We start from the raw sequence: 71,468 nt of genomic DNA on the forward strand, positions 1-71,468 counted from the left end.
TAGCAATGGCTTAAAGACTTGTTTGGGTTTTTTCCCCAAGAAGTCCTAGGCTATGTCTTTACCTGGAATAAAAAAGTGTATTTTAATGTACCTATAAAGTCCAAATTGAAATAGGTTTTCCTACTGTTCTGCCATAAACTGACTGCAAGAACAGGGGTTAGGTTCAATTTTTAGAGGGTCTATCCAAAAAATAAGAACACTTAGGCATTTTTTGAGCTTTCATGGAGAAATCTGGGGAAACTGCATTATATTACCTGTGCCTCATTGTGTGAAACACCTCCAACTGTGAGCAATAAAGTAAAAAATGTGTTTGAACAGACATAACATTTTTGGAGGGGGATGAAAGAAAAACTCAATAAATCACATCAATTTGGTAAATCTGAACAACACTCTCCAACACCTTTCACTTGGCACGTTGGCAGTAGTCACAGATATTTTCTCCTCTAGCTGGAACTGCTCTGCAGTGAGCAGCTCCTGCTCTCTCCCTTCCCTGCTCCCCACAGTACTTTTTCTCCAGCTCAGAGAAATGCAGTCACGGAACATGCTGATGTCTTGCTCCTGTTTTCTGCAGCAGAGATATAATTCTTCAGTCAAACACATCAATTCTATAGAGGTAAAGCTTCAAAAACAGACATACGCACAGTGCTCCAGAGAAGATGTACCATCTGCCTTCCCCTCTCCTCCTCCTCCTCAAAGGAAGGAAGAAAGAAATGTAGCAGAGGCTTAGCTCTTCATTACCTGCTTGCACTGACATTCATGAGATTCCCTGCAGGATTTTTCTTGCTAACCAGGCAGCATGAACACCCACAAAAATTGGCAAGGAGATGACTTTTAACTCATTTTCACAAACTGGCTCTATTTCAAGTAGACAGTGTCTCTCTGGTATCAAACCAGGAAAAAATTTGGTTTTGCTTTCCTCTGAAAAATAGAAAAGGCAAGTAACCATCTTACTGTTTGCCTTGAATACTAACAGTGAAACATGATGTTTCAAGGATTAAAAGGAATTCAATTTCACCTCTCAAAGCCTGAGGATGAAGTTCCATGTTGGCCTGTTAATATATTTTAGCTGAGCACTGTAAAACCTGAAATAGAGTTTGCTTTCTGCACTGGCTGCCCCCTTGCCACTACTCTGGAGGTGCAGGCACTATTGCTGGCAGCAGGGAACACTTGGATGGATGTGGAATTCAGAGCTTGGATGTTGCATCAGGAGAGAGCTGTCACTGCTACACCAGTCATAAGAATGTAACATCCATGATATTTATGTCCTGGGAAAATCAGACTCTTGGTACAGAAGCAAAAACTTTGTTGCAATAGGTTTTTTGGATTGAGAAAAGTTAAACCATCTCCTTCAGGAAAAAAAAAAAGAAACTCAGAAAAGAAAACAAAATAAAACCAACCAAACTTCTTTTATCCAATGTACCCTGAGTAAGGAAATTTACTCTCTTGGCAGAACTATACAAGACTTGACAAGGCTTGAGATAGACTTGACAGATGACTCAGATCAGTAACACAAAGAAGCAGTGGGTAAGAAAGAACTGTTGTAGAAGTGTGGCTGCAGAGTTACTCAGTACAGGAAAGCATGTGCATTCTCAGATAATATTAATCTTAATTAGCTTTAATTTAAGTCAATTTGTTGTCTGGGTGCTACCAAGAAGTGTTATGCCAAACAGGTTATCCAAGACACTTCCTTATCTCAGAATAGTTACTTCTGGACTTTGAGTTACAGCTTGGCTGATTTGAGTCTCTTGGGGCAGCAAGGTTTTGTGGCTGCACGTAGGAAGTGGCATGTTTGAGAGACAGCAACCAAGCTCTGCTTGGAAATGACCAAATTTGCTGTACACTATCTCTTTTGTATGGCCCCTATTGCAAGATCAGCTAGCAAGGCTCTGGAAGGAAGCAGCACCCAACAGAATTACATGATTGAGGCTTTTATGAGTTACTGGAAGTCTTCCACAGCCTGAAGAAACAGTTGCAGTTTATTGCATCAATAAGAGTACAATTTACATTAGAAAGTAATACTAGGTTGGTTGTTCCAGGAAATTATTGCCATGGCTTGACACCACTTACTACCTTGAAGGTGAAGAGCAATATCACTGCCTTGTAGTCATTAGCAATAATTCTGAACAGCTCATCAACCTTAATACCTCCTGTGGCAGACAGGGAAACTTTGACTGCAATTGCTACCATTTACAAGTACAGGTAGCAAGTAAACTCCTGAATATTGGCAACAGTGGGATGGATGACACTTTTGTGTTGCTACAAATACATGCAGCACTGGAATCAGTTAATTACCTTCCACCACTTTGTCTTGATCAAGCATGAGATTTTAACTTACCATAGGAATTTATATGGTTGCCTTTTACCTATACTTGTCAAAAATATTATAAGAAATCTTGATGCTTCCTGTTTAAATAGCCTCTATTTCCTGGCTTCTTTTATGTTTCTCCAGTGCCACGTTAGGTAGGGAGTCTTGCTCCAGGTAAACACCAGTTGAATCAGCTTGTCTTGAGTGTGCTTAGTTAGCTCCAGATGGTCCTGCCACTGCATCTGGCTGCTCTTTGCTTCAGATTCAAGATGAATTCAAGATAAGTACATTGTTCAGATTTACCACCACTTCAGGCCTGGACATGGTCTAGAAACAAGAAGAGATTCCTTCTATTTTGTTCATCTGTGATGAAAGTTTGAACCTGAGCTCCAAATCCACACACTCCAGTCACTGCAGATATTTGCATTTTGATCCTACACTACAAAGGTTTTGCTAATAACCATACACACAGCTTCTCTGTAGGATGGAGAAACATTTTACATTAGCAATGGAGACCTGTTGCTGCTGACAGAGTTAAACCATCTCCCCAGAAAATTCAAGCTATCGAGGTTTTTTCACCTTTATGTGTTGTGTCTGATTTGACCTTGAGTTCCAGGAGAGGTGCCAACAAATCTTTGTTAGTGACAATATTGGTTTTTTCTACTCCAGAGCCAGTGGGACTGTGCTGGGAAAACCTGGTGTCCAGGAGCTGCCTAGCATGACTCCAGCCCACTTTCACCTCTCTCTGGGCAAGCTTTACAACAAATGATGTGCAATATCTCACTGCAGGCAACTCACCACGTCTCCCTCCCCAGATCACTGCAGCTGCTAGGAAAACCAGTATCCCTCAAATTAGACACCTACTTTAAAGAACAGTGTGCTTCACAGCAACAGACATGATAAATGCTGTGAGTAATGACAGATCCATGTGTTAACAGCACTATCAGCCACCTACTGGCTCCTTTCTTCTTTTGATAAAGGCTTTTCTCCCCTGGTTTTGCATGAAGCACACACTTCTCGTGTCAAGGTGGATCTCTCTGCAGAAGCAGTGGGAGCAGAAGGCAGAAGTTCTGAAGTCCTGACTGCAGCAGTGAAACAGGCTCAGTGCTGATCAAACAACTGGGGCTCTTTGCCTCAGTTTCCCCACTTGTAATAGGAATAATATTTGCATTGCAATCCTACTGCAAGGTGCAGTTAATATTTGCACAGTGGAGCTTGGGAGATACCAAACATCAGATATTCCCAGGATACACCAGTAAATCAATTGTATCTGCACAGTGAACAAAAGCAGGCACAGATGATAGCATAATGTTATGTATTTCAGTACAAAGTGAAATAAAAACCTTGCCTTCTGTCCTCAGATTTCTTTTTAAACAGCCATTGCTGAGGCAGTTAGTAATACAAACCATACCTCTATCCTACTTTATTTTACACTAAAAAGTGAAGAACCATGATTGAATCTTAATACAAAAAAAAAAGGACCTTAAGTTACATTCTCCTGGGATCATCTGTAGCAAAGCATAATAAGTTTCTCAATATCTGACCTAATTATATCTGTCCTTCTAAGTTTTGTTTCCCATAAGAGCTAAAAGTCTGGTTAAAAATAACATTTGAAATCCCTCCAAGTTCCAACAGAACTTTTGCAGCCTCTCTCAAATTTAATACCTATTTTTGCTTTAATTTTCACCCAACTTTAAAAGTTATGGTTTGAAGGCCAGCATTCTGCTCTGTTATCCAGTTCCTAAATATGTTTGCATCAGATAAACTTGAGAAATAGGGGGGGAAATCATATTATGTGTGTCTATTTCATGTTAGAAAAATATGGCAGCTATCAAAACAAGTGACAGATACACATAGGGAAGGAAGGATGTCTTTGTGGTTGGAAAGGAATTGGCTGTGTTAGAAATGTACCTTCTGATCCTCATCAAGGTCTCTTGACAGAAAACACCAGGCAGTTCTGCAATGTTGTTTGTGTCATCTGTCCTACCTAAGCACCGAGTGTGAGTCACTGCCCCAGAGCAGAGGTGATGGAAGGTGATACAGGCCCCAGACCCTGTGACCCATCAGTCCTGTTTAAAGCTCCCCATACTCAGGCAAGAGCTGGCAAATTGTATTACTGTTGGGATGGCAGAATTCTTCATACTCACCTCTTCCTGCTGGCCCTGTTACGAGAGGGCTGGCACAGACCCAAAGCTGGAATGCTTTGCATCTAAATCCACTTCATACAGCAGCCAGGGGTGCCAGTGGCCATTTAAGACCTTTGTGCCTCAGTTTCCCACCTGTAACCCATGGGCATCAGCACTGACCTTCCTGAAGAGACATCACAAGGCTGAAGTGCTAACATTTGCCAAGAGCTAGGCAATCAGGTCTAAAGAAATACAGGATTATTATAAACAGTCCCACTCCATTCCCAGGGAGGTTGATACTAAATAATCTTTATACAGCACCCTCCACTGTGAATAGGCCAAGAAACAAGAGAGTCTGCAAACAGAGATACAAACAGGATTTTTGGATGGGAAATTCACATTAGCTCTTTTCTATTAAGAAGCTTTTTAGGCCTTGTGGAAGGAAGAATCTGGAGATCAGACTGACTATTTGAACATCAAGCTTTGTGCACCTGCAGGAGTTCTGCATCCATGGCTGTGGATGAGCCATAGAGCCCATCCTGGAGGTTTGTAAATGGTGCTGCCTCTCACAAGAGCAGAGCTGCTGTGAGCTCTGCTTTCATGGTTCAGCTCACGGGAGGGGGGCGCAAGCTGAACAACAAATGCAGGTTATAATTGCCCAGTCGTTCTGCTTCAAGGGTCTGGGACACTTAAATGTCACAGTATATAAATGGGAAATAGAGCAAAGTGATTTCAAAGGCATCTGAGTCCAGGCTTTTGCTAGTTCATAGTACAGGTTCAAGGCTGGAGCAGATTGCCTAAATTCCCTCAGAAAGAGGTAGTGAAGGGCTAGAGGATGAGGCAGCAGCTCCTCAGTGGGTCCTGTGCTGGAAAGGTCTGGTTTTGCTGATGGGCAGCAGCACAGTTTGGATCCCTGCAGGCTGAGACGGGCTGGGCTCTCCAGTGTCACTGGCCTTGCCTTAGCTGTGAAGTTATTCTGCTGGTGCAAAACCTGACTGCAGGCTCTGAGTCCTAATATAACTTAAGCCTTTGGCTTTTCCTTAAGAATTCCTGTGAGGGACACATTCATACCTTTCCTGTGGGCTGCCTTAGGACCAGGGGCTGCTGTGAGTGCCCAGCTTTAACTGCAGCACTCTGCTGTGGGGAATTCAAGACAGAATCAACCAAAGGCTCCTCAGAAGAGCTGCTGGCACTGAGAAATGCTGTCCTCAGAACAAGGGGCCAGGGCTGAGTCGCTCCTGCCACAGGAAAGGGGAAGGAAGGGCAGCACTGTGATGGAAAACCGGGCTTGCTACTGCCACTCCTGTGGCAGAGATAGGAAGGGTGAAGACAGAAATGCTATTGCAGGATGGGGCCCTTCCTTCACCCCCAACAGCAAGCACTGCCCTGGCTCCCTGCACTCCTGTGCCAGCCATTGCAGCCATGAGCACCAGGCACCAAGCTGGCAGAGCTCAGGAAGTGTTTGAACAATGCTCTCACACTCATGGTGTGATCCTTGGGGACGGTGCTGAGCAGGGCCAGGAGATGGACTCGAGGATCCTTGTGGGTCCCTTCCAACTCAGCTTATTCTGTGATTCTCTGAGCCTTGTTTGCCAGGGCTGATGCCTTGTGTTGCTGTGACAGCCTGAAGTCCTGTGCCTGTGCTGTGCCAGCACTCACCCCACATGTGTGGGGAGCATGTGGCAGTGTCCATTTCTCTGGGGAGTGGGGCACTGCATCTGCAGCATGTCTGCACTTAGTGACAAAACACTGTCTAGCCCTGCAGAAGGCTTTGTTGATATCTCATATCTGCTTGGACTTGATGATCTCTGTAGGTCCCTTCCAACAGAACTCTTCTAGTCTAGTCTAGTCTAGTTTAATCTAGTCTAGTCTAGTCTATCCTGTCTCAGAGCCACCTGACTCTTCCCAGTGATAGGGTCCCATACAGCAGGCACTTTGCCAAATGTCTGGAATCAAGGCCTCCCCTCCTGAGACAGAAACCATCATGGGGTGGCTGGGGCTGGCAGGGAGCAGAGCATCCCATGTTCATCCCCAGAACAACAAAACCACCAGCCAAGGGAGAGAAGAAGAAAATACAGCAGAGCTGAGCTTTACTTACACGGCATTCCAGCTAGCTGAGGAATGGAATACAACAGTGGTACCCTGGCTCACTCTTAATGCAAAGGGGATGTTACCTGTTTTTAATTTACCTGTTTTTAATTTAATTTACCTGATGTTACCTGTTTTTAATTTAATTTACCTGAATTAAATACAATGTGCTTCTGTTCTTCATTTTCTAGCTAGTCTCCCCTGTATAAGGTGTTGATGTGACCTTATTTCTTTCATCCATCTTCTTTTTCTTTTAAGAGTAAAGTATAGTAGAAATTAAGGATCCTAGACACTTCTGAAGGTTTAAGTAGCCCAAATTTTGGAAACTGAAGGGGGGAGGGGGTTTCACTAAGATGCTTTCGAATTAAAAATGGTTTGCAAGCACCAAGCCCATGATGTTCTTTGATGATCTGTCACAGCTCTACCACTACCACTGTGGGAAGCAGTACATGGGGAAACAGCTCTTATAGAAAAGCCAGTGAGATAAATCTTGAAATAATTTTACCAACATTAGGCATTCTATTTTAGGAAGAAACTGAAGAGAGGATTTTTTTTTTTTCACATAAAATACTGATATTTCCAAAAGCAAGATATTCATAGGTGATGAGACTGATTTACAGCAATAGTGCACACAAACATTCACTTGCTCCTAGATTGTGAGCAGGAACATCAGACTCATTTCTAAATTAGGCAATTGCACCTGTATGTGTAACATTCCAAACATAGTAGGTGCTTCTTACTGTTTCCCTATGTCTGATTTTGAAAAATCTGTTCCTTGCTAGATTTAACTCCTTGCTTCTCAAGTATCTTCTCTAAATACAAGTTCACATGTGACATTCATCCAGGAGTTCTCTGCAGATTCAGTTCTGATGCTGTACTTTCAGATGTTATTTGTTTTCATTCTTCCATAACATTTTTCAGTCCTCTCTGTCATTTCTATCTAGCTCTCAATAAACCTTTATAGTCCTGCTATGCTGTTTTCATGGTTTCTCCAATAACCTCTTTGAAGTGGCTGGACAAGCTAGACCATCTCTGAAATGATACAAAACATTTTCCTAATGTGGATATTATGTGTGCCAAGAAATTCCTGAATCCCTTTGAGTACTCCCATACTGCATTCATGAATGTCAGCAGCAGCCACAGGAGCTGTCTGTCCTTGCTGGAGCCTCCTTCTTCCCAGGAAGGATATTTTGCACCTCTAGGTTCCACATCTGCCACTGCCAGCTCTAAGAAAGAGTTTCCCATCCCTCAACAGGAAATATTCCATCACCCACCCAAAGCCCATCAGGACTAATTCTATTCAGTATCTAAGCAACAATTTAGATAGCAAATGTTGGGGGGGAGGGGTGGGGGGAGGAATTTATGGCCAAATACTGTCCCAATGTCTCTTTTTAAACAATGACCCTTTTTTCCTGCTTCTTGTCTAGACCAAGTTCTGATCACTCAGGAAAGGCCAAAGCAAAGGCACTTTAAGCAGAGACATAAAACCAAGATTGTGTCCCATGGTAATTCTGGATTTCCAGCAGAGCTGCTCTTCGGCTGTTGCAAGAGCCTTTACACAATCAGGGTTGCTCTGCTCCTCTCCCTGCCCTGTAGGGAGGTTTCCTGCCCTGCCTCCCTCAGCACCCAGGCTGTCACAGCCCAGCTGGGGTTTGTGGCCGAGGTGCAGAGCAGGGCTGTGCCTGGGAGCTGTGCTGTGCCCTGGCTGGGAGCACAGCCCTGCCCAGAGCAGCCTGCAGGACCCTGGGCAGGGCAGGGCTCCTGCTGCTCCAACTGCTGCAGGCCTGCTAAAGGCAACCAGGCCTTGTTCTGCTGTCTCTATTTGGGAGAACGTTCAAATACCAAAGTTAAATCCAGGCTTATCCTCTCTTTTCTTTACATAAAAGCTTCCACTCAAAGCAGATGTTCTCAAATCTATTATCCTCTATATTGTTCATATTGGTTCTAATTTTTCCCACGTTGCTCAAAGCTCTATCCTCAGGTGACTGTTCTCTGAGCTTTCCCAGCTCAGCTTTAACTTTCAAATAAGATTTATCCATTAAAAAACAATTCTACTGCTTTTTGCAGCTATCATTTTGTCACATATGGATTTATTCAATAAATGCTTTTAATAGCAACATTTCTAGGCTTTGTTTGTCAAGAGCTGCCAGGCTTTTACAAGCTGGGGTTGGCACAGACGCTGAATTGCCTCTCTGTACCCAGGGGAGAGCTTCCTGCTGGGCATGACAGAGGTCCTGCACACATAAGTAAATGAAAGGAAATTAAAAATATGGGTAGCTACATAATTCACAGCCAGTAAATGGTGAAGAGTATCAGGCTTCCAGCAACTTCTGAACCTCAGCAAACATTCTAATAAAAGCAGGGATATGTGATTTTAATTTGCTGTTCCAAGATCTACTGAAAAATCTAAAAAGCCCATTTTCAACACAAGCACCAGGACAGGGAACTATATAAAGGCCATCAGCAAGAGCAAATTCAGCCAGCCCAAGGGCACTGGGAAGTCACAGCTGACAGGACAGAAAAGAGGTCAAGATCAGTATGCCAAGAATCTTTCATTCATGGGTCAGCCTGAAATTAAAGAGCATTGCTGCTGCCTGCCTGCTCCTGCTGCAGAGCAGTGGGTGCCCAGTATTTGTGTCTTGGTGCACCCTGCATCCACCCATGCAGGCCTTCACAGGTGTCTCCTGAGCAACTGTGGAAGGTGGTGGTTAAAAAAAGAGGAAGTCTTTCCCTCTGTTCTGTTTCCCCTGAAGTCTTCAGATGTCTATTGCTAAAGTGTCCTCCTTGAAAGTGGAACAATACTAAGTTTGTCTAAAGCAAAATCAAAAATAAAAAAGACATTGTCTAATATTATTTTTTAGGTTTTTCAAGAACTCTTAACTTGTTTTGGTGCATCTTTTGCTTTCTTTCAATGAAATATTTAGTACACTCAGACATTAATAGGAGTTCTTTTTGCTCATCTTCCTCCATTCTTTCCATACTTACCCATTCAGTCCCACAAGGACTTATTAATTAAATTCTCTCAGAACAGTGTTATCTCTCTTTTACTATCTCTATTTTCTGTACTGCAGCTTGTGTACATTGTAGAGAGGAACGAGAGAGAGCAAAGAACCAAATAAAAAGATCCCTCCAGGAATACAGTATTCGATTATACAAAGAAAACCAGCAGTTCCGATTGCTCATCCTTATTTCCCAGAGGAGGCCTCAAATGTCTTTGTTCTTTGGCTCTTTAACAAGAATCTCCTTTTCTGGTAAAATCATTTTACCTGTGAAGTGCAGGCCAGGCTTTTGGTCACATTCACCTGCTTTTCCATTAGCAGCTGTCACAATTTGTTCTTCTCCGTGCCTGGCCTCCAACAAACAGCTTTGGGGTATTTTGCAGCTCCCCATGGCTTTGTGCCTGGGCTCCAGGACCTTCCACCAGACCAGGGTTTCCAGGGGGAACCTGTGAACCACACAGAGGGCTCTTCTCACAAACATCAGAGTGTCATAAATGTGTTATTGCTGACAACAGTCATGATGAGATCCTGGAAAAACCAAAAAAAAGAATAAGCATGGGCCCCCAAGCCCCCTCTCATCTCCTGAAGGGCTGCACCCGTTTTATGGACAAGGAACAACTTCTGCTCCCAGAGTTGCCAAAGTCAGGTCCCCCAGTGCTAAAGTGACCACAAATAACAGAATAACTCCTACAAACATAAATGGGAAGTACAGCAGTATATATAATTAACTGAGCATTTCAAGCTGTGAACTCCATCTCCTTGAAGTCCACAAGTTTTGTGACTCACAGCCATCACACATAAGGTATATGTGCACACATATACATGTCTTGATACGTTCAGTATTTTGTTCTTGTCTAAAAATAAGGTTGCAAAATTGAATGGGAAAATCCATGTGCTCCCTTACACTGAGAACCTGATATTACCTCCAGTTTACCATTTCCCAGCTAGCTAGATATTGTATCACTCACTTGGATCTCCCCCAAGATTAATGGCATCATTTGTACAGTGTTAACAGCCTAATCTTGCTAAATCTCTTTGTTTTGAATGTGATTGTGCCTGATCTTCATTATTTTAATTGTTTAATATATTATAATTAAATAGATCTAACAGATTCCAGTTCAGCCTGACATAGTCACTTCTGTCTGTGAGCTGTGGGCAGCACAGGAAAAACCAGGCTGATTCCAGGCTTTTCAGTCCGGAGACCAGGTACTATTTTTGCCACTGTCTTGTTTATCTGCAGGCAAGTGATCTTTCTGTTTCTCCCAGGGATTCCAGCTTGCTGTGTTTATAGCCTGACTGGATCTCAGCACAGGTTGACATCTTTACCTGGATTGTTAGGGAAGCAGGAATAACATCCCCCAGCCCATCCCATGCACAGCTCCCTTCTAAGCAGGACTGGCTCTGGTTAAACAGAGCACAGCCCTACAGACCATGAACACACGCTCGTGAATATGTATGTTGTTTCAGCATAAAACATGGAAACCTCCCTTTCCTCCACACCCACCTCATGTCAAGTTCTGGCAAGATTTTGGGACTTCCCACAGGACAGACTTTCTGCCTACACCTTTTACTTGCTGTGCGTGACAGAGCCCCATCAGAGTCATGTCAGTTTTTTCCTGGGAATGCTGCTGCTGCTGCTGCTGCATGCACAGGCATCCAGACCCTTTGCACCACCTCTCCAATGGTGCATCTTCATTCTGCCCACAGCCAGCTTGAAGCAAAGAAAAGTTTTTTGTCGGGGATTAAGAGCTATTTCTTCCAAAGGTAGAGCTGTGAGAAGAGCAAGTTTTTCTTCCCAACAGTGAATGAAGCTGCCTTCACCCTAACATAGCACTTCAGTGGGAAGAGCACTCACCCAGGACATGGAGGACTCCAATTCACTTCTCCACCTCAGAGAAGGCAAATCCATTTCTTTAGGGCACACTCTTCCTATTAGTCTCCACAAGGGGATCTTTAGCTCCTGCTAAATGTTTGTCTGAAAATTAATAACAGAGCATTGATCCTAAGAGCAACAGCGGCCTGCTGGTCTGCTGTCCAGAGCTCACAAACAAGGGTGAAAAGATTTGCTCCTGCTCTGTGCCCTATGGACTGCTTTTGCATCTTGTCTGGTGATCACTGTGTAAAATAAATTCAGGATATCTTTCCCAGGAGTATCAGGGCTCCCTAGCACCCTCCTTGCAGCAGTAAGCAGCACAGTGAAAGACCAAACCCCCCCTTATATAACAAATCAGACCTAGACTGAATTCATCATGAAAAAGAAGATGGGAAGAAACAAACAAACACAGAAACCTGCTGCTGTCATCTCCATGAGAAAACCACACGTTAATGCCCCCCAGCCTGATAAAAGACATTCCCTTTGGCATTGTGGGCAGCCAGCTGCCCGGGGTCTCTTGACAGTAATGAACAGATGCTCCAAGGAAGACACAACAGGTGTGATGTGAGAAGAGCAGCATGCACTTGGTGCAGCAAAGATCCCCCCCAAGGTTACAGAACAAGTGCCCACCAGTACCACACCTCAGGAACACTGCCTCTGCAGTACCCATGGTTTTGTGGCAGCCAGCCTTCTCTAGAAATGTCTCATCAAGATTAATTAAGACCCTCCCCCAGAAATCCCAGGAAAAACATTATCTTACTTGGGGACCTTGGCACAAAAGAGCATAGAAAAGGATCTCTAGCAAACATGGAGATTGATTTCAAAACACTAGGGAAAAAAATGTACCTCCTGTATTTTTGAATCCCTTTAATAATTGTCAGATCTGTAAAAATATGCAGTTAGAACAACTGTAATCAAAATAATATACTGTGTGTTTTTGTCATCTTGTTTAGGGATTCTTTTCTACTCCCAAAACAACACAGGCTTGTTTTTAGGTAGAGACACTTTTCTTCTTGCAATTTGTTTTTTCTCTGAAGAAAATCCACTTTCAAATTATATGCAGGATGGATTAATAAATTTGAAGCAGTTTCCAGGCTGTTAGAGGTGCAAAGGGAAAGTTTGTGGCATTGGGGCCAGGTATGCTCACATCCACCCCAGTAGCCATGACCACAGACTGGGAGGAACCTGGCAGGAGCTATTGTAGCCCAGGGAGAATTTGTCAGAGCAAGAAGCTTGCTGAGGAAGGGAGGAGCAAGACAAAATCACCAGCAAGGCTGGTCTGTGGGAGGAAGATCACAGCAGGAGGGAGAGCGGGAATTTTTGGTTGGTGGCAAAGCACCAAGGCACAGGAAAAGACCACATCAGTTCTGCATATATCCAAATGAATGTATTGAGCAGTCCTCGACCACCCTCTGAGCTGCTATGCCATATTTACTTGAGGAACTGATCTGCTGGGGATATAAATTGTTGTAGGAATGTCAGAGTGATGCCAGGGAATGTGTGAGCCAGGGGCAGGACATGCTAACAAACTCCCAAATCTTCCTGGGAATGGCACACTGTACAAGTGCCAGGAGAGGATTCATTTACAGCTGAGGTGAAGGTACATCAGCCTAGCTTGTTACCCAAAAACCCAGAGGAAAAATCTTCCCTGATTGCGTCCAGATGCTGAGGAGTAGCTTTGGTGTCACAGACCAAGTGCTTACGCACTGAGAACTCAAAAGCTTCATCAGAATGAGAACTCCTGACTGTGCTTTCCTCATCACCAGGTACCAGTAGGAGATGGAGAAAACAACAAGTTCAGAGTCAGAGAGTTTCTTCATCAGTGTTGAGCAGCTGTAGCACAGACTGCATTGACAGACGGATATAAGCCTGGAATTCAGGACATTTTGAGAACTTCCTGCCTGGACATCAACCACAGCTCTAGCTGGACACCTCCAAATCTCCACTTTGTCCTGTAAACTGCTTCTTAAAGAAACCTCTACCCCATGTGCTTTCTGATAGTTGCAGGATACAGTACAGATCTTTCTACATCCCATGAGATTATCTATGAATCTCATCTGTAGTAGTGATTTTTACTACTTCTTTTTCTTCAGCCCAATTTTGAAACTAGATAGGCTTCATTCTTTTATTACCCTCCTTCTTTTCTGTTTTCACAGTAAGTGGAACATTTTCTTCAGCAGTTTTTTTTTTCCAAATCTTGTCCCTCCACCTATTCTCCTTAGAAAGGCACCTAATCTCTGCTTTTGAGTTTCTGAGCTTTCCTTGTGCATACCATCTTCTCTGAATAATTGGCTTAATCCATAGCCTAGCAAGTCTCCCTGTGCACTGTTGTCTCCATACAACTTTTTGCATTTGCAGGCGTGAGCTGTAACCAGCTCTGGTGACAGTTTTTCTGTAAAAGAAGAAAAATGACATTGTAAAATCTGGAGCTGATCAGCAAATCTGTTGGTGAAGCTCAGAGCAACTTGCAGCATTCTGAAGTTAGTCTACTGCTATTATTGCTTATCGTATCATAGAGATCATCTGGTTACAGCCTAGTTGTACTCCTAATTAGCCAACCCAGAAGTCTGCCAAGTTTGAAAAAAACAAAATAGTTTAACTGAGAAGTGAGACATTAACTATTTGAGAGATAATATCATCTATAAACTTGGTAGTCTTGTTCAGGAGTTTAACCTTTTTCTTATTGAAATATCCTTTTCAAGTTAAGTGAAACAAAAAAGAGAACCCAAAAGTTGGGAGAAAAATAAAAGAGTGCCTGCCCTGTGAGACCTTAGGCCTGGATTTTTTTCTTCAAAAACCTTTCTTTGGGGTTTAGGTTTCAAAGTCTGCCCCAGATAAATGACAAGAAAGATTGGCTTGGTAACTCTGGCAAGCCACTAGCTTGCTGATATGATCTCAGTCCCTTTTTCAGCCTCAGGTTTTTCCATATGGCCACAGGGAAATCATATGGACATTAGCCTGAGAGCTCTCTCCCTACAGAGCCTTTCCCTGCAGGACTGAGTGTAGATGTCAATTTGCTGCTGACCTCTAAACGACTGTAAAAATGTAACTTGGCCACATTGCAAGTACTCCCACTAATTTTATACTTCCTGGGGCTTATCTATTATGCAAAACCAGTCAGGTTTCACAAGCTGGAAGTTGTGTGGAAGAGCAGCTTTTATCACAGCTCAGTACTATACATGTGTGTAGTCTTTGTTTTGACATCAGCTCAATTGTGTCCTGTTTAGATAATTGACCAGAGAAGAACTACAAACATTTCCAGGCTAGATAAGTTATCCATCTTGTGGAAGAATCTGACAGAAAAGACAAAGGAGGCGGGGCATTTTTCTTGGTTTCTCCAGCTTAGCTCATTTGTAAAATATACAACTCTCACATGTTTTGTAGAGCAGCACACACCTGTGGGGCAGTTGCAAAACTCCGTATAAGAATATTATAAAACCATTGCAATGTACTATTTAAAATGTGTGTATAGGTTTGAAAAGTAATAATTTGCTTCATTCTAGTTAGCCTCTCTTAAACTAGATTCATTAGCTCCCACACACAACAGCTGGGTCTTCAAAATGTCAGGTAGCTGACAAGGGGGCATGATAAGAATCCACAAGTGTTTCAGGAGTATAAATATCAAAGCAGGAGATTCTCCAGTCAGGATGGAAAAGGGTAAGTAGCAATTAGTTTTGTTACAACTATTGACAGGAGCACATCCTAACAGCCTGGCTGAACTTCTTGGATGAAGAAACAGCCAGCCATTAAGTGGCTCACACCAGGGTGTATATTTGAGACCTCATTTCTAAATCAGACAGGATTCTTAGAGTGGTTAAGTTACAGAAATTGATGCTGAGCCAGGAGAGCAAAGGGAATACAAAGATAGTAACAGACTCCAGGGATCCTGGGAGGAAAAAAGGTGTTCAGGGCCAAAAGGAGGAAGAAGAGGCAGGGCAAGAGAACCAAGCTGTTCTGTAAGAACTTCAAAAAACAAGGTGGGGTTTGATTGATTGTTTTCATAGACTTATGTTCTTTGTCTCCTAAAATCTCTTCTGCCATTACAACCTTGGCTTTTCTTCCAAGGCCCACTGTCTATAGGGCATGTGCTGTGCTCAATCAAAAATCTCTGAGCCCACTCCATGGGGCTGGGGGCTCTCAGCGCTGTGCAAGGGCTGCACCCACCTGCCTCTGCCTCAGCACAGGCATTTCATTACATGCTTTGTCCCCTCTACAGCTGCAGTTTGTCACAGACCTTATTTATCTTGAGATTTCGGCTAATCTTTCAAATTTTCTTGAAACCCAGTCCCAAAGTTTTTCAGGGGAATTGCTGAATGTACAGAGAGATAAACAATACAATCTCACAAAGGTAACTGCAAAGGCAACCAGGCTAAAAAATGCCAGGTTTTAATTTCTGACCCTGTTCATGCTAAATGCTGTCTAACACTCTGGCAGCAATATGTGGCCCTGAGATCTTCCTTCAGTATCCTACCAAGAATATAAAATAAATTCTGATAAATGTAGTCAGTATAAAATAAAGTGAGTTGAAATTGGTTGCTGGGATGCAAAACTGAAGCTGACAGGCAGTTGTGAGGAAACTTGCAAGCAAATGCTTATTTTATGTATTTCTTTGGGGCTTAGCAGCTTGGAGCTGTCAAGATGGTTTTGCACGTGCTCGGCAGCAAAAACAAGGGAACTGAGTGATTTTACCAGTAGAAAATGTAAATTCCTACTGCATTAAGCAAAGCTTCAAGATTAGAAGTGCTATTAATGCTATAACTTGAATAAAGTCACTTTAGTATGTATTTAGGGGCCTAAGTTTTCCTTGTAAAACTACATTTGAATTTCTTTAGTAGCCTGTTGTGATAATTTTGCCAAGGGCTTGCGGAAATCTAAGTAAAATATATTAGTAAATTTACCTCCATACACAGCTCTATCAAACTGTTCAGATACCAGTAAGTGATTAATGAGATTTTTTTACTCTAGAAATTAAAAAGGACCACCTTATAAAATGACCTTTGAAGTGTTGTCTCATTTTATTTTTAACTTCAAATTATTATCTGATAAACAATTCGCTGTATTAATAATTCCTTGGATTACCTTAGAGACATATAGGATCAATATGTTACCCATTGATCCTTTTAATGGCAAAGGCTTAGAGTGAGAGTTTAGAAGTTGGTGTGTATCCTAGAGGAGTTATGCTGTTTCATTTTTAGGTCCTCCAGAAATCCTCAGAACATACCCTATGAGACTTGCACCTTAGCATTTTTTTTTCTCATCCCTTCAACTCCAACAACTATGTTCTATTTCTAAAGAATGCTAAGAAAATAAATAATTTCTCTTTAAAAAAAATAACAGATAAACTCAGGATAAATTCTGCATGCAAGATGAGAAGCTCTGAAATTAAGTGGCACAACTGATTTGAACCAAGACATTATGGAGCCTTTCTCCTGACAATCAACATTAAAATAACATTAGCTAGTAAGAACAAATAAATAAAAAATAAGTCCAAAAATAAACCAAAGTAGGTATAATAGGATGATGTTAGTCTCAAGTTTGCTTGAAGACATCCTGTCTCTTCTGGCTACACTTTTTAAGTGTTACCCTGCTCACTCAAGAGCACTTACACAGAGTGGGAATGAACACAAGCTAAAGAGTTCTGAGTTCCCAAATCCCAATGGCCATTTTTGCAAAAAGTAAAGAACTGTATTAATCTATAAATGAACAGGGTTACTCTGGATTCAGTAATCCAGCCCTGTGGGAAGGACTGGGATAAGACTGATGCACAGTTAATTCATCAATGCCATGCTAAGTTCACTCAAACTCATCCTTGCAGCCCCAGAGGACTCAGGTTCAGTCAGTGCTCCCAAAGGAGCAGGTGCCCAACCACCTTCCTACATCCCAGAGCACAGAATGCCCATCCTGGCACCATCCCTCTTGCTTCCTGGAGGGAGAAATGGTGAAGAAAAGAGATGTCATGGGCTCTGTATCTTTGGAAGACACGCAAATACCCCAGCATTAGGCAATCAGATAGGAAGGAGGATGTAATAAAATCATAATATATAAACCATGTATATTCTACTTGCAGGCCTCTATCTAGCCAAGTATTTTCAAACATTCATGTTAAATCTCCTTCTTGTTGCTGATGGTGGGGATATTTCATTTGGATTCTTCAAAATTCTGATGACTGCAGCAGCATCCCTAAAACACTTGCTCCCTAGCTGCATCTCAAAATAGTCTGATTAATCAACCTTACTCATGAGTGATGAACTTTGTTATTACATGCAACTTTTGAGTTCATATCTAATTTTAATAATTATAAGATCAGTGCAAGTACTGAAACAAACTGGATTTTCCCTGAGAAAACAGATACACCTGATGCAATGACATGAAGCCTTTTTCAAAATGAGCTCTCAACAGCTCAAGAATTTGCACAGTTTCACAATGCCCCTACCTTACTTGAAGATTTCAGTGAAAGGAAATAAATGAGATTCAGGACCTCTGCATAGACACAAACATGCATATATGTATGTGACAGCCTCACCACCCAGACCTCTCAAACCTCCTTTCAGCTACTGGATTATTGGAAGTTATTGCAGCCCTGTAAGTGCAGCCAATTCCTGATGTTTTCCTCCATCTCATATACTGAGGGTCAGAAATAAAGTTCTTTAGAGTAAATTCAGCTCTTAGTTACCTCTGTGCAAACTCACAGTCTTTCATAAGTTTCGGGAGCTTTTTCTAAACAAGGAAGACCAGCATCCAGCTTCCTTTCTCAGAAAGGTCAGTAGGAAGCAAAGAGCAGTCCTGATTTATCTTCATCACTTGGTGACAGGTTCTGTGAAGGCAGTTGCCATTTTACATTAATTTTTTTCAGAATCAGGGAATGTGGTAACCTACAATTCATCATTTCTATGCTATTTATTTGTTGGGTATCCTGTCCTCCTTGGATACTTGTCACTGTTGACAAGATGTTTGCAAACATTTAAAAATAATTTTGGTGGAAACTATCTTCACATTGTACTGACAGGTGAACTGGAGGAATGACCCTTAGGGATACTTCCAACCATGCACCAACTCTCCAATATATATACATCTAAATGCATCCATATACAAAATCATTTAAGGATTTGAATCCAAGGTAAAGTGTTACTTCTGCAGGACTTGCAGGTACATTGATTCTTTGGCTAGATTTGTAATTTTTATGAAAAAACTAGACTACAAACAGATGAGGAGACTACAGAATGTTTGATGAGGCAGAGAGAAAGGCCTTGTGAGATCCAGCAGCTCCAACTACTTTCCACTCTGTGATGGAAAATAGTAGCCTTATCCACAATTCATGATTTATCACTGGCACCAGACAGAGAGTCAGAATCTGACTCATTTTACAACACTGGGGATGGGGGAGGGAACAAAAAAGAAAATACTCTAAATGCATGCATCGTTCTCTTAAGTCTTTCAGGTGGGTCCACCTACAAGAGTGTCCTGAGGATGAAGAGTATCCATTGATCCAAAAGCACAATCAGACTACAAAAGAGGTGAACAAAAGATCTTATTCTATTCTGCAAAGCTTGAAGTTTGGCTTGCAAATCACAGGCAGTGGCCAAGGAAAAAAATAAAGATAGGTACAATATATACCCAAAAATGTCAATAAATGTTTTATTCCAGAAAGGCTGTATTAATTGAAGGATCTTACTTTTGATAAGTGAGAGAAAGAAATTCAAAACTCTACAGAAGCACACAAAGGCTGCATAAAAATACACCCATATGCACATGATCATGCAGCCTGAGAATCAGCCCAGAAAGGTATGTAACAAAATCACAACAGTCAGGATTTTAAGCAAGCAGCTTTTGGAAATGTAGCTCTTAACAGTAGGAGAGCACACAACAGAGCTGCCAGCTCTCCTTTTCTTCCCTCTACAGGCCATAAATTTGCAGAATCATCTCCTGGTCTCTGGGGAAATGCCCTTTGCTAGGCTGCCTTTGCTCATTTTCCTGTTCCCAGGAAAAAAAAAAACCAAAAACAACACAAACACCAACCAAGAGTAACTCAGAACATCTCCATATTCTAGCAGCAGCCTGGTTAGCATCAAGGGTCACCACCACGGAGCCTTCCAGTCCTGAAAGCATTCACCAACTTCTAAGAGATATTCTTATGGATTTCCTGGGTTGTTGTTCCTGGTCTATGTGAGGGTGACCCCCAAAAATCCTGCCACCCTTTTCTAGTACGGGGATAACCCAGCCTTGTACTCAACTATTTTTAATTAATTCTGCTTAAGCACAAGAAAGAATAACTAAGCACTGGTGGAGAAAGGATGGGAAGGAAGAAGAACTAAAAGCTGATTTAAAGGCGAAATAAAATATATCTGGAATAATTTTTTCCCCTCCCCATCCCTGGATTTCTTCTTCTCATGTAAGAAAGTAAAGTAAGAATGAGTGTAAATAAACATGCATATATGTACTTTCATATGCAAATGTTTCTAACTCTACAAATGAGTTTTTGCTGCTGGCTGCCGCCTGACAGTCTGAGATAGTGAAAGTGCAAGTCATCGAACAAAAAGCTGTGAGGAGAGCAACAGAGAAAATGCATCTGAAGAACAGGAAAGCTGCTAAAAGCCCAGGTTTTTAAGAGACTGAGTTCCCTGGTCAAAACTGCAAAAAGCAAGACAAAATAAAACATTCCACAGTGGGGGAAAAGTGCAGGAAATGTAAGAATAAAAGACAGCAGGCGAGTATCTGTTTAAGAGACAGCATATGCAAAGGTGAGTAACAGCTAATTCCTCGGATCTGTTCCAAATGGCAGTTCATGAAATCCAGAGCAGTGGAAACGGTGTTTGGCAAAAATAGCCCACTGCAAGGGGAAAGAGTGCAGCAGCTATTGACGCACGGGCTGTTAGCAAACAAAACCACAGTGAGTGGCAATTAGGGGTGTTGCAGGAGATGTTCCATTCACTCCAAACCCAAAAATAATGGAAAGGACAGAATGGAAAGGCTGAGGTTTTCCTTCTACAAAACTATTAACACTGCCTACAGTACTAGAGCCTACTTCACACGGGATTCCCCTATATTTCCTGGAAATATCAAAATGCAATACACACTTGTGCTTCATTCTAATGCAGGCTCCAGTCTGGGTTCTTTATGCACTTTTAAGGATTGTAATTTGTCTTGCATCAATTAATTTTTCATCATGTTACCAGAAAATATTCAAGTACCTCAGAAAACGTATGCTCTATATTTGGGTGGTTGCCATTTCAATGAGACTTTTCTACAAAATAAGGGTTTTTAGCTTATGTTAAAAATGAACTCTGTAACATAACTTGAAACAAGATGCAGCAAATGCTGTGCCATCATACCATCTGTGTTCAAGTACAGCTCTAAAGCTCTCCTCCTATTGCTTCCTAAAGTGGAAAATAATGGTAAAAAATAAAAACATATAAGATGAAGCATCGTGTATTGGAATACATTATGAACCTGAGCCTTACAATGTTTGTTTCAAAACCCCCCCCTCTGTACCTGTATACTCCAATGAAGCATCATTTAGAAAACACAGAGGAAGGTTATATCCTTCACATTTAAATTAAGCAACGGTGATGTTCTCACCTGACACAGCTAGTAAATTCTGGTAAGCTTCACTCTGCACAATATTGCCTATTTTGCTTTTTTTAGCTCTTTTCACAAGGTTTCGAACAATATTCCATAGGAACATGAGTGGAATTCATTAAACCTTGGAGTTAATTGAAGGAACTAGAACTGATGAGAAATAATTTTTAAAATATCCCACTGTTAATGTCTGAGATAACAGAGGCTGATGGGCAAAACTTACGTGGAGTACATTATGACAAACCCCAACATACATCTTAGGCCACAAGGAAGGGTAGTAAGAAATCCAGAAACAAACTCTGCAGGTAAAATGCCACCACGGAGGAACTAACTGTTCTTTATATGATATAATGAAAAAAAGCCTGGTTTTTAAAAAGTCAACTTTGACATGAGGATACCACCTTTCTGATATTCAGTCAAAATACAGGATCACTGTTTTGAAGATGGAAGTGACCCCGTTCTGATCACTTTATCTCACTCTCAGGTCCACAGTCACATTGTCCCTGCAGGGTGCAAGGCCACTCTGGGAAGCTGTCCTGGAGCTGCCTGGAAAAGACAGAGAGAAGCGTGCAGGCAAGAGCAGGAGGCAGAGCATCTGCGGGAGAACTTGCAGATGCTGCTCTCTCTGGTACCGAACCAACCCGCTCCCGGCCACCCTAGAGCACAAACACCTCCGCAACTTGGTCCTGCTTGCCAGAAGCGAGCACCTCGCTCTCCCCTCGCTACTCCCTCACTCTGCCCCACCAACAGATCGTTATGGCTGTAGCCATAAGCACAGGCCCGTCCTGCGGGAGTTGTTCCGAGCAATGAGCCGGGCGAGTGCCGGTGATGCGGCGGGAGCCGCTCCGGGAGCCGCTGCCGCCCGCTCCAGCCGCACAGCCGGGACACAGCCCCGGGCACGTGACCGGAGCCGAGGTTTGCCGTGGGGTTTGCGCCGAGCGGGAGCTGCGGGGTCTCCCGCAGGCACGGCAGCCTGCAGCCAGCCCCGGCAGGGAACGCCCCTCCCGGTCCGGAGATGCTCCTGGCCCATGGCAGTGCCAGACACAACATGGATCTAGAAGAGAATCTTTAGCCTACCTGACCCTTTTCAAAAAATATATCGAGGTGCTTTCTCCATCTTATTATTCTCCATTTTATTTCTAATCCTGTGAGACAGTGCTGATCCCAGAGCCCAGGAGAAAGCAGGAGAGGTCAGGACACTGCATACTTGAGCAAGGATTCAGGCTGGGGCATGCTGTTCAGTGAGGGGACAAGTGAATGCCGACTCCCAAGACCTTTAGGAAACAGGGTGGGTTTTTTCAGAAACTGAAAAAGCATTTCCAGCGACAGCAATGTTTATTAATACTCTTCCTACTCCTGTCAGCATGTTCTCAACGTTTGGGTGGTGCTGTCCGAAATGCCCGCTTGCCTTTCCAAGGGAGAGGCTTCCAGAGGGACCGTCCTGCGCCTGCGGAGCCGCTGAGCGCCCATCCGCCACCCCGGGGGTCTCCCAGGGCCCTGCCGCCATCCCCGGCCCCCCGTGCTCTTCCGGACCTCTCGTTTTTATCCCCAGCATGTGTCGCGCTCCCGGTGCAGGATGAGGCTGGGGTGCGGCTCGATGCGGAGCCGTCCCGCAGCCGCGCGTGTGCCGGGACACTCCCGGTCCCTCCACCACCCTGGGGGCTCAGCCACCCAGCCACGCACGGGGCTCGCCGGGGCTTAGTGGGGAGACCGGGCGCTCAGGACGGCACAAAGCCTGGAGAGCCCGCCCGGCCTGCGCGGGGGGCGGCGGTGACATCCGCGCACACCCCGCGGCCGCACGAGGAGGCGGTGCTGCCGCCCCCGCTCCGTGCCGCAGGCGCGGGCACCGCTCCACCGCCCACGGGCGGGTGCGGGGATCTCCCCGTGAGGCCGGGGCCGGTGCTGCGGGAGGGGAGGGGCGGGAAACGGCCCCCAGCCCGCGGCGCCCCCGGGACGCCCCGCTCGGCTCGGGGGTGGGGGCGGGGGTGCAGGCGCGCGCCCGCGGGCGGGGCCGCCACCGGCTCTGGGCGTGACCGCGGGGGGGGAGGGAAGGTTCGCGCGCGCCCTCGCGCTCCGTTGCCATGGCGCCGCTTGACGTCACGGACGGCGCGCGGCCCGCGCGGAGCGGCGCGGTGATTGGCGGAGACGCCCCGTGCGCGGCGCCGGGAGAGGGAGGGAGGGAGCGAGGCTGCAGCGCCGCGAGCGCCAGAGCCGCACAGTCCGCGCCGGCCGCCTGCCCGCACCGACGCACCCGTGCCCGCCCGCCCGCCCGCCGCGCACAGGTAACGGGGCCGCCGCCCAGAACCGGCTCCTCTGGCACGCGGCAGTCGGGAGCACTGAGCGGAGCGGCCGGGGGACATTGCCCTGCTCCCCCCGGCGCGGCTCAGCGGGGAGGGAACGGGTCGCGGGGACTGCTGCGCGGGGCGACGAGGGCCTTTCTCCGCCGGGAATATAGAGGGAAGCGCCGGCGGAGGGGGCGGCAGGTGAGGGCGACCCCGTACCCGCAGGGAGGGCAGCGCCGCCCCCGCCGGGTGGGGGCCGGGGTGCGGGCGGCGGGCGCTGCCGGGTGTGGTCTCCGGCCCGCAACCCTGCCCGGGCGCGGAAGAGTCGGGGCGGCCGCCCCTCGGCCGCTCTCGCTTCCCTCCCTCCGCCCAGGCCCCCCCAACCCCCCCTCTCAACGCCCAGGCCTTCCCCCCCCAACCCCCCGCTCATCCTCCCCGCCCCGGCCGAGGGGTCCGGGCGAGAGCGGCGGCTCCCCCGGGACTGGAGCGGGCTCCTCCTCCGCCGCTCCCCTCCCCCGCGCCGAATCCCCCGGGGATGGACCCGCGGGCTTTCCCTATTCCGGGGCGGGGACGCGGCATTCTCCCCCGGGGGCGCTGGGCGGAGGGGAGCGGGATCGGGGCGGGCCGGGCTCCGGCGCCCACCCGCCGTGACAAAGGCGGCGGGCGCGGCGCTCGGTGTCCCCGCGGCGGGCGCGGCGCAGGGAGGGAGGGGCGGCCGCAGCGCCCCGGGGCCGCCCGCCCGCCCCGCCCTCCGCTCCGCCCGCCCCCGGGCCGCTCCATTTTCTGCTGTCACCGCGCTCGCCGTGCCGGAGCCGCGGCAGCGCCCAGCCCGCGGGGGCGGCGGGCGGCCCGCCCGCCCGGGGATGCTGCCGCGGCAGCCTGCGGTGCCCCGGGGGCTGGCGGCGGGGCCGGCATTGCGAGCACGTTTGGCCCGGTCATGGCGAGCGGTAAATCCCCACCGCCATACGGTTGCTTTAAAATGGCTCCTTAACCCCGCCGCGCGCGGTGTGGGCGAGCTCTTCAACGGGCGTTCGGCAGCAAACGCTCGGTTTGTGCCTCCCTGCTGGGGACAGGAGCCGTTACAACTTGCAGTCACCTGAAATGTTAGAATGTGCTTAATTTGTTCCCAAAGACTGAACATAGCCCTGCCATTGTTTCTTCTAACATCACGTATAATGGCAAAAGTGGTTTAAAATTAAAATGTTTGATTGGGGTGTGTGGAACATAGAGAAATAGATAAAGCACTCATTACCAAAACTGGTTCATGCTTTAATAATCTTGTTAAACTTTAAAGGATAATGTATCCCCAAAGCATATTACCAATTCCTCCAGATGATCAAGTTAGGATACACAGAAGGGTGGGGAGTCAGGGAGAAGTATTTTTACTTCCTCTGTCAAAAGAAATTTCTTAATACCTCTGTTTAATGGAGTTTGATTTATTTTAATTTTTTTAAGTGCCAATAGGACAGATTATGAAGCATTTCTGCCCGGTTGTGCTATCTGAAATACTGATGTTGAGGTCTTATTTTTAAGTAGTAAAATTTTCTTTTGTTTGTGAAAGCACAGCCTCCCAGGCCGAGCAGCAATACCTGACACAGAATATCCCATTATGGGGATTCCCATTTTGGGAAAGGGAGTTAGCATTGTGGGAACGTGTACAACTCACAATTTAGATATTTGTTGCACTGTGACTTTTTAACATCCAGTGTGGAATTTAATTTGCAGATGTTTATGTGAAGTACCTCTGCATGTAACCAATTCTGTTAAGGCTCAGAATGCTCCTTGGTATTCTTTGTCCAGCCTTTATTGGGTTGTCTCCTGTGGAAAGCTTCTTATTGGATATTTTCTTTGTCAATTTTGCTGCACTGATAATGTAGTCTTATGAAAGAGTGGTGGCAAGAATTAGGATCATTTTTGTGCATAAGATAGAAATTATTTGGTTTCAGTTCACCTTTGGATGTTTTTGTTTGTGTTTATTAAAATAACATACTTCTAAAAGTTTACAGTTTTTCATGAGGAATCAGTGACTTTTAACTCTCTACTCCATGTGTCCATGTGTTTGAGCAACCAGTGCTGCTAGTATGCCCTCTGTGCTGGATTTCAGTTGTACCTCTTACAGTTCCAAACTAGAGAATACACGTTGCTCTGCCTATGAAGTTAAAACGCCTTTGTCCTTGACCAATGTCTGAATAATGCCTCACTATTTTTCCTCTTTAGAAATATCAGCATGGATAAAAATGAGCTGGTGCAGAAGGCCAAACTGGCTGAGCAGGCTGAAAGATATGATGACATGGCAAGTTGCATGAAATCTGTGACTGAGCAAGGAGCTGAGTTGTCCAACGAAGAGAGGAATCTTCTCTCTGTTGCCTATAAAAATGTTGTAGGAGCCCGTAGGTCATCCTGGAGAGTCGTCTCAAGTATTGAACAAAAGACGGAAGGCGCTGAGAAAAAACAGCAGATGGCTCGAGAATACAGAGAGAAAATTGAGACCGAGCTAAGAGACATCTGCAATGATGTGCTGGTGAGAAATAATGAAACTGTTGATCCATTTTTACTTAGAGTTGCAGAGTAAATGGTGCTGGGCCTCTGGGACTATTTCTAGTCTGTCAGTAAAGCTGTGGTCTCCTATGCTATTTCTGACAATAAGGTTTAAAAAAATGTCTTGAGTTTTTCTTTCCCTCTAATGTGCTCCTTATTTATATACAAATTATAGTTATGAATGCTAATAAACTTGGAGGCATGTAGAAACGTTATTGTATGTAAAGTAGTAGTTATGAAAGGTTAACATATTTCCCTGAGACTGAGCTGTGTACAGGTTTAGTTTGGGGGTTTCTCCTCCCCCAGTGCCCTTTCCCCTTTAATGCAGTATTTGTATCCTAAGATGTCTTCGATTTCTGCAATTTTAATATGCTGCTGTGGTTGTAAGAGGTAGTTCTTACTCTACGGAAATTGTGCCCCTCCCTGGGTAAGATGATGTAATGTTAGTTATGACTCAGCCGTGCAGAAAATTGCTTGCAGGAAGAGGCAGTAGAAATGCTGTGATACCTGCTTAAACTTAAATTTTTTTTGTAGCAAACTCAAAGGGTGTTCAAGTTAGGCATTTCTTGAGACTTGTAGTTATGTTAATATGTGCATGTGTACAGCAAGCAACACTCTATTTTCACTGGGAGGTTGGTTTATGAAATCCAAACCTCTTCCAAATGCTTATTCCAGATTGTCAGTTTTTTTCAGCTGCACACTCCTGTGGTGCTTCAGTGAGCACGCAAGGAGCAGCTGTTCAGTCCTACAGCCTCTGGTGAGGTAGAGGTTATGTCTGCAATAGACTTGTCCACTGCACTGTGGATGCTGCTGGCTGTCATCCCATATGTGACAAGGGATCACCTGCAGGTGACAGAATGACATGCAGCATGAGAGAACGTTAAATAGCTAACTGCCTGAAGGTCTGATACCATATGAATGTTAAGATCAATGAGTAGCATAGATTTTGCTTGATGTGTGAGATAACTAAATTATACAGGTGGTGATAGCTTCTAGAAGGCTGGTTCTCCAAGGGTTTGTAGGAGTCAGCATGGGTAACTGAGTCTTGGCTTCCAGTTCAGGCTGGCTGCTATGGTTACTGTAACACACCCAATTTTGTATGTTTTGTTATCTCGTGGAAGGATAGCTCTTTTAACTTCTACTCTGAAAATGAAATGCAGAACTTACTCATAGGAAAGAACTGATTGACTAGTACTTGTGTTGTAAAGTGGTGGCTCATCTATTCAAGCCAAGAAAATGAGGATCTGAGTCTGGCATCCTAATTAGTTGTTATTTCTTTCTTTAATTTTTTTTACTAATGTGAAAGTTGGGGTGGGGGTGGATGCTTACAGTTCAGGGTCTGAAATTCTTTTGTAAACTACGTTTTGGTTTAAGAAATTATTTTAATTAAATTTGGGCTTATAAACCTTAGAAGAATTTAGTGTTTGCAATTAATTTTTTTGTCTGATAATAGAAACTAGGTTAAGGTGAAACTAGCTTTTATTGTGCATGCTAAATACAAAAACTAAAACAAAACCCAGCTTTTGAGTTTGCTGCAACTAGAGTGCCTGGGAGGGGAGGAATATGGATGGGGAATCTTGTTAAATCTTGTGAATCTCAAAATGGACTTGAATTTCTCTTTGTGTTAATGAGACATATATAATTCAAAGAAGTTACTGTTCTTTGACATGCTACTATTTTTAAGAAGCTAATGACTGACTAATTTTTAACATTGCCAGTCCAAGTTTTCTTAATACATTAAAGAAAAATTACTGTCCAGAAGAAACAATGCCTTAAGCAGTGATTAGCAGTAATAAAACCAGTTTTTTAGACTTGCATTTAAAAAGAAAAAAATTACTACTTTTGTATTCAAATGATAGGATATAAAAATACTTTTAAATGACATGTGCTACCTTTGATGTTGCCAATTACTTTGAAGATTTAGATTTATATTTAAAACTATACTCTTGTTTTCTTTCTTGAAGTATCCTATGCATGTTCATTCTTACCTAGAAATGTGGCTGACACAGAGAAAAAAAGAACTGTGGTAAGATTCAGTTGTTTAACATGAACACAGGAGTCTGTACAATGCTATATGCAAATGTAGAAGTCGGGTTTGGTTTAGTTTTTGGGGTTTTTTTCAGAAGGTCTCTGTCATTTTTATGCAGCATAATCTAATCTACAACTGTTCACAGAAGTGAAAAGTGGGGCTTACCCAATCTTAATTGGTGTGACATATACCATTAATTAATAAGACCTGAAATATTAAACTTTCAAAGCTTTTAATCATGAGCCTTATGAATTAGAGTACAAAAGCAGCTCTGCAACTTCTGTATCTTTTATTGAAGCTGTGGCTCTGTTTGAGCTGTTGTTGTGTCTTCAGTTGTCTGCTAGTGTCTTAAGTAATGTTTAATGCCCAGGGGTGTTACATCACAGCTGAGAATGACTGCCGTCCTAACTTCAGTGTTGAAGGGAGGAAAGCAATTTAGAGAATGTGTTTGTGAGTAGAAGAGTGTGGCCAAAGCTGGCTCCTCTGCAGCTTCCTGCTCTCTTCCCTCATTTATTGGAATGAAATCTAGTGTACTGGAAGAAATAGCTCCTCTAATCCTGTAGATACCAAATATACCAAACTCCACCTGGGCTTTGTTTCCATCTCTTCTAATTTACAGAGAGAGTAGGGGCAATTAATGACGAACTTCTTTCTTGCTTCATCCCTCTTGGGCCCAATCATAAAAGTTTTAATAGTTATGTGGTCAGTTCCAAATGTTTATTTTTCTCCTTTACACTGACCTTGCAACAGGAAAAGACAGCATCTGCATCCTTGCCACTTCCTGAATCTTTTTTCTTCAGCCTGCCATGGAGTGCATCTACAACTCTACAAAAGAGTTGAACTCATCCTCTTGTTTTCCTGCAGCCTCAGAGTGCTGCTGTACAAAGAAGAGACATCTTAAATATCTTGTTCCAGCACCATATGCATTTAAATATATTAAAGCATAATATAACCAGCTCTGGTTTGGAGTTGGTCTGGTAGTGCTGGTAAACGTCAAATAATTGTGGCACATTGAGTGTAGTACAAGTTCCTTGCACTGTGACCGTGAAGACTGTATTTCCAAATTCTTCAGTAGTAATACAGTGTGTGTGGTGCTCTGTGTAAGGAAGTACATTGCCATACTTGAACATCTGAAAAGTGCTTTGAGTATTATAGAAAATTTCCAATTGATACAGGAAATTAGGCTTTTAGTTAAATACTTTTCCTCATGTTAGCTGTGTGTGCTTTAAGTTCTGTTTCAGTTTTTATAGTAGAAAGGAGGGTCTGTCTAAAGTACCAGTATAATGATCTATAGTCAACTTACATATGTCATTTCCATAATAAAAATCTTTATTAATATAACAGGTGTGGATTTTCTTTAAACTGCCATTAGCAGAGAAGTGAGTTGTAACTGAAGTGATTCAAATTAAATCTGCAGTAAGCTGAGTTTTTCAGCTAACAAGGGTTCTGAAGTACAGAGAAGAATGGAGAGGTCTTTGAATAGCTAACACCCTGTACTGCATGGATGTTAGAAGTTCTCAAGAGCTCTGTTAGCTTTCAGGAAGTCTCTTACATCAGCTAAATGTAAACTAATAATTGAAAACATGACTGGCTATCTTTGCATTAGTATGGATATAATTGCAGACAGTTGCACTCTTCCAGGCTGGCACATCCTGCAGCAGTCCCTGCATGTGCCCCAAGTGCTCATTATGTGACAGTTCCCATGTCCTTGCCCGATGCCCAGTCTTCCCCCTCCAAGTTCCACTGCAGAAATGCCCTAAGTAAATCTCCTCTGGCAGTACCCAAGCACCCTTTCACCATTTCTTTTCCCTTTTAGTTGTTAAGGTCTGGAGAACTTGTGCAAACCTTGGCTGCCCTTCAGCCTTCTGGAGTTACTGTTACACATTGGTGCTACTCAGCACTTTTCCCCCACTCCTTTCCTGCCAGAAAAGCAGCATGTTAATGGTTAATGGTGTTGTTTAGGACCGTCCAGTAAGATGAATTGTTTGCTTTCTTCCCTACATTATTTCTTCCAAATTTCACCCTCAGAAGCCTAAAAATGTACTCCTTGTGCGCTCATACTTGAGATTTCTTTGCACTTGTTATGGATGCTTCACTTTTTAGAAGTGGTAATCGTGAGAGCAGAAGGTTCAGTTATATCTCAGATTAGTGACTTTAGGTTTCCATATCTTTTTTATGTATATTGCTTGAGAGGGGGAGTAGAATGTTTAGTAACCTGTCATGGGGCTGCAGTTCACTGGGGGAAGGGGGTGTGATTCCATTCCGAATGCATCTAAATGGCTTTTTAAAGAGCATACCACAGAATTAATGCCTATTGCCATCATTCTCAAATTACTGTGGAACTATTTTCTAGTTGCCTGCAAACATCTAATAAGTTACTATGTTAAGTTCTATAAAATGTTTAATAATTCTTAATGATAGGGTTAGGAAATTTGGTCTTCTCTCCTACAGGAAGCCGTATGTTTTTTGACATGCACATGTGAAAATTGTCTTTTTAAAACTCAGCCACTGCATGCTCAGTGTGTCCTCCTGATAGTTAAAGTGCACAGCTAACCTGTAGACTGAGGTTACCATACAACCTTCTTGCTATGATGATATCTGCTACTAAAAGAAAATTGTGTTCTGACTGAAAATCACTACCTTCAGTTCTGTGATTCCTTCAGGCTTGCTTAATTTTTTATTTTTTATTGCACTTTGTCTTTGAGTTCTGTGTCATTTTTTCAGAAAAAAGGGGAGACATTTGTAGAACCTTCTATTTGCAGAAATGTCAGTCACAGAAAGGGGTGATTAACATGTTGAAATCTGGGAGTTCAGTGCCCAGAAGAATTGAGGTTAGAAGGGAGGTCACAGTGTTCAACTCTGGTCAGAACAGATCTAGTTTGATCACTTTGCTCAAGGCCTTGTCAGTCACATGTTTATAATCTTTAAGCATGGAAATTCCGCAGCCTCTCTGGGCAGCCTGTTTTAATATTTGTTCATGTTGTTAAGGAAAGAATACTTGCACGTAAGCAGAGCTTCTCAAGTTCCAACTTGTCTGCTGCCTCCCGTGATGTCACTGTAGATCTCAAGGAAGAGTCTGGTTCCATGGTCTCTAGGCAGCTGTACACAGCAGTAAGATCTGCTGGAATTCTCTGGGCTGCAGAAACCCATCTCTCTCAGCCTTGCCTTGTCCCTCATGTGCTCCAGCCCCATAGTCCCTTCAGTATATCTTTGTTTTTCTTGTGCTGTGGAGCTCTAACCTGGACATAAAACTCAAGATGTCATCTCAAGTTGTTAAAATTTGCACTAAAAGATAGTAATTGGTAATGTGTTAGTTACATATGTAAAAATACGTGAGTACTCTGGTTCACAAATGCTTCTGTGAATGAACTTTTATATATTGCAGAGCAAAATGTAGCCAGGATTTGCTGACTTAGAAGAGTAATTATAATTTAAGCTTTTGTCGAACTCTACAAGTCTGGCTTTTTCAGTAAGGGTTTGGTTGGTATCATTGCTCATATGAATTGAAGGTAGGAAGCAGAGGCAATTTGTATCAAGCTCATTATTTCACTCACTTCCCTGATTGTAGCTACACCCTTTCAGGTTTGGGGGTTTTTTTGGCTGTTGGTTTTTTATTTTGGTTTGGGTTGTTGGTTTGGTTTTTGTTGGGTTTTTTTTGTTGTTGTTGTTGTTTGCCTGTAGTGAAAGCAGTGCCTAAGCTAGACTAATTTCCTTTACTTTGGTAAGTGATTAGACTGTTGCAAAACTGTTGAATCTTTGATAATTAAATCATCATTCATGGATCAGTTTAAATATGAGATTACTTGTGTTGTTTTTAATTTATTCTAATCTTAGCAAGAAGGGCATCCATAATGTTAACACATATATTTAATGCTCCCATTTATCATGAAATCAGCTAAGGTGCTCTGCATAAATGCAGCTACTTCTTACATTAACTCTGCTTGCACATGGGTAAACACATATGTGCATGTATCTGCATCTTCTTGCATTTATTGCAAGTAGCAGAAACCTTTATTATAACCTGCTGTACTAATCTCATTTGGCATTAATGTTTAATAATTTGCTTTGATTTACAGTAAAAAGGTACAGAGTGCTTATACTGTTCAAAAGCATCGAAGTAACAACTTGCTTTATTTGACAGCAGCCTTCATTGTTCAAATACTTTATGTACCTACTGCTGATACTCAGTTCTAAACAGCAAAATAAAGTAAGTTGATAGTTTAGTCACCTGTGACAGATAACTCTTCATCTTCTTTGTGCTGCTGAAGGAAGAACTTCATTGCATGTACTTGCAATTTTGTGAAGCTGATCATTGTATTTGTTTCAATGGTTGGTTGCTTAGAAATCTAAGAAGCAGAAACACTGCATTGCTAATGTATCAGCTTCTTGTGCATGTGGAAGCTGTAAGTGATAGAAACATAAAATTTAGAATATGAGCAGAGTTAGTGCATTATCTCTGCACATCTGTACAGACAAATACTGCACTATCTCTGGTTTTATCTGGAAATTTCTGTCTCGTTACCATGCACGTGCCAGAAGTGTGTTTGTGAAACAGGTTCTCAAATGCTTTACTTGTGCTCTGCTGTGGGCACACATCAGCTCCTGCCTCTGAAGCTGGTTGTCCATTCAGGCAGTAGTTGATTACCATTTTTAAATAGCTTGGGAAAGCTTGTGCTATTAAAGTTGATTGAACAGAATTAAGATTGTGATTATTTCTTAAACTTTTTTTTTTTTTAACTGAATATTAACTTTTGTGCAGTGGATTATTTTTCTTGAAAACTGACAGAAGATTGGCAATGCCTCTTCAAAGGGAAGTAATAAAAAAGTCATTTTCTGCTGAGACCAACAGTAAATTCTTAAATTTTTTTATCAGATATAATATGTTGGACTCAATGATCTCAGAGGTCTTTTCCAACCTACTTGATTCTGTGATTCTGTAAGGCAGCTCACATGAGGCTGAGAAGAGTTGTCAGTTGGTGGTGGTAGGGTTTTTTTTCCTGGATATTACCCTTTGTGATTATGTTACAAAAGAGTCAACAGAGGTAATCTGATCTTTCAACTGGTCATTTTTTCCTAGTGCAGATTTACATTGCTAAAATGGCATTTTTCCTAATAAAATGTTTTTATTAACACTGTATGTATAGTGAACCCCTAGTCAATCCATATTCTGCTTCAGGAGGTTTGAAATCTGCTCAGAGTGCTAAAAGATAAATGGCTCCTGCTTCTATTTCTGTGCAAGGATAAAAAGTGTTGCATCATATTTATGGGGAGTTTTATTAATATTTGTTTAGAGACCAAAACTGTGGAGTCTTAAGACGTGTTCTGGTTTGGAGTACAGCTGCAATAGCTGTAGCTGAGACCTACATCCTGGGCAGAAATTCTTACCCAACTCAGTTGGTTTCAGTTTTCTATTATCTCAAGTTTTACAGAGGATGTTGTGAAAAGAATAATGATTGATGCATCTGGTACCATTTTATTTTGATGCAAGTCCCCAATATTCAAGAAGCAGTTTAATGAGGTGATGCTGAGAAAAAAAGGCACAGGTAAAAATTACATACTGACTTTGATCCTCAATGGAAACTTATTTATTAAGATCTATAGCAATGCATCAAAAATATTAAGACTTTAATCCTAATGTTTTTATATTAAGTGTCTTTACAGCTGCTGCCTTTCATATGAGTTTCCTCAGAGTGGGTTACTAAATTGGGGAGGTATTTTTACCTGTGCTTCAGAATTTGGTTCCCTCACTGTCATGTTTGTTACACGTGCTTTGGTAGAAAACAATAATGATTGGCTGGAAACACCTGAGGAGTCTTTTGAATTATCTCAAGAGTGTATCCTGATACAAGGCACACTTGCCTCCCTTGCCATAAACACAAATTGGAAAGCAAAGCAGTGGAAGAAACTAGCTGGTAAAGGGCATGGTGGTCTGAGCTGGGGAAGGCAGATCTGCAAAGGGAGCTACATGTGTGGCTGTAAGAGTGTGAACTGAGATGCTGCTCCTCATTGCCTCAGGTGCTGTGTGTTTCTTGTTTTGCTGACCTGTGGTATGTCCATGCCAAGCACCCTGTATGCATTTTTGTGCCTACATCTGCTTCTAACTGACTTGTATCTCTCTCCCAGCATATGTCTCAGCATGAAGATGATTTTTCAGGGTGTTCTACTTCTTCCATGTTTCCTTCACCTGCCCATAGTGATGCTGCTTTTGTTCTCTTTTCTAAGGGAGCACATTTAGACTGGCTTACTAGTACTTTTATGTATAAACTAAAATTTCTTGCCATTGTTTCTGTCATATGGGATTTTCTTCTGTCCATTAGTCCTTTTAGATCTTTTTTTCAGTTACCATCTTGCTACTCAGACTTCATTTCCTCTGCTCATTTCCTTTCTAGATCTTCACCAGATTGACTACAGCGAAACTGCTAATCAAGTGTACCTTTCTCTTGCTCTTAGCAATTCCACATCTCCCCCTGTTGCATAAATACTGCAAATTACTCAGAGTCAAATTCTTCCCTTCCCCTTTAAGATCCATTGTCCCAAATTCTGAATTCCTCTCCTGCTGAGGGTCATGCTTCTCGCTTCATCTCTTCCAGCCAGCCTTATCACCTTTCTCAAACTTCTGCTGCTTTTTCTGTGGGCAGCCAATTTGATGGGAAGAAAGAATAACTGATACTGAGAACAGGCAGCAGGCTGCTTTCCTTCTTCAGCAGATGTTTCAGCAGAGATCTCCAGTGCCTCAGCAGCCACTAATACTGACAGCTTTTCTTATATTCCTCTTCTAGTGAGCAAACTAGTAGAGAGAATTCTGTAGGTGACTTTAAACTGTAGTGTCACTTTTGGCTGGAGTAGAAGGCTGAGAACAGTCCTTTCAGTTTTCACAAGAGGGATGGAGGTCACCCATGAGGCAGCAGTTAGAGAGCCCTTAATCTCAAACTCGGGGCAGAGCTGTAATCAGGAGCAGCATAGTAAGCCTGGGTCAAAACAGGGTTTGGAAAGGGATTGTCTAAAAATATTACCTCTTAAAAATGCAAATTCTTGTCTCTCTCTCTAACAATTCAGATGAATGTGTGTAAATAAAATGGCCACAAATGGTTTAATTAAACCCTCTTTAGTGTGTGTGCCAGTCTGTGCAGTGCAGCTAATTGTATGTGTTGTTTTATAGCTTGTAACTTTCTTAATCCTTGTGTGGAAAACAGTCATGGAAAATCACTTGCTAGCTTCTAATGGGAGTTGATAGGAGTATTTTTTTAAATGAAACTGAGAAGCAGTTTAAAAATAAAAGTAACATTAATGTACAGGTACACAGGTATCTGCAGCTTCTTCTCTGGTGCATTGTGGGTATTTAGGTTGTTTTGATGTAATGGGAGTTTGAACAATGTGTGGAATGTGGACAAGAAGCCTTTTAAATGTTATTACCTCCAGAGAAACCACATCTGGCTCAGAAAATCCCTGGGCATTGATGGAGGCTAAGAGAAGCATGAGGCTTTCTTGCTTTGTTCATGTGGATTTTCTAGTGGCATCCCCTTTTGGGCAGTGTTGCAGTGAGGTTAGCAGAGAGAGAACTCCTGTCAGCCAGTATGATCCCTCTTGTGTTCTTACAACATCTTGGAGAAGAATGCTACTTACATCCTGAAAATACCAGGCTGTTGTCATTAAATATTAACTTGGTGTCAAGCTGAGCTTAAAAAAGATACGGTTTGTTTCATGTCTTTCATGAATTTAAAAAACAAGAGTTCTTCCATGTCATCTTTGTCCCTATGTCATATACCATGGGTGGGCTGACAAGTGAGTTGAAGTCCAGCTAGTACTCTTGTGTAATTCATTCTCAAAATTAGAAAAAACATAACTATTGTTAGTGTCTTTCGATACTGCATGAAAACAAAAACACTGCTTGTTTAGTAAACAAAAAGCCAGGTTATTTCAGAGAAGAATTGATAGTATTTAAAGTACCTAAAGTTTATCAGTGTATTCTCTTTTGAGTTTTCCCATTCTGCACCTTGGTTCTTTTGTGCAAGAATATCTTTTTTATTTCTCCTATAGTTGTAGTGTTTTCATTCATTTAAATATCTCAATAATTAATTTTTTCATATTTAAAAGTAAGGCTTCTCATTCCCAGTACTTTAACTGTGTATTATCCACTAATTGCTCCTACATTTTCCTAGAATCTGATGACTGTTCTTATTTTCCTGCTTGTCAAGAGGGAAATCTATAAATAGAAAATGGAGCTGTTGATGCAGTCATCTCTAGTGTATTAATAATTATCTAAAGTTTCTAGGCAATAACATGTACTGAGACCAAGCCTTTAATAAAGGGAAATAAGCACTGAACTAGAAGCAACAAGGCAAAATTGAACATTAAAATAAAATTAATTTTATGTTCTTATGGTGGATTTGGGAGTATATTTCTGGCCCACAGACGTCATTTGCCGAAGATGCAAATGCTTTTAAAACAAGAGTGGTTTTAGGCTTCAAGTGTCAGGAAAGGACTCTTCAAGTCTTTGTGTTGGCTTCCAGTCTTCAACTGCAGGGCTCACCACAGTTGGACAGCTGAAGCATGTCCACTTGCAGTAAGAAGAAGGCAGAATTTCAGGAGGAGGTTGGCTGTTGGGGTTTATTGGTAACTACTTGTTAGGCTTCTTTCACATTCCTAAGTCTGATAACTCTTAACCTTTCAGACTTGATCTTGCAAAACCACAGGAGCCTTGATGAAAAGCCTTTCATCAAAGTGGCTCAGAATGTGATGTACTTCATGTTGCCACCTGTTGACTGTATCCTGTTCAGGCAGTAGAATATGTGTAAGAATGAAGGAAGTCAATTTCTCTCCAGTTTAGTGTTTAAAATAAGCCAGGATTGAAATTCAACATCAGGATAATTCAAGTTGTATGCTGACAGTGTCTGGTATGACTTTGGAGACAAAGACTTCCCATTAGTACTTGCTGAGGGTGAGGGAACATACCAAATCCTACCAATGGTGTGTGGGCACAGCTGACATCTCCTGAGTTGGAGTGTGTTTGTTGGACAGTGCAGAGAGGCAGAAAGCTGTTGGCTTCGTCATAGCCAGGTCTGAAGTGTTGAAGCCTGATCTTTGGACAGCCAGCATATTAGTAAGAGTTGATAGTCAGATTTAGCACATCCTTTTTTAAAAAAAGGTAATTCCCATTAAATCTTTCTGAAAAGACTTACAAAAAGTGCTAGAAGCACTTGGACAAGGTGTTACAGGTTTGGGCTGAAAAGTGCTCTAAAATGCTGCTGCATCTGCCTAGTTGACTACAATGGTATGGTTTGTTTCACAGCAGTTAGATTCTTGCTGTCAAAAGCTCTGACAATTACTGCTGTCTCCTTGGGGGGTTTCAAAGGCAGGGACTGTTTAGTTTTGTTCAGAAAACTCTTCCTAGCAGATGCTGAAGGAGATGCTGTAATTAACTGCCCGTGTGTTAGTATATATCCAGCCTGGATGGGAGTTTCACATGGTAGCAAGGAACATGAACAAGCATGAGACCTTAACTACACATAATATAATAGTAGACATGGGCTGCATGGACTGCAGTTGTCAGGGTGCTATATGCATTGCAGTGATGCAGATCACATCAGCTTAGTAAATACAGATCACCTAACTGAGCCAGTCTTGGACTAGCTGCTCCAGCTTCAGTGGCCTGCATGGTGATCAGCTCTATACTGATAAACACTGCTCTATCAACTCGTAAGGGAGAGAGAAGGTGGCCATGTATTGCTGGTACTACATCAGCTATGCAAAAACAGCCTGTCAACAGAACTTAAATACCTAGATATTCCTCCTTGTGGAAAAAAAATGTATCCTCCAGAGATGCTTTGCAGTTAAACCTTTTAGAAAAATCCACAAGATAAACAGTATTCCCCATAAGCTGATGTGTTGGCAGATAAAAGTTTAGTAGTTTCATTGGTCTTACCTGTCTGGCTTTCTGTAACCATACCATGTCAATGCAGGTTATGCTTTCACAGCCACTCTTTTGGATAAATCTGTACCTTGAATCTTCAGGCTAACTTTAAAGGAGTGATCTGTGTCTACTTCTGCCAGTAAAAGAAAATAGATCCTTAAATAAATGGACTAATACAAACAGAAGAAACTGAATTTATATGACCAAATAAATAATAGGGTAGGGATCTCCTTTCAATCATTTCACATGCTAGCTTTTAAATATTCATCTGCTTGCAGGGTTTATTGTTGCTGTTTTTGAAGTACTTGGCATAAATAAAATTCTTCCAGAGATACGTGGCACACCAGTCCTACATGTTTGTATAGAATAGACTCTTTCATCCAAATATGAGTAAGCTCCCAGTGCAGTTTGAGTTGGAGTCTCTGCATTGGCTATATTCTGTGAATATCTGTTCAAAGGGATTTTCTCAGTTCATCAGTCTTTGAAATTCAGTATGGCTTTAGAAGTTCTTGCAGTACAAGATTTACAGTCTTCAAGCTCATTTTGCCCTGCTGGTGTTGGTCTGTTTAAAAAGATAATTAGTAGTCTTCCCTCCTATCTGTCTACTGGTGCAATTCACCCATGCAGTTTGCAAACAACTTCACCTCATTTGTGATCTAAGTGAAGTTTAAATCTTGGAGCTTGGTTCCTGCTGTGTGAATGAGTAGAGCTGTACATTTTAATCAAATGACCTTCTGTAAGGATGAGGAATAATTTCTGTGTCTGGAATCACTAAAAATATTTTGGTCTGGCCGATTAATGGTGGATGCAGAAGAAGGGCAGCTCCCCACGGTGCCAGAAGTGTAGGTGCAAACTGACACACCTGGTTTAATTGAAGTCTCACAGAGAAAAACTGATAAGGAGCCTTGTTTTCAGTAGCTGGCAACCTTCAGTTGTCACTGGAGGTCCTTGGCACTCATGAAAATGTCGTAGCTGCAAACCCTGAAGCTCTCTAGTGGTGAGGGCAGAGTGTGTAAGGAGTCACAGAGAGTTGAGGTGTGTGACCCATAAACCTGCTGGCCTCCTGCTACATCCCAGCCTCAGTGGGACAGAGCTGGCTCTGAACTCTTCTCCTGGCGTGGTGGGATGCCCTCAGAAGGGTGCCTTTGGCATGAGGCAGCTCAGCAGCCCTTTTGACTGTCTCCAGAAAAATACTTCTGCTGCTGACTGGCTTGTGTTGAGTTCCTTCTGTTGCCAAGGAATTGTCTCAGCTGTCATTTGGATGGGAAGTGAGGACATGCAGGATTTTTCAGTGTCTCCCTGTGTGGTTATAAAATGAAGCTATATACCAAGTCCCACACTACTGAAAAGGCCTAATATTAAAGATAAACAAATAAATCCACTATGTTGAAGCCACTAAAGAAAGTCCACTTACAGGTTTTGTCTCATTGTAGCACAGGCATGGCTGAACCTTGTCTGACTTTCATGTCTGTCAGCCTGATTTCTTTATTATCTGCCTGCTGCAATAGAAATGAGAGAGATGCTGTGATGGATAGCTTCATTTTGAGGAGTTTCATGCAAGTTTGAGTCTACCAATAAATATCCTTATTCATATAAATGAATTAGCAGTACTTTGATTAAAGAAAAAAGCAACCAAAACAAAAACCAAGACCAGACTTGCTCTTCTTGCTCTTTCTGTGAATTACAGTTTTCCATAGCTTAATACTTGGCCTGCTGGGCAGAGCAGGTATCTCAGGTGTCCATGTCACAGTGCAGTAGTTTCAGCCTGTCCCAGCAGTGTCCTGTGAGACATTCATTTAACCTGCTGGATGGCCTTGAGAAGAAAGTGCTGTTAAGCAGCCATCATTTCTGTAAGTTGGAACTAAATTAGTTTGTCTGTTTCTGTGGTATCCTTGGAAGTAAAAGCTAAAAAAGTGAAGCCAAACTGCAATGTCAGTCATCTAATTTATACAGGAAAAAATGGCCAAAAATCTGTACTAAAACCTCTTTTAAAAAATTATTTTCTGCATAGCCTTCACCAAGTATATGTAACAGCTTCTGATTGAATTCTGACTATTCAGGCATGCTGTACCTTTTTGACTTTTAAATAACTGGCTTTTCTTTTAGAGTCTGACTTCAAGCACTCAATATCACAAAGTTTGACAAGCTTGTACCTTAATTTGAATGTGTTGAAGCTAGTGATTTTTTTTCCTTTTTCTTTTCATCATAATAGAATTCTTGCTAAATTACATGACTGCCTCAACTATGTTAACTTGCTATGTTAACAAGCAGTTAGAATAATCTAGAAAAACCTGGTGTTAAATGTCAGCCCATGGGGAGGATTTGGTGGAGTGACTCTAGAGAGCTACTTTGCTTTGGAAGATAATGGAAATACCTGTTAGGGCAGCACATAAAGTCAGATAGAAGTGCTACAGAGCTGAATGTCAGATTGTTAGCTGTCTGGAAATGCAAGAATACAGGTTCACCTTGTGGTTTCTTGCTGGGAATGCCAGTGGAGCATTAAAGTTAATGGGAGCTGGGCTAAGGAAGCTTATTTATTGCCTGTGTATGTAAAATAATTAGGTCTCTGATTTGGCAGCTGATGATATCAAATCCTTTTATTGTATTTTGTAGATGCAAGCTTTCTTCCATGGTATACCCTCTGCCCAGAGTCTTTGGACTACCTTATTTCTGCCAGAGTTCTGTATAGTGATTTATAGAAAGCCATCCTTTGCTCATGTAAAACTTATCTGCTAAATTGACACAGCCTCCTTCTCCCCATCAAGGCACACAATGCAGCATTCTTTTTAAATCTAGAATTGGAATCCAGAACACGTTCTCTAGCTGACTGTTATGTAGGATGTGAAGAAAATAAGCAAGAAGTGAAGCTGTCTTGACTTTGAAATAAATGGAAATATAATTGAGTTGTTGGTTCAGCATATGTTCAAAACACTGTGTTCTTTGTTTCCCTTTTAGTCTCTGTTGGAAAAGTTCTTGATCCCCAATGCTTCTCAAGCAGAAAGCAAAGTTTTCTATTTGAAAATGAAAGGAGACTACTACCGTTACTTGGCTGAAGTTGCTGCTGGAGATGACAAGAAAGGTACTGTATGTCACCTTGTAGATAAACATTGTCCAGTTAAAATGCTTTTGGTGGGGTAATGACACAACCCTAATTTTAGAGTAATTCTGATTTGAGTGTAAATTTCTTTAGCAATAGGCTTCCTGTTTTCTGAAGGAAAATCATAGATTGTTGGGTTTCAAATGAGTTACAGAAATGTTCACATACGTACCAATGGAGGCACAAAACAGACACTGAGTCACAAAATCTTGAAATTGTCTCCAACTTCCACATGCATGTATCTGGTTTACCACTGAAGCACTGGTTTATGCATTTCTGTCTGCCTGAATCTTAGGGGTTTTACCTCTTAGCCTTACTCTTGCCATTCCTCCTGCATTTCTACAGAATATAGGAAGTCTGCATAGGTTCAATGAGCAAAGAGACTAGAAACAACCTGGAGGAGAAAAGGTTTAATAAAATTAATCTTACTGTTAGGAAAGTTTCTTCTGTAAACATGATAGTTTAATGTCCAAATGTCTTCTATTTTCTCAAAATTCTTATATTTTCATGTAAGCAGCTTGTCACAATTGTAGGTAAGTTGCCTTCACCTAATTTTAGTTTAAAAAGTTAATATTAGGTATTCATCATTTTGAGTTCCTTTCCTGCTGTGATGGGAACCACCCTAACAGCATTGCTGCCTCTGTGCAGAGTCCTCTTCAGTTCAGAGCAGTGCATTAGCAGGATGCAGCTCGCTGCAAACAGTGCCAGGCTGTTTCCTGGAGCCACTTGAGGGCTGCTGGCAGTGTGCCCTGAGGAGCAGCACAGCAGCACAGAGCCAGCCTGCTGTGTCAGACTGCCTTGGCTGCCCTGGGGATGCAGGAACCCACAGGGGTGAGGAGTGCTGAGCTGTGCAGCCCCACTCTGCCCTCAGCAGCACCTGCAGCCTGTGGCTAAAGCCCCCAGTGTGGCACAGAACAGCGGCTGTGGGACCTCAGACTAGATTGAGCCTGGCAGAGATGTGAAACAGACATGGAATAATTTCAAGGGGATAGATGTGTCTGCTTTACTGGCATGTGTTATATCCACATTACACAGTGAAGCCCAGTTTTCCCAGCATGCTGGATAATAGGGAGTTAAACAGAGATCCTCATACCTAGTATGTAAGGCTGGATTTGATTTCTGATGTTTACTGTATGCAAACTGAGCCAGTCTTGGTGACTGCAGAATTGTATGTGTTACCATTACTTTAGATCTGTTATAGAGAGTTACTGTGTTTTCCTTCGGTGATTTTAGTGATCTCTGTTCAAATGCATAGGAGGTACAATATTTTGAGTCCCAAAGTTTCTTTTTCTATTGAGGATTAAGTAACAGGCTCTAAAATTAGACTGTGAAAATCTTTGTTTAAAGTGCTTTTAAAGTTTATTTTTATTTAACCCAGTCTCCTGGCTGAGCAGTTTGTGGTGGGTTTCCAATTTTTCAATTCATCCCCCTCCTCCAGTGTTTCATGTCACATGTTTTTCCTGTATGTTGTCTGTGACCTTGAAGAAGAGCAGTTGATTAATAATTATATAGGAAAGAATGGCTTTTGAGTGGGAGCACTAAATACAGCAACAATATAAAGCTCCCAATAGTAGGAATTGGATTTTTATCTTCATAAACCACATTGTTTGTTTTATCGGATGGGGCTTCCTTACAGCAGTCTAGGAGACAGGAATGTCAAGCAGGTACCTCACTCCATTTTATCCTTTAACTTTGGAGCTGCACTTCCTAAAGAATTCAAAGTTAAAAACTTTTTAATACTGTGTGACTGATTTAAAAATTAACAGAATACAGTGAATTATGCACTAAGTGCTCAAAATTGTTGCTCAAAAGGTAACTGTTTTCTCAATTAGGGAGAAAAAAATACATTTTTTGCTTTGAAATTATGTTAAATAAAAATTACTAGAAAATAAAACTCTCAGCTTCATTTCCTGAAGTTACTTGTTTTTCATTCTTCTTATTTTGCTTTTCTTAAACAGCACCATTTTCTATTATGAGAGGAGTTAAACATTTCTCACAATTTCTAAATTTAACTTGCAGTAAACCTAGTTCTTCTCAACTGCAATGTACTAACTTCTGGTCATTTTCAAGACATTAGGGCAGCTGTTTGATCTGAAGCATTCCATTATTAGTGGTGAGTGCAGAGAGAGCACTGTTGATGAACTGTGCAGTGCATGTCCTCACTCTTCCATGTGGAAGAGAACAATATGATGCTTTAATTTTTGTGACTGTCTAAAGGTGAACAAATGGTGATTGCATAGACATCCTGAGTATTAGTATTCAGTTGTTTTCAGACTTGGAGTCTGAAAACTCCTTACTTAAATCCTGCTGTATTTTTGAGTCTTTACCTTAAAATTCCCTTCTTTGTTTTTGAATATGTGTGACTGCACTCTTGCAGACATCAGGCTGGATGCATTTCTGGTTTGATCCAGAAATGTTAGGGTTGGAATCCTTTTTGCATCTGAATTGGATGACTTTCTGCCCACCTTTTTCTCAGATGCTGGTGGAGAGCTGAGAAACAAGTGCCCCTTTGTGCTCAGCATCCAGCGAGTCCCTGGCCCCTGCAGCTTGTGGGCTGTGTTGGGCTGTGATCTCGGACTTGTGCAGGCAGAACCTGCTCTAAGGTCATGTGCCTTCAGTGAGAAAGGGAACTGTTGAGCTTTTCAATCTTCATATACACATTGTGGTTGCTGGTTTTTGCCAAGTCTTAATAACTTGTACAACAGAACCAGTTAAGAGTGACGAGAGATTAATCTTTAAAATAAAGGAGCCAAATTATTAATTTTTCTCCCTTCAAAGTTTATAGGTACTGGAACTTCTAAGTTAGGTAAAAATGCTTTCCATATCTGCACTGGAAATAGAACTATGTTGGAAGCTTTTAAAAATACATATTTAATTTGATTTGGCGTATGCCACACTATCTTTTCCGAGCAGTTTGAATGGAGACTCATAGATGTCTGTTTCTGAAAGGGTTCAGCATGACAGGCAAAGGTCATCAGTGTTTCCTGTGACTAAAATGTGTCTCTCTAATGCACTGCAGTGCTTAAAGACATTGAAATTGTGGTACTGTATCAAGTATATGGTGGGTTTTATCTTCAGTGCTACAAAACTGCTGCAATCATTTGAAAATACAAGTAGTCACAGGGCATTGGGAAGAGACTCAAACCTGTAATTTGGTCAGTTACAACTTCCCTCCTTTTTAATAATTTGAAAATGTAATTTAATAAAATCTTTATTAAATAGCGACTTGTTAGGTAAAGTATTCATTCACAGGCGTTCACTCCTGACATGGTTTCTTCATGCAAGTGTGAACACAGTCCTGATTGTATCCTGCTTACAGTGTGTGAATTACTTACTTGTTGTGGGTTTTGTTTGTGTTTGTTTTTTCCCCAAAGGGATAGTGGAGCAATCACAACAGGCATATCAAGAAGCTTTTGAAATCAGTAAAAAGGAGATGCAACCAACACATCCCATCAGATTAGGTCTGGCTCTGAACTTCTCTGTGTTCTATTATGAGATTCTCAATTCCCCGGAGAAGGCCTGTTCCCTTGCAAAAACGGTAAGTCAAAGAGGGGGAAATTCCATTTAAATTATTTGCATAACCTTTTGTCACATGGCTAATGGAGTTGTTTGTTTTTATAACACTAGGCTTTTGATGAAGCAATTGCTGAACTTGATACATTAAGTGAAGAGTCATACAAAGACAGCACGCTAATAATGCAGTTACTGAGAGACAATTTGACAGTGAGTATCATCAAAGTTTGCAAATAGATTACAGAATTGGTCTTCTGGTACTTCAAGGTGTCCTTTTTGTTCCTGGCCATGGAGCTGTGTCTGTCACTCAGAAACAAGTCCATAGTACATCATCCTTCTAAGCTAAATATTTTTCCTGCCTAGTTTGTTGGGGTTTTTTTTTTTCCTTGTTTTGTTTTGGGGTTTTTTTTTTCCATACTAAAATAACATGATTTTCTGACAAATTAACCACATTTTTCAGATTATTTTATTCAAGGAATCTAGCATGTTTAAATGATGAGTCTGAACTGTGACTATCAAACCTACTACCCAGTGTTAAACAGCATTTGAGAATACAGTGGCATCTGCCTCTTAAAGCTTCTGTCAAATTTCATATAGCTTATTCTGCATTAAAGTATCTGCAAGGAAGAGATTCTACATGAAAACTGGAAACAAAGCTAGCAAGTCCATTTAAGGACTTGTGGTTTAGAGGGTTTTTGTTTGGCTTTAATTTTGGTAAAGCTGAAATGGAAATTGAAGTTCAGAGCCATGCTATTTCCATGGCAGTTGTAAAGTAACTGTCTTAATTAATTTTTTTTCTTCCTTGGACTCAAAGCTGTGGTGTAAATTGTCAGAATAATCAAAATCTTCATCTTGTGTGTGGGATTTTTTTATCGTACTTTGAACTTTAAAACTGACAAAGATAAACATCTAAAGCAAATGAAACTTAAATGTGAGCAAACATGCAAGAGTGTAATTAGATGGCTTAATTCACTTCTTGGTCTGTGGGGAGAAGAGCTGCAAGCAAGAAATGAAAAAATAAGAAACATTTATTGCTGCCACATGTAGCCCCTTGTTAACACTTTGTGCTTCTGATATCAGAGACCTTTGCAAAATAGCTGCACTGCTTTAAAAATAACTACAAGTAAAATTGTGCAGTTGTAAAAAACTGGAGTTGCCATACTTTCTGCTTTTGCATCTAACATTTAATTTCTCTTGTGTTTTGGAGCCTTTTCCATGGGAATGGCAACTTAACACTGCTGCAAAAACTACTTGTTATTGTTCCATTTGTTGCTTACAAAACAAATGGAAGTGATTTCTCAACCTCTGTATTGCAGACAGATAGAGGGTTGGCATTGCTCTCAGTGTCTGTGTACTGTCCCCTTGAGTGGGATTGCTCAAGAGCTGCCCTCTGAATGAGTGGTTTTGAAACAGGAGAGAAGCTGACTTTAATTGCTAACTTTCCAGTAAAAATAATGTAAAGCTTGTCATAGCAATTGGAAAGCAAATTGTTTCACACAAGAACAGAAGTCAGACTGAGCTACTATAGTGTGTGAATTAGGGTAGTAGGCCTGAAAATTGATGTGAGCTTTCCATTGCAAGGAGAAAGCTGTAAACAGATGCAAGATTCCATATTCTTGAATGAGTGATGTGTCTTGCCTTCAATGCTTAGTGTGATCTGTACGAGTGCATTGATTCCATGTTTATCCACAACTTCTTGAGGTAGAAAATAACTTCTCATATGTGTGTGACTGACAGACTACAGTGAATTTCATAAATGTAAAAAAGGTTGTTTTGCTGGTTATGCAAGTGGTGAAGTCTGAGATAGGTGGGCTTTAGACAGAGATTTAGCATGTTGATCAGTTCTGTGCAGTTGCACTTTCCTCAGTTGTTGGTTGTCTTACCTCAGGTCTTGTATGGCTGAAGAAGTCTGTTCATTCTCTGTGGGGACTGAAGGCAGAACTGTTCAGAGGGCTGTTTACATATCAAAATCTGTTTTACTGGAATTGCTTGATAATTTCTTTGCTCTGTTATGAAATTTTGTTTTCTTTTATTAAATAAAAGCCAGTCCTTCTTCCTAGGCGCTTCCCTCCCACCCCGAGCAGATTGGTTAAACTGATCTCAGTGTCTCAATTGGTAAAATTGGTAATGCCCCTTTCTTAGCACTCAGGCCCTTTTGTCTTAATGTGTATTTTAGATTGGAGATGAGGAAAATTTTCATCACTAAAAGGGTTGTCAAGATTTGGGGACATGGTGGACTTGACAGTGTTAATGGTTGGACTTGATGATATTGAAGGTCTTTTCCATCCTAAATTACTCTTGTGACTGTATTCTAGGGGTGATGATTTAGGATAGAAACCTCTGATTTCTGAATTCTGATAAAATATGATAGAATTGTTCTTACTAATTCTCCTTACAAGAATAGCACTGAATTTGGGACTAATGTAGTAATATAATAATGTACTAAAGATTGCAGTGCAGATCTAGAAACAGACTATTGGTGTGCTGTTATCTTCAGTAAAATAACTTGTTGCTTAATGCCTTCAGCAAGGAAGAGTAGGTGCAGATGCCATGCATTATGTTCAGAGCAAGGACAAGGCTACTGATCTTGTACAGGTTTCATTGTTGCCTTCTGCTCCTGAAAGCATGAAATGTTTCTGATGATGGATTTTAAAAATAAAGGCATTCTGTAGGACTTCATTGGTACAGCACTGTCAGTGGAGAGAATGGTTGGTTTTATGTTTTACCACCTTATACTATAGAGCATGAATCATTTAGTTAATGCTTCTCTAACTCCATAAAGTGAGAGATGACAAATCATATTGGGCTGGGAATAGTTTGGAGGCAGCCAGCATGGAGATAATTTGGTTCACGAAATAATTTCTTGGCACTGACTGTTCTCTGGAACTGATGCTCAGTTTCCTTAGCTGGTACTTAATCTTGATATATGGTTCCTTAGTATGATTTTATGGAGCTGAAAATAACATTTTGTGCATAGTGCATGCATAGCCTGATTTTCTTCCATCCTTGCCCTGCCTGCCAAGTTGGCAGCTCAGTGTTCTGAAAGTTGCTAAAGGGGAGCACAACTAACTGAACAGAGCCAGGGGGTAGAGATTTTTATGAAATATTTTGGGGTTTAAAAAAACAGAGAAAACCTTTAGATGCCTGTTCTGAAGAAAAGTAACATTTGCTGTAGCATTGGATGTGGAGAGATAATTTTGCTGAAGCTTTTCCTTCAGAAAGGCATGTAAAACTTGCTTGAGGAGAAAGAAATTGCTGTTAGTTCCTGGTTCTCACCTGCTCAGTAGGTCCGACTCTTGCCTGCTTGTTAGTTGTATTTTAGTGAGTCCTGTAAGATACTCGGGTTTTCACTGTTCATAAACTTGCTCATTAAATGCAGTGTAGGGTTGGGTCACCTAGAACTGAATTTCCATCTTGCCATAGCCAAGAAATAGATTCATATTACTGTGTGCCTTTTCTTTCTCCACAGTGCTTAGTAGGACCTGTTAGAAGTTGCTATTATTAAGACATAGACCTTCTTTCTAAAAATTACTTACAAATTATTAGTAATAAATGTATAATAATGTACCTGTTACTCTGTTTTCTTTCCTAAACAGTTGTGGACATCGGATACCCAGGGAGATGAAGCTGAAGCAGGAGAAGGAGGGGAGAATTAACCAGCCTTCCAATTTCCATCTGCCTCATTCTGAAATTTAAACAGTAGACCATTTGTCATCCATGCTGTCCCACAAATAGTTTTTGTTTACGATTTGACAGGTTTATGTTACTTCTATTTGGATTTCTATATTTCCCATGTGGTTTTGTTTAATATTAGGGGAATAGAGCCAGTTAACATTTGGGGAATTTATCTGTTTTCATCTGAGGTGGCCAATATAGGGTTGTGAAATTTTTATACAAGTTTTACATGTTTGGCATAGTACTTTTGGTACATTGTGGCTTCCCACAAGGCCAGTGTTAAAACAGCTTTCTATGTCAGGCAAAGATGACTGCTTGCATATTGGTCTGTCACGATGGAAAAAAGGGATAATCAATGTTGCAGCCACAGGTGTAGTTAGTCTGAATATCCAAGCTGGAGCACACATGGCTGTGAATAAACTGATGTCCCATAGATATTGCATGTCAGGGGAACATGTGACATCTGTGGAATTTCCAATCAAGTGTACATCTTTGATTGCAGCTGAAGTGTTCCTTAAGACAGTTTGATAACCCAGTCAGCTTTCTCTAGAGAAGGACAGAGAAACGGTTCACATTCCATTATTTGTAAAGTTACCTGCTGTTGCTTTCATTATTTTTGCTACACATTTTATTTGTATTTAAATGGTTTAAGCAACCTAAGAACAAATGTACAAGTAAAGATGCAGTAAAAAATGAATTGCTTGATATTCATAATGACACTGTATATCGAGCACAGCAGTAAAACAAAAACCCATGTATTTAACTTTTTTAGGTTTTTTGCTTTTGTGATTTTTTTTTGATACTTGCCTAACATGCATGTGCTGTAAAAATAGTTAACAGGGAAATAACTTGAGATGATGGCTAGCTTTGTTTAATGTCTTATGAAATTTTCATGAACAATCCAAGCATAACTGTTCAGAACATGTGTATTAAGTTGATGTAAGTGGAATAAAAGTTTTATGAATGGACTTTTCAACTACCTTTGGTGTAGATTTCATGTCATCTGTCTTCCTACACCTTTGAGAGGAATGGCAGTACTAGACAGAAATTCAATATGAAAGTGTATTTCTGTTATGGAAATTTTTAATACAAATTCAGGTATTTATTTCATTTTAGGGAAGTTGAGATTGAATACCCCATACCTGATTTGAAGATTGCTCTAATTAACTAGTTTAGAACTTTTAGGTTGAGCTTTCTGACTGTTCCTGACTGGAACTCTGGAGATACCTTAACATAGATGATCCCCAGACTTAGAGCAAAAGGCGTTAAGAACTTCTTTAAAAGCTGACCTTTTGGAATGGTTTTATTTATTTGGAAAACTCTTGCTTGCTGCTGTTGAGTCTTTATAGGAGAACTGAGCAGGAGCCTCTGTATTGTCCAGAGGTTTCAGACATTACAGCTCAGTTGGTGGAAAAGTCCAGAGTGATGAAGCAATGATGCTCTTGCATTCCCCATCCCCAGGGACGTGTGCATCCATGGTATTCAGACTAACTACAGCATTTGTGGATACTTGGTATGAAACTTAAATAGTTACAGGGAGAAATTGACACTGATTTTCAAAGTGTCATATCCCTGTCAAGTACTGAGGATCTTGGAAAGTAATGGAATTGTATTCAAATATTAACGTTACACTTACGTAGTCAAGAGGAGGGACACTTATATGGCTTTTTTTGACAGAGCTGCACCTGTAAGCACAGTGTAAGTATTTTCTGGGTTTACATACACTTCACTGGATTTAAAAGTTAGCAGGTTAATCTTGATACCTGGAGGAAACAGTTGAACCACCTCACTGAACACGAACTCAGTGGCCTTACCCGTTTGCACATGGAATTGACTTTAGCAAGTTACAGATCTTACTTTTACAAATTAGGTATTCCTGTATTTTTTTTAATTACATCACTGCACTTGGACCATGATGTTCCATTTCCAGAAGCATCTGAGCCTTTATTCTGGTATTTAAGGATCAAGATCAGTAGAAAAGATGGTTAGGATAATTTTACACCTTTAAAAAAGTAGTTAGGGACATAATCACCATTCCTAGAATTGGAAGGTGATAATCTGTTACAGTACATAATAAAAATTAGAATCCAATTAAGAACAGGAGAAAGGGAGGTGTATGGAGGGCAAAGGTTAACAAGGCTTTCTGAGGAGAGCTTGGTGCATCTCAGTCACCAGGGAAAAAGTAACAATGACTTCTTTAATACATGAAAGCACTTGTCAAAAGGAAAAAGCAGTCATCACATTTACGAAACAAAGGGCTACATTCCAGTATGGAAGTGAGGGAAGTTGACAGACCATGACTAAAAAAATTCCAGTGGGGATATCTGATCCACTTTTAGAAAGGAGCACAGTTCTGCAGCATATGTGAGTTCTGTCTTAGACACACTTTAATGAAGACGTTCCCTGCTTCCCTTACTGAAAGGATGTGGCTTTCAGCTAGCATGGTAAATACTTAGACTGGATGAAACAATGTGCCTTGAAAAATGCCCTTTTAAAATTTTTTTTAAGCCTTTATCCAACTGTAAGAAAGTTCTGAGTAATAGGGTTCTGTGAGGTAATTCCATGTGTCTGGAGAAATCAAGGTATTCCCGAAAATTAAGAAGCACATATAATCATGCGAGTGGAACACAGCATAAGAAATATTTTACTCTTGTGCCTTTGAACACAAAATATGAAGGTATCTTTACATAGGTCACTGAATGGTGCAGTGGGTTTTGTTTCAGAAAGCCTTCTCTGATCTCAGCAGTTATGCTGATCTTTTAAATACCACAGAAGGTTCTTCATTTCCCCCGTTCTTCACTCAAGTGATCTACAATATGTGATGATGAAAAATGTCCTGTATTGAGTGATCAGCCTTCTCTTACTACAAACGTGTTTTCATGTGCTTACAGTCTTTGTTCTGACTGTGAAGCCCCTAAAGTGTGGCAGTGCTGCCTCCTGCTTTGCTGAGCAGAAAATGCTTCTGTGGGCCTGAGATGCTGGGAGTGTTGAGTGCAGGACTGACACCACACACTGCACACCCTCCTGTGGGACCTGTCAGCACAGAGACAGACAGGGGCTGGGCAGCACAGCTTGAACAGGCAAACCCAGCAGGGATTGGGGGTGTCTGCATGGAAGCCCCCATTGCACGTGGGGCAGCCAAGCCTCTCTGCAGCCTGCGCCCCTCTGATGGGGAAACCTGCCAGGATGGTGGTGTGGCCATGCAGGAGCTTTAAAGGTGCAAGTGCAGGGCTCTGCAGAAGCAGCCCTGACAGCCCAGGTAGCACTCAGCTGGCTGCCCTCTCTGCTGAGGCAGCTGTGCAGCAGGCACTGTGTGGGGTGTAGGATTCCTTACTGCCACTAAATCACAGCTCAGCCAGCTCCTGGCAGGCTGCTACGTCCTGACTCTGGACAGAGGATGGAAGGAAGGACAGACAGCCCTTGGAACAAGAAAATTTACTGGAAGTCAAGATGTAGCCACTTTTCCCAAGTCTTGGGATGTTTTTTTTAATGGTAAGTAGTTTTATTTTCTTCCAAAGTACAGTTAAAATTTGTTGAAAGATAGGGAATTTCAGCTTTTCTGAAAATGATTACTCAAAATGCCCTTTAAACAGGGGAATTGTTTGCTACTGGTATGGTTTTAAGGTGCCTCAAAACTCACGTGAGGAGAGCTGTTCTAAACCATCACTGTTACCTTTGAGCTGTATTCAGACACCTTGCATTAATCCCATGGATTTCACTGAAAACAATGTTTGCCTACCCAAACCTTTGAAAAACTGGCATTGCCTGTTAGATGTAGCAGTAGGAGCTGCTAGTTGGGATGAGTGAGACCCCAAGCATTTTGACCTAAGGATTGCTCTCTTTTTTTTTGTCCTCTTGTAGCTGGATTTGAAATAACAACAAAAACCCTTTTTTAAACCTAGCAAGTGCTAAGTGCCATAACAACTACTTGATCTTTGAAAAATACAGAAATATTCGTGATAAGACACAACTTCAATATGAATACAGATAATTAAGCTCAATTCAATGTTCTTTACATTGTGCTCTGCTGTCTCCAAACTCTCCTTTTGAGAGATGAGTGACAAAAAAGTGTTCTGAAGACTTTCTGTCCTGTGTAATTCAGTTTCCAGCTGAAAGCAGGAAAGCTGAAGCAGCTCTCAAGGTTGGTGTGATTCTCCTGGAGTCAGCACTTCACATTATCACCAGTTTTTGGGAGCTGAGAGTCAAATTACCTTCTCTCCTCAGCGAGGCTGAGGTGTGGCTTCAGTAGATGCAAAGCACTTCTATCTTTAACCATATGCTTGAAACAACAACTTTATATTCTTATATAAATCTAGAATATTAAATATTCTAGAGGTATGGATTTGCTTCACAGATGAGCAGGGACACAAGAGGCAGGAGCCATCCCTGGCTGGAGTGGGAGGACTCCTGGATCCTGGAGTGAGGCTCTAACTGGGCATCCCTTATTTCCACCGTTTGGGTGAGGGATGCACCTCTGGTTTTCCAGTGGGCTAACAGTTACTAGCAGTGAAATACAGGGTAGAGCCAAGTCAATCATGCCACATGCCAAATTGCTTTTTTAGAACTAGGAAGAAAATGACAACTTCAGATTCTGGTCCCAGGCAAAATACAGCACCAATTATGGCTTGAAAGTAGGAGTTGCTAAGGGCTTTGGAGGGTCACTCTGCAATCACACAGGTTTGCTTGGTCCCTCAGGAACCCACATTTCTAGAACACCCAAGGTTCCTGTAGCAAACAACAAACAAGGCAGTTTTAGATATCTTTGAAGAACTTTCTGGTAGAGCTGTTCTGCAGAATTTTTTTTTTCAGAATATTTTTTTTTCCAGAAACCTTTCAAGGTCACTGCTCAGATGGTGGTTTTGCCCTCCTGGCCAGGCCTCCAGATGTTACCAGACTGTGGTGGCTGAAAGTAGCCTTGAAGGAGGCTGAAACAGGTTCCCCCTAACTCAGCTGCTTGATGCAGATCTGGAATGCTGTAATTCATTGCTGACCCATTATTTTGTGTGACTCCTGACTGGGAGGAAGAGGGCAAAAAGAAAAGGTTTCAAGGACAGAACTTCAGATATGTCATGCCCTGGATTACATGTCTGAGGCTTGTCTTGAAAAGGGATTGGAAAACAGTATTTTCAACCATAGACTACCTTCTTTTTGTTTTGTTCTTTCTTAGGGTTGAGTGTGTTTTATGGTGGTTTCTTTCTTACTCTAGATGTGCTCCTCTGAATCAACTTAGCAAATTATTTTTGTTGACCAGACATTTCTCCTTGCATGGCAGGAAACATCAGTTTTGGTGGGAGAAATTACTCATTTACTGTTTGTTTGCTTTATGGTCTTCCTTCTCCTTGCTTTTAATCCTGGTCCCTTTATAAACTGTACTGTAGTGCTTTAAAGTTGGAGCATTTCATCAGGAATCAACATATTTTGGTGAGTAAAGTGGCGGTGCATTAGCTGTAGATGAGCGTGCCACCCAAATAAAATCTGAATATCATACACCTGAGCTGCCATCCCAGCAGACTGGTGTGGACCCCAGGTGACCTGTAAGACAGACACATCAGCTTGTCAATGTGTAAATTTGCAAAGCCAAGTCCCTACTGCTGAATCTTTCAGGTTCCTTAAAGAGGAAAGAATTTTTTTTACATCTAAGTGTGATCATTTTATTTCTTTATGTTTCAAAAGTAACACTTGGAAATGTTTTCCTCTGGTGCTTTCTGCTGCTGTATAGCCACACAAGGAGGGGAGAGGAAGACTGATCCCCAGCCTTGTGCTACAGAGCCAAGTGCTTGCCCATTGCACTGAGAGTTTTTTAAGAGGCTCATTACAGTTTAACCTTCTGGGACAGGGTATTTAAGCTGTTTTGCTGCTAATGCTAAGCCATTTAGCATCAGCACATCTAATTCCATTCCTACTGCCAAACAAACTGGAGAACCCTTCTAGGTCAGTGAGGTTGTCTCTGGATTGCCAGCAAGTGGCATCTCATGAATGAGAATTTTTCTGGCCCAAGGATGTTCCTGGAGTGGCCAAAGGGGATTCCAGTAAGCTTTGTAAAGAAAACACTGAACTTCAGCAAAGCATCTTGGTGTGGTTTGAGACCTGCCTGTTTTTCTTTATGCAGCTTCACAGTTTTATTCAAGGTAGAGGAAGGTTAACTCCTCAGTGCTTACAGCTGAGCTCTCACCCAAGTGATGTCAGGCATTGCGGTGTGACTCCAGACCATTCATCTCCACGTGCTCACCATGCCATGTGTGGAGGAGCAGTGACCATGGAGGGGTGACAGGCTCTTGCACTAGAGCAGAAAATCACTGAAGCAAGGTGCCTACCCTGTAACAGGGAAACAGAAGTGCAGGTCTATTTTCTAAGGCAGCAAACATCAGCAGTGAGCAAGTTCCTTCTCCAAAATGAAGCAGGTCCAGCATAGCTTGACTTTCCGAGGAAAGAGGATGGACTTTACTTCCTGCTGCCTATCAGTAGTATAAATAAGTCTGACATTTGCATAGCAAATTTTGTAGACTATCCATCTTTTTCCAGTCTGTTTTTGTCATGCTTGAAATTCATTGTGTGTTATAGCCCCAGCAAAACAGCAGGTTGCACAGCTGGGCTATAGAAACAGTTTATGTTTAAGTCGTAGGGAGGATAAGTCTGTGGTGTTAAGTATTCTGAAAGATAAACAGTTATTTTCCAAAGAATGCAAACAGGCACTCTGGTGAGGTGAGCAAAGAAAATGCTGATGGCAAGACTACAACAAAAGGAAGGAAGAAGACGTGCTGAGAGAGATAGGGAAGTGAGGCAGCAAAAATTTAACCTCAAAGCACAGAAGAGATTACACAACCCAACTTCCAGGCCAGCCCTCAGAGCTGGGACCATTTGAGTAGCACATGCAGTGGGACCTTCATGTTGTAGGACTGGGAGGTGTTTCACAAGCTGCTCACACATGGACACACGAGAATTTTTAGACAGAAAGCAACCTAGAAAAATGATCTGGACTTAATACAAAATGGGATCAGGTTCATTAGATGTGACCTTCAAAAGCACAGTTAGATTTCTACCTTTTTTTCTTTTTTCACACCTTTTTCTAAATTAAAAATTTGTCTGTTAATCATATATCAGGCCTGTGTTACTGACAAAACTGATGAGATGTTGATGAAAATCTGGTTTTGGTTGTACTGCTATCCACAGTAGAAATTTAGGTCACAGTTAAGGTCCTAGAGGAACCAGTAAAAATGACATCATTGGAGTGAAGATACCAAATGCTGCACACATAAGAGTTTTAAAGGAGTGCCTAATTGATTTGGAGTTTTCTTCACTAAAAAACCTGCCAGTGCCTGATGAGAGCTGGGGCATGTCATCACAGCCTCAGTGGTTTCTCCTCTTCCATTACTGCAGGAGCTCAACATGATTATCCTGAGGGGTTGGTGAGCTAGGGGAGTTCTGCTTCAGCGACTGTTTCAGTGGTACAATACATACCAGGAACAATTCTTCCCTACTCTGGAAGCTGCTGTGTATACAAGGCCCAAGGTTTTGAATAAGCTTGCAAAGTAAAATGAAAATTGGACTTGACATTGCCAATTGCAGCCTGCCCAAGCCAAGGACAACTTGCAGCCATCATGTAGGAGCTACCTGCCTGCTGCCCACCCAGCTGCCTTCCCTGGTTCCTGCTGTCAGGAGCAGCTGCCCTGGCAGACAAACTGCCTAAGGGAGCCCTGGGGCTGCTCAGCAGTGTTCAGCAGATTGGGAGAGAGGCGTGGGGTTAGGAAAGCAGGTGGTGATGGATTTTCAGGAGGGGGAAGGAAATAGTTCTAATGGTTGGGGTGCAGTGGACAGTGCTCCTACAGTGGGATAAACATAATAATAGCAGGGAAAAAGCCTCCAAAGTCCCTTATTAAATATTTTTGTAGTACTTCACGTTCTAAACCCATGGAAATGTAAAGGAAAGATCCAGGATGCTTTCTAGTCAAACTGCACTTAATTAAGGAAACCCCTGGAAGTCAGATGAAAAGCTAAAATTGATGCATAGATGGCCATTTGGTGGTGAGAGAAAATGTATATGGGAAAGGTTGGCTTCCAGTGATCACCTGGATGAAGTCTGTGATGAGTTCACAGCCTCCTGTGGATGAGACTGTGCCTCATACCTCTAAAGAGTCACACTGATTCATGAGTCACCTTCTCCTTTATCCTATAATACCTTGGGATTGATAACAAAGGGGTGAGAAACAGAAGTTGCTAGGCTGGTTTTAGCCTAGTAGTTGACTTAAAAAGAAACTTTACTGTAAAAACTTTAGACTAAAAAATATCTGGATTTTCTATCTCTGGATTTCAATATTTTTCTTTCATCAAATGGATGAAACAAGGAGGCAAATTACTGAATTGCCTGTTCACTGGTAATTCTGTATATATGGTATTTTGTTGCAAAAGGATGAAGAATCTTCTTCCCCAAAGAAGTTCAAGAGCTTATTCTCTTGGTTCTTCTGAGGTTGTGCTGCTTCTCTGTCTCCATGAGCACCTGGAGCGGGCAATGTGTGTGCTGAGCACCTGCTGCTGACCACAGGAGAGCCCCCAGGGCTGCACCCCAGCTGTGCCTCACTTCCCTGAAACAGAGCAAATTCCAGCAGAGCCATGAAGTTCCCCTCCCAGCAGGCCAGCACAGTGGATGCCTGAGGCAGTTGTGCAGCTTAGCCAGTTCATGCATTATGGTCATTAATGTCTGGGACATGGACATCCTGTCCAAGGCTGACAGTGTGAATGACAAGTCAGCCAGGGAGGGGAGAGCCAGTCCTGAGCTGGCAGGAAAGCCTAAGGACATGGCCATCACTGTCTGTCTGCACTGATGCTCCTCAGGAATTCAGTTCCTTTGAACCTGGAAGTTGAATGTGGCCAATCTCCTTCCCCTGCTTGTCAGCCCCTCCTCACTGGGGAAGGCACTGAGGGATGAACCCCAAGGAGCTGGATGGATTTCCTGCAGGCCTCCAGAGCTGGCTGCAGGGGACACAGCTCACCCACCAAGGCCAGCCAGAGAGAGGGATCAGCTCTCTGTGCTGCAGTCACACCGAGCCTCACTGCTGCTCTCTGTGTTCTGGGATGATAATAGGAAATTATATTTTCTTGGAATGATAATGAGGAAGCCTAAACTCTTCTCTGCCCTTAAAAGCTGTCCTTAAAGGTCACACCTGAGACATTGGCAGAGAAATTCAATGTGGCTGACTGCCTTGCTCCTGCTCCTATTCCCTGGCTGAAGAATGGAATTCTGTCTGCAGGGCTGCAAGGTTTGACTTAAGCTCATGTAAGAGATCTTTTTTATTGAAATGTTCAATTACAGCATTTACTATTCAAACAAGGAACTTCAAGATGTAATTAAAACCTTATACAAAATCACGGATATTTCTGAGGGTGTGTAAGCTGAATTTGGAAGAGACTCCATGTCACATATGGAACAAAAGCTACATCACACTCTCCCTAGCAAGGTTCCTGGAACAAATTAAAGAATCAGTTAAGAATCCTTCATGATGAAATGAAATGTCCAGGAGATGAGCCAGATGACCTTCTCTTGATTCAAGAAATGTCTGTTACACTCTGATGATACATTTTTCTTTTACTTGCAAGTCCTGCAGAATTGACTCTGATACTGGGGTTTTTTTTTGACAAGATCCTCTTTAATTATGTCTTTTCTATCATGTGGCATGTGCTAAGGTTTCCAGTTGTGTCATAGACTGAAACCCCTTCTTGTAAGACTATTGGAATATGATCCCAATATTACCAGGTGGGACGTGCCTGGGCTCGTCTGACCCTTGCTGCTGGGCCAAAGGTGGCAGCTGTGGTGTTTCACCTCAGAGACACCCCTGGCTGGCTGGATGCTGCAGCTGGCACTTGGAACATGTCCAGGCATGGTAGAAACTCAGTTTACCACTGATGGAATGGCTCCAGGCTAGGTGAAGAGGAAAAGGAGATGGATTCTGCAGAGGGTTTAATCCAGAGTTTCATTCCAGGGTCACAGATTTGTGAATCTTGTAACAGCTCCACAGAATCCCCACCGCATGGTCCCGTGTCTGTTAAGCTCGGGGGCAGGGGGAGGGGAAGGGACAGGTGAGCCACCAACCAGGTGGGAGGGGGGCAGTCTCAGAGGACAATGACACCTGGACTGGCCAATGACCCCAGGGCTGAGCGGCATCTTTTGAACTTTTGCCAATCACACGATGCCCTTGCTGGGATGTTAAGATTGACTGACAGCACTTAGCAAGGGGGCAAGGGGGAGGGGAAAGGAGAGCCTGGCACACCTGGGGGACTGGGATAGGTGAAACAGGAAATGGCATCACACTGCAACATAAGACCATATGCATCTGATAAACACAAAACCCACCAAAATAACAAATCAAGAAGTTATCAGATTCCGTAATGCAATTTATGGTGTGTTACAGCAAGAAATAAAATCCACATTTTAAAAAAATTAAAATGTTGTTTATGTTGTTGATGAAAAACCAAGTATTTTTGTAGTTACTTAAGAGCTACTGTTGAAAGTATTTGACACACACCTTCAGCTGCCTCTCTGAGGAGGCCTGAGGTCTGACTATTCTGTGGCTGAGGAAGGAGCACTGAGAAAAGGGTGTGTTGTTTCTCAGAATTCTCAGAAGATGCAGAATTACCTGCGAGAAGAGGAAAACCTCTCAAGAAATGCTTCTGCTGTTGATAATGGTAGCAAATGGTGTGCTGGGCTCTACAGGGCATAGCAAATACATGCCCTGGGGACTTGTGCACTCAGCTGTTGTTCAATGCATCTGTAGAATTCCTCCAGAGGCTGAGTTCATTTCTCTGTCCATTACTGTCTGGCAGCTCCATCTGCTATGTGTAACCTCAGTGGAGAAATGTCCAGAGACCTAAGTACTAAAGCCTTGGTGCCTGTAAATGAGCACTGTTGGCAGTTCAAACCGAAAGTTCATTTTTTGTATTCAATAAAGAATTCTAGCTCTTCTGGTAGAGCAGCAACATGTTTTCTGTCCAGAACACCCAAAATCTTACTTTTTGCCTTGCTTATAGGACAGCATCATTATCTGTCTCATGGCAGCAAGTGGCTGGTGTGGTAGGTCATGGACTAGAAAGATCAGGCTCCACATTTCAACACACATCCAGACTAATGGAGCAGTTTTGAGCCCAAAGACCCCTGGGCAGTATTCCTCAGCATCAAACCACAGAAGAAGCCATGGTGCTGAGCTGTAAAGCATCTAACCTTTGGACTTGGTACTGTAGATGGAGAAGGCAGAGCAGCAGTGTCCCCTCCACCTGTCTCCAGGAGCAAGCTTCAACGTGCAGGGTGGTGGTAATCCCTGTGGCCCCCTCTAAAGCCAACAGAACAGAATGGGTCCCTCTACATGGGTGACTAATGCTGTGTGTAACAGCACAGGCATCTCCTGGAGATGCCCTTCCCTCCCGTGGTGGGCAGGCGAGGCCGTGTGTTCGATGGCTGGAGCCAGAGGAGCTGCCCCTCTGCATCCTGCTCGTGCCTGCTGCGCTGTGCCTGTGCAGCCTTGCCCGCTGCCCTTTGGCCCCCTCAGTGCCGGGCTCGCTGCGTTTCAAGGTCCCTGTCCCGGCAGCAGCTGTGACAGTGCTCCACAAGGGCACCCTCTGCAGGGCTGGAGACGACAATCCGGGGAGCAGGGAGATTCTTAACGCTGCTGTTCTATAACAAATTCCCTCGCTTCCAAGCACTGGGGAAAGCAACTCCTGCAAAATCCTCCAGGTTTCCTTTCAATTCTGTGCTTACGTGGCTGAAGCAGGAGGGCAGCAGAGCCACCCCTTGACAGGGTTGGTGCCTGCAGTGACCCTTGTGCCTACAGACACCCCAGGGCCTCAAGAAGCTGTTTCTTGCCAAAATCACAGTCTCTAGATAAACAGAGGAGCTGTGCAGGCAATAAACCTTTGATTCAACCTGTCATACATGCAAATCCAAGTGCTGCTGAGAGTAAGTATTCAAGCAGAAAAAGCATTCAGGAAACCTGCAATTGGGACCTCAACACATTTTTTCATTAATTCCAAGCTGTCTGCAGCATGTGGGTGCTACCTGCATGGAGTGGTGCTTGCCAGGACACCGACCTCCTCTGCCCTGCAAAATGAAGGAAAGGAGCCCAGGTGGCCCCTGCGGCCCCCACACAGCTGAGGGAGGGGGAGCAGTAACAGGCCAGGTACGGAGGCTGGTCCTTGTGCTGTGCTGCACCCAGTCCCGGGCAGGGAACTGGCTGTTCCTGACATCAGCACAGGCCTTGCTGTTGTCCTTCAGAGAAACTGTATTGGAAGCTCAACAAGGCAGAAAGTACATGCTGCAAATTGAGAGCAAAAGCATCATGGCAAAAGGTGTAGCTGACACTGCAGGGTAAGATTTGCAGTCCTGCTGTCTCTTTCCCTGCACTATCCTCCGCATCTCTTTGTGTGGTTTCACATTCAGAAAACTGATGAGCTGAAACCCAAGCTGTATTTTCTGTAGTGAGATCCCTGACTGTGAGGGCATGAGGCACAGCATTGGCACCAGGACTGGGGGACCACCCTTTGTGATCACAGCCCTGCATGCAGAGCCTGATCCTGCCAACTTGCATCAGCCACATGCAGGACTCGGCTGCTCCATCCCGTGGAGCAAAGCTGTATTTTGTGGGAGCATTTATGATCTAAGCCAGACTGATTCATCCATGAGCCACTCCTGTGTGAAGCAGAGGTCACTCACTGCTGGATCCTGTCCTGCACACACTCTACTCCTGTGTAAGATATAAATCAAGGCTAAAAATGTTTACAGTTTTTTTCTATTCCTGAAAAGAAACTAGGTTAGGCAATAAAAAAGCACTTAGCTTCACCATTTTTTTCCCAAAAGGAAAGAGGAAGGTGAACTTTTTGTTTATAAACAATACATATTAAAGGGTTTTCGTAAGAGTTTATCTCATCCTCATGTTGTGTTGTTACTTAATGAAAACAACATGCTGGTGAGATCTCTTAACATTTGCTGCAGGATTATGATTTTGGGGGCATGCTGCAGTAACCAGCATGAGCTGGAGACAGAAGCCATGAAAGGTTTGTAGGGAAACAACCCCCTACACTGTATCAGACCAAGTTTAGATCATTAACACTGGGTACAGCATCTCTTGGTGCATTTTCAGTGGATAATCTCTCCACAACACATAGCCAGGATCCTGGGTGAATAAACTGAATTTTACAGTGTTTGCCATCTCTTACCAGCTCAGTTGCAGGAAAGGGGATGGGAAAGGGAGAGTGGGGGATTAATTTGATTTCCATTGCCCTTCACAACACTTCACCCACCACACTGAGGTGCCCAGACTCCAGCACCTCTTCCAGAAACAACACAGGATTGTTCCCACCTGCCTTCATCAAAAACCAAAACTCTGGCATTGCCTGCAAGTGAGGGGGTTGCTGCTTGTCGAGATGAGCCATGGTAACTGAAAAGAAGGTAGTCTCTAGGGGTTCTTAATATTCCTAAATTCCTGAAGTACATGTGCAGTAAGATAAAAAAAGCCTAATTCATTTTGCATTTGAATTAGTCTTTTGGTGAAGAACTTTCATTTCACGATCAAGAAGACTGGCAACAGCTGCTGAATCAATGTCAGCATGGCAAAAATTTAGTGGCACCTCTCACCTGAGACCAAGACAGTCTGGGAAACTGCCTTTGAAAGCACACAGCTGAAGGGAAAGGTACAATCCAGACATTGTTTTTCATGCTTTATAAACATGATGATATAGCAGCTTCAGCAGTTGATGTTAGGATTGCAGCTGCTTGGCCGATGCTGTGCTGTGACCTTGGGCCAGGACTGCTGTCCTGAAGGGTGGTACCTGTGGGAGGCACGGGGAGGGGCCTCTCTCCTGTCCAGCTGTTTGCATGGCACAAGTGAATGTCCCAGCTCCTGCAGCCCCTCTGCTCCCCTCCCCAGCTGTCAAGCACCAGAGCCCCTGTGAGACCCCAGTGGATGCTGAGGCTGTGGCAGTGGCCCTGGGAGGCTGCCAGGAGAGAGCAGCAGCTGTCTTCCCATGCTGAGGTTTGCTGAAATGGACACACTTATGTTGGAGTTAAATCCCAGCCTTTGGGGTGTTAGCAATAATTTACACTGCTGAAAAGGAGACCATGAGATCATCTGAAGTTGCCTTTTGTGAGAGTTTAAAACTACACTGTCTGGGATGTGATGAATACTGCTCACAAAGACTCAGGCGACCACCCAGGGGTTAATATGATTAAGATCATTTATTCCTTTTGTAATTCTAAGAAAGCTTTCAGGTTCATCAAGTGAGTGGCTTCTGTTCCTTTTATGCTGAGATGGGTACACCTACTAGAGCTGCTGTGTGTCACTTTGACAAAACACACTTTCTGAGCCTTATTTACATGAAAAAAAAAATCCAGATTATTATAAACATTTCTATTCACATCAAAAGCATTTTTATTTTGCAAGCCTTTCTTTGTTATTTCCTTTGCTACTGAATCACAGCTGCTGAGAGGGATGCTGGCATGTTGCTCAGCCTTCCCGCCCACCGCTGCCAAACCAGTGGGGTTTCCATTCCTGCATGGGGATGTCAGGTCTGCCACCAGGGACAGTGGCCCAGGGACATGTGCATGCTCAGAATAACCCCTGCACCGTCCAAGCTGAAGGCTTCAGCCCCAGGAGAGTCAGGGAGAGCTGCAGGGTCCGACGTCCCAGAATTGTACTGCCCAGGCTTTCCCATGCACGTGTGGGGTGACCATCCCTCCTGCCCACCATGAGCATTGATGACCAGAGGTGAGAGACAGACAACAAAGTCTCAGCAGGGAGCCAGGAGGAGGAGCAAGGGCCTACAGCACCCAGGTCCTGCTGAACCACAGTTCCTGTGTCTGCTGGGCACAGAGGCAGCTGGGCAGGGGCAGCAGGGGAGGGGCTGCTGCAGGTGATGCCAGCCTGAGCAGGCCCTGGGAGACACCCGGTGCTGAGAGCTGTACTGCTGGCACAGGGCCTGGCCTGACAGCTGGAGAAACAGAGGAGAGCAGGAGCTCCTGTTCAAGGTGAGAACCGGCTCAGGTGAGCCCAAGGAAGGACATGGCAATGTGGCTGCTGGGCCCGGCCTGCAGAGCTGAGCTGCAGTGAACATGGCCATGGCACACAAGTACAAGTGCCACAACAGCAGGGGGGCATCTGGCTTTGCAGTGGGATTCCACAGTTCACTGTGGGGTGCGTTCTGGGCCCCTCTTTCTCATTCTGCTGATAGCATACTTGTTCTCACTTGTCTCTCTGCGAAGACCCTGCAGTCAGTCCCACGAGATGTTACATAAATCAGTTACTAATTTCTTCAGTGACTGAAATACCAGCCGGCCCCCGAGTGGCTCAGCTAAAGAAGCAAACCTGGCGGGGGTGAGAGGAGAGGACAAGAAACGCCCCACAAGCCCAGCAGAGCGTGGGATGCAGGCAGCAGTGGCAGCTAAGCTGAGAGCAGGGTTTGCATCTGCCCAGCAGAAGGAAAACTTGGCCCAGCCAGGGTGTTTCCAGCACAGCTGTGAGCCTGCATGCAGCGGGCAGCCGGGCCCACGCCCAGCTGCTCCCTGCACTCTCCTCCCCCATGCCCAGGAAAGATTCTTAGGTTCTCACTGCAGTGAGTACATAAACTGCTCAGTCCTTCCGATCCAAGCAAGGCAGGCAGGCTGCAACCTACCTGGGCAGAGGTGATGCCACCTCCTGCCCCTGGGGAGGAGCAACCCAGGCACCAGTGCAAGCTGCACAGACTAGGATTCAGATGGCTGAGAAGCACAGGGCTGCTCACAGCAGTCTTCTGTCTTAAGTAATTTGTTTATAAACGCATTAGCTTCTCAGCCCATGCCCTCAACGGTTTGATATTGCTGTGCACTGCAGTGCTAAGCAATGCCCTCTGGCAGGAGCCTCTCCCAGTGAGCATGGGGTGTCAGTGTGGTGGGGCCTGGGAGCTGGGAAATCCAGCCTGTACCTGTGCAGGTGAAAGAAACCAGACTGAGGTGAAAGAAATCCAGCCTGTACCTGTGCAGGTGAAAGAAACCAGACTGAGGTGAAAGAAATCCAGCCTGTACCTGTGCAGGTGAAAGAAACCACCCGGGGGGCACTGGGGATGCAGGATGGTGAGGTCTCAGAGGCCAGAGAAGCTGAGCTAAAGTCTTTTGGATGGCAATTCCTCAATGCTGGAGGTCACTCGTGCTTGAAGCCTCATGCTGTCCTCATCCCTGCCAGGTCTGTGCATGGTCTCAGTAGCAGGAAGGGGAAGTTTTGCCAGGGGTCCCATCCAACCCACACCGCCCTGTGACAGCCTGCCAAGGGTTCTCCTGGGTGTCTGCAGCGTCAGAGACTGGCTAATAACTGAGTAATCATACCAGCTAATTACAGAGTTACTTTTGCCCACTACAATAAAGTGCTACCTCATAATTAAAAATAAAGAGAATGGCAATCCTAATTATTAGGCTTTCATTAGGCTGACAGAGGGATATATGGCACTGCAAGGACTGTTCTTGTGACCTGCTCTCAGTCCCCACCCACTCCTGCCCATGACACTCCTGGGGAAGCCCAGAGCAATTTCTCCCACTGAAAGCAGAGGGTGAGTAATGCATCTCCATGCAGACCTCACCAAATGCCACATAGATTGGAGGATCAAGAGGAATCTGCCCTTGAGCATTCCTCAAACTTCAGTGCTGCTCGTGGGCTACCTTAGCAGCTCATGCATTGCAGTTTTAACATAACCATAAATTACACCATGTTTCATGTCTTCACATCCACGTGGAAAATAATCACAGCATGGTGTGTCTTTGTGCTTAAAATACTGCAGCAAATACACTGGCTTGTTCTTTCCAGCTTTTCCAAGCCTTACCCCCGCCGTGCTGGGAAAGGAGGAGCTGTGTGGGGCTGGCTCAGGCTGCCTCTGCCTAAGTGCCAGGTACAGGCAGCTTCTCTGGAGGTAGGAGGGCTTGCAAGCCTAGCAGTTGTAAGTCTTGCTCCCTAATAATGAAGTGACAAAATATTGTGTTATGAAGAAGTTAGCACTTTGGCACTGTTTGTAAGGCAGCACAGAAGAGATACCAGGTTGTTCCCATTCAGCAATGCTGAGCTCACATTAAGATGCCCCCATTCCAGGATAGACACTTTCACAAGGTCTGTCTCTGCTTTTCCCTTGCAAGATACGACTTTAGCCAAAGACTTGAAGGCTTCAGATGTAAGCTGTGAGCTGAGGGAGCTGTGAGCTGCTGCACTCAGAGCTTGGGGTGTGAAGGACAAACAAAGATTCAGCTCTCAGAGGCCTCTCAGTCTGGCCAGACAGTGGATTTTCCCATATTCCTTAACGAGCCTCCTCAGGTGTGCATACAGGTCCCATTCACCCAAGCAGGCAGCACTTCCCAGCAGCAATGCCTCCAATTTCAACTGGACAAAGCACACCAGAGCTCCCCGCTGAAGGGAAGTGTGCCAGCCCTGGGTCTATAACAAAGTGAATCTGACACCACTCAACAGACAGGGCCAGGCCTGCTGAGGCAGCTCTGCTCTCTGGGAGCTGGGCTGAGCACCTGAGGTTAGAGCAGCCCCATGGTTTGGCACTGCAACCAAGCAGCCACATGGCACTGAAAACAGCCAAGCACACCTGAAGCTGCTGCAGCACTGCCTTTGCCACTGTGCTGGCTGGAATGCTGAAAAAGAGGAATCAAAGTGATGAAGTGTCAATGTCTGAGAAGCAGGGAGAACTGAGATAAGGCATGTTCCCAAGGCAGCCCTGTAAGCCAGCACCCTGTGGGGTGACTGTGCTTCACTGACCCCAGCCCTCTGCACCTGGGCCCTATCCCTTCCTGCCCAAGGCCAACCCTGCCCAACCCTGATGATTTTGTGCTTGCTGTCTCCATAGAAGCAGCCAGGAACAGCTGACTCCATGTGTCTGAGGGGCACCCTGACCTGCACACTCTGCTCTGGTACTCAGAGTGCATGGATATGTTTCCTGAGCCAGCTTTCCTTTCCTTCCTCGTTAATCAGCTAATTGACTGATTTGGCCTCACTCCCCCACACTGGGAAGAAGAGAGGCAGCATCACGCTTGGTGGAGCACACGTTTGCTTTCAGAAAGCCACCAGCATCCTTTTGAACAGAGCCAGGTACCAGGTTACCCAGCATAAAGAAATCATCATGTAAGAGATGGAGAGCTGCCACGTGCCTGCCCATCACTCCAGCACCTCTGCTTGGAGCAGGACCAGCAGCAAGGTGCCCAGGTGCTGTCAGGAGCCCTGAACCCTCTTCCCCTCGTGCCACACCGAGATTTCTCCCAGTGCATTTAGCACTTACCATCTGCACCAGCTTTTTCAATTGTCCTTCACCTGGGGATGCAAGAGATTGGGAGCACAGAAATGGTGTGGGGACTTGGTATTTCTGCCAGGGGCTGGAGGTAGCACTGGGGAGATGAGCAGGCATCCAGCCACCGCAGGGAGCAGGCCAGGGCGGGGCTGGAGGGGTGTGGAAGGAAGCTGTGGTTTTCATCAGCTGTGGTTTTCATCAGCAGCAGGAGGGGAAATCCAGCAAGACAGCTGCTTCATCAGTGCTGGAGCTTCCCAGGGGCCACATCATCTTGCTGAAAAAGGAGCTCACATGCTGGCATAGTAAAGTATTGGCTCTGGGGTTATACATTCACTGGCCACAAGCTGGTGGTGGAGTTATGAGCATGAACACAATGATTTCCCAGCACTCAGGGCTGTCTTTGCTCCCACACACCTCATTCCTTCTCATCCCCAGCAGTGTGGTGGTGCAGGGGACATGCAGCTGGTGGCCTCTGAAGGGCAGCTCCAGCCAGGCAGGAGCCCTGTGCTGAGCTTCTCTCACCACAGGAGGGGTAATGTCAGCCTCCCCTTCACCTGCACCCAGCTCACCTCTGGCCCAGGGGAGCCCTGCAGGCCTGGCAGCCTGCAGAGAGAGGGGCAGTGCTCTGGGGACATGCCCTGGGGACATGCCTGGGAAACATGTCTGAGGGGATGGACCATGGGCTGGTGGGAGCAGGCTGAGGCTTTTTGGTTCAGTTATTCCTATGCAACTGGGAGCAATCTTGGACATTCCTTCAGGGCACCACATGGTTTAGAGGAGAAGCTGTCCTCAAGAGTCATCACTTTGCACATTTTAACACAGAAAGAAGAGCAGCCCCCCACCCTGTGCCACAAGAAAGTGGATGGCAGGAGACCCAAGAGATGTAAGCTTCCCCTGGGCAGAGGGACAGTGCTGCCAGGAAAATGAAGTGAGTTTAAAAGCCTGGTGTCATCTTCCTTTCTCCCTGAAGGTTGCAGAACATGGCCACTTAGACATCAGTAAAAGGAGATCAGCATTTAAGGGCAACCTTTTCTGTTCTGCTTTTACCTTTTTTCTAAAACCTCTAAAGGGTGTGAAGCAACAGGAAGGAAGCCAGAGGAGCAGTAAGGGCAGTGAGATCTGTGAGTAATTGATTCATTACTCACAGAACAGAGACAACAATCAGCTGTGAAAAAAGTGGAGGCTGAAGGAGAGCTCAAGAAAGCAGTAATCAGCATTTTTTAGAAAAAAAAAAGCTCCTCTGGATTGCTATGGTCACCTGCATGCAAGACATCACAGGGCAACAGGTTAGGAGAGACAGCTTTCTTAAATTCCCCTTTTTGTTACACACCCTAAATGTGGCTTTCCACCCCATGTTGTTTTGGGGTGACAAGCTGCCCAGGTCTGCAGGGAGAATTCTGCCACCACTGGGAGAAAGATCCTCTCAGGATACAGACTTGTAACCATCAGCTTGAATTCAGCCTGTCTTATAAACATAGGCTGGACTCAAGCTGGACTAATGGTTGTACAGGTGCAATAAGAGAGGTGTCCAGACCCACACAGCTTGGACCTCAGGGGAAGCAGAGCCCATCCTCCCACATTCAGTCCTGAGATACAGAGAAGCAGCAAGTTTTGGACATGAATCAGGTGTTTACAGAAACATATGCAATTTTTGAGATCCCAGCTTCCGGATCAAGCTTCCCTGTGAATTATAGTTCTGCTTTTCAAAAGACAAGGTAGGGAGTGTTAATTAGCCAAAAAGGTCTTGCACCAGTCTTCTGTAAATGGTGTTATAGGGCTATAATTTTCCATTCAGCTCTCCAGGCAAGCTCTTGCATAAAGGATCTCATTCCCTTCTGGATTGTTACTGGATTTCAGAGAAATGTTTCAAACCTTGTTGCTGTCAGAGAAACTAATGACTAGACAGGTCTACCTGGCAGGCTCTGTCATGTGGCACATGAAGCACTCCAACCTTGGTCCAGCAAAGGGACAAAAAAGCACAAAAGCACTCCCACAGAAGTCACTGTAAGGAGCCAGCAACCTCTGGATCAGGCCACCAACAATGCGTGAAGGAGGAGCCATCAAGTGGCAAATACTGCATCTCTGGATGGGGTTCTTCAGAGGGATGGAGTGGTGAGTCATGGTCAGTTTCCAGTCTCTACATCTCTGCTCTGTGACACTGGATTTCACTGAAAACATTTTAAGTTGCTCCAACATGGGCCTCACCCTCCTTGTTTACAGAAATTCATGAGGCATTTAATGAAAAACAAAAAAAAAAAACCCTCCTTATTAAAGTAAGGAAACCATGACAAAGCAAGATATATTAGTGGTACAAACAAATACAGCTTGCCTAGCAGAACAGCTATCCTATTATCTCATGCACATGGCACAGCCAGGGAAATTATAAATAGCAGCAGCAGTAGTGCCTGGGAGTTGCATCTTGGCACCAGTGCCCCTGCCACCTCCTTCAGGCTCCCAGTGGGTGACAGTGACATAGAGGGCAGGGCACAGCAAGAAAATCCCTGTCAGCCCTCTGCTGCTGCCCCCAGCTCAGGCAGGGCAGGCCAGGCTGAGCACTCATGGGGATGCAGCAGGCAGGCCACACCAACCTGTTCCCAGTCAAAACAGCAGGGGAGAACAAGGCTCTGCTGAGAAACACAGATCTTCCTGTGCAATAGCTGAAAAGCACAGAGGAAGAGGTGGAGAAGGTAACTGGTTTTAACTGACACTTGAGATAATGGTGTATAAATGTAGCCTTGGGTGTGATCATCCCTGTCCACAGCAGAGAGAAAGCCTTTGTGCCACTACTATGATAGTGGGCTAAAGAATGGTAGGAAGGGAGCCAGCAGAGCCAGGACAACCTCTGTGGGCTGGCTCTCACACCAAAGCTGGGAACAGAGGGCACCAACTATTCATTTATTTTGGGACAGCTTTATTAAGGGTGCAACTGTGTTCATGGAGAATAGTGAAGGAAACAGCCTGAGCACCATTCTATTGCTTGCACATTTTTTCAGAGATGTTGGGAGACATGGATGTACATGAGCACTTGATTGCAAGACCCTCATAATAAGGGACAAACACAGATCCAGACCTAGCCCAGTGCTCTTGAGTGAGTCCCACTTTATCTTGGGTTTCAGGCTAGCACACTTCAGTGGCAGCATGAAGAGCACAATAGTCACAATTGATGGCTCAGCTGATGGACAGCAGTTTGGGAGCTTTGGTAATCTGAAATGTGTTACCTTGTGTAGGGTCAAGCCCTGCTCAACATATGGGATGGGACTTAGGGTATAATGAGGATTTATTTTTTTTTATCACAAGGGTGGCAAAACACTAGAACAGTTGTGTAGAGAAGTAATGGATGCCCCATCCTTGGAAAGATTCAAGGTCAGATTGGAGTTCTGAGAAACCTCATGTACTTGAAGATGTCCCTGCCTGTGGCAGCAGGGCTGGACAAGATGAATATAAGAGGTTCCTTCTAACACAACCTATTCTCTGATTCTATTCTATGACTCTAACTTGCTAACTTGACTGCTTCAAACCCTGTGTCCCTAGCCTAAGATCTGTATTTAGTCAAGATACTCCCTCCTGGCTCCACAACCAAGCCAAACTTCACTCCCACCCCCTATGTGAAGGTCATAAGGAGGTAGGTGTGACACCTACGGGTTTTCAGTCTGGGAATCATCCCCAGATGGAGATTCAAAGCACAATCCAGTTCATGAGCAGCTCATGGAGGCAGCATGTGCTCCAGCACCTTGATGAGGCATGGGGCATTCTGCACCAAATAAGACCAGGCTGGGACCCCTCTGCTCCCAGTTTGTCTTTCAGGCTGATTTCCTCAGTGACTGAGAAAAAAATCTTCAGAATCTCCACAATAACAATAGGAAATGCTTAAAAACCATGCTATGGCTTCAAACAACCTGTATGGTAACTGCTTGCAGGATTGGAACACAGGAAAACTATGCCAGGCTCTTGAGAGCTGGTGATTCATGTTCAGCAACCACAACCTGGCCACAAACTTCTGTGACAGCAGAGAATGGGGCAGCAACCAAGGGGCTCCAAATGGTCCAAGCAAACAGCTTGGGATCTGTCAGGAGGCTGAGTGAGAAATGATACAATAATTTACTAAAAAAAAAGTGACTTAGAGAACATAAAACTCCTGGATGGGACTCTAGTTCTGACCATCTTGCAAAGGGGGAAAAGGGGGATGAAGAGAAGCGAGCAGGTGCAGCAGGGGAGAGGGGAGCTGCAGGGTGCACAGCCCAGCAGCAGCCCTGGCACTGGGGGCTCACCCCCACAGGCAGCTGGGCTCAGCTGGGCTCACTCCTCCCCATGGCTCTTCAGCTGGCACCAAGTACTTCCTGCAGGCTGCTCAGAGGGGCCTGGACATGGCCCAGCTCTGTGCCCTGCCTGCACAGTGGGCTGGCAGCCTCCTGTCTTGGCCAGGACTCAGCATTTCCAGGCCATCTCCTTGCCCCTGTTTTGTTCCCCCAGGGCACGGCCAGGGCACAGCAGTGTGGAAGGAGCACAGGGTGCTGCTGGCTGCTGGGACTTGCTCTGTTTAGGGAACAGCAAACTCTCCCCTTCAGGGAAGGGAGTTGCACAACCAGTTGTGTGTTCCTGCCTGCTACAGCTTCTCACCATACAGCCCTGCTTTCTGATTAGCCAAGCAGCACATGTCAGGGCTGCTGTGTGCTCCCTGGCAGCGGGAATTAGTGGTACATTCTGGCTATAAAAAATACTGGCTTTCACATGGACACAGTAATAAGAACAAAGATGGAAAGGGGATAGGCAGGAAAACTGAAGAGCAGAGATGAGTACCAGGTACAAGTAACTGGACATTGGGTAAAGCATGGATGCAAATCCCTTTCCAGTGGAACAAAATGCAGAAAAGAAAGCCTTTAATTTTGGTGCTCCAGCCACCATTTGGCTACAGTGGCAGAAGGCTTCATCTATAAAAGTGAGGGAAATGTAAAATTAAACAGAAAATCAGGAAAGCCAAATCTTATTAGCAGCAGAATTTCCTGTGGAGTGGTCTGTTTTGGGACACTCCTGCCTTCCTGGGGTTGATCCTTCTGGAGCAGAATACAGGATTGTTTCCACTCTCAAAATGACAGAATTACTCAGAAAGTGAGATTGAAGAGCCATGGGAAGCCAGCCCTGTTTTTCTGTTCCACATTCCTGTAGCCCAAGGGTAGC

At 43.6% G+C, this 71,468-nt stretch overlaps 1 protein-coding gene and 1 long non-coding RNA gene across 3 annotated transcripts; one reads left to right on the forward strand and one right to left on the reverse strand.

Annotated features, from left to right (window-relative positions):
• Window positions 1-21,273: 21,273 nt before the first annotated feature.
• LOC143695415 (uncharacterized) lies at window positions 21,274-23,020 on the reverse strand. The gene is made up of 2 exons (XR_013184574.1): window positions 22,045-23,020; window positions 21,274-21,513 (listed from the first exon to the last, which is right to left on the reverse strand). It is a non-coding gene; the product is annotated as an uncharacterized LOC143695415 (long non-coding RNA).
• Window positions 23,021-23,115: 95 nt separating this feature from the next.
• On the forward strand, window positions 23,116-48,979 carry YWHAZ (tyrosine 3-monooxygenase/tryptophan 5-monooxygenase activation protein zeta). Of its 2 annotated transcripts, none has more exons than XM_054649883.2 (6): window positions 23,116-23,249; window positions 25,467-25,770; window positions 40,682-40,805; window positions 44,198-44,361; window positions 44,451-44,546; window positions 47,933-48,979. In XM_054649883.2, the coding sequence occupies exons 2-6, from the start codon at window positions 25,477-25,479 to the stop codon at window positions 47,990-47,992; spliced, it is 738 nt and encodes a 245-aa protein (XP_054505858.1). In that variant the 5' UTR covers window positions 23,116-23,249; window positions 25,467-25,476; the 3' UTR covers window positions 47,993-48,979. The 2 variants fall into 2 exon arrangements, with proteins under 2 accessions (XP_054505858.1, XP_054505850.1); XM_054649875.2 differs by lacking the exon at window positions 23,116-23,249 and adding an exon at window positions 23,302-23,450.
• Window positions 48,980-71,468: the final 22,489 nt, after the last annotated feature.

The sequence above is a fragment of the Agelaius phoeniceus genome, chromosome 1, assembly GCF_051311805.1.
Source record: "Agelaius phoeniceus isolate bAgePho1 chromosome 1, bAgePho1.hap1, whole genome shotgun sequence".
NCBI lineage: Eukaryota > Metazoa > Chordata > Aves > Passeriformes > Icteridae > Agelaius > Agelaius phoeniceus.

Excerpts from the sequence above, each read along its gene's own strand:
- YWHAZ (XM_054649883.2), top strand. The coding sequence starts at position 25,477 with ATGGATAAAAATGAGCTGGTGCAGAAGGCCAAACTGGCTGAGCAGGCT. Across the intron at positions 25,771-40,681 it reads ACATCTGCAATGATGTGCTG|TCTCTGTTGGAAAAGTTCTT; the intron begins GTGAGAAATAAT and ends TTTCCCTTTTAG. Across the intron at positions 44,547-47,932 it reads TACTGAGAGACAATTTGACA|TTGTGGACATCGGATACCCA; the intron begins GTGAGTATCATC and ends TTTCCTAAACAG.